Source organism: Malus domestica, chromosome 06 (genome assembly GCF_042453785.1).
Source record: "Malus domestica chromosome 06, GDT2T_hap1".
Taxonomy (NCBI): Eukaryota; Viridiplantae; Streptophyta; class Magnoliopsida; order Rosales; family Rosaceae; genus Malus; species Malus domestica.
The window spans coordinates 28,541,970-28,614,058 of record NC_091666.1 but is presented as its reverse complement, the minus strand read 5'-3'; the positions used below and the strand labels follow the sequence as shown (position 1 = coordinate 28,614,058).

Here is a 72,089-nt window from a genome sequence, read left to right as displayed (position 1 = left end):
TGCGCACATCGAAAAGAAGAACAAAATATTTTGGGTACAGCAGATTAAACTCTACACAAAGGCCTGACAATTTTGTCTACCTAAACCTACCTAGGCGCCCGCCTAGACTGCCTAATTCAAAACTCTTACTTATACAAAAAATAGATAATTTTCATTGTAATTTTTTTAATAAATTGTAATAGACTAATTAAATAATTGGATGAACACTTATTATGACACACCCCGACCCAAAATGTCCACCTGGACAACCGAATTGAGTTGTGTTGGCCAATACCTGGAAGGTGACGAAGCCATAAAGTAATGGTGATGTGGAAAGTGCAGACTAATTTAAACCTAGAGCAACTAATTCTAGAGTGCACATGTTGGTGGAGTTAAACACTTTTCACACAAGTGATGACATATACAAGTAACTTATAGTAAAAGATAAAGAACATTTATACCGAAGGGAGAAATCCTCCTATATGTCAGCTCTTGCCAGCAATCCTCGTTGTCATAAAAGCTCTATCACTTAAATCCTAGCGGGAAGACAAATAAGGGTGAGTGGGCCTACAAAATAAAGCTTGGAAAACCTTTTCGAAAACTTGTAACCCCTCACTGTAAAACAAGTATATTGTTCCCTAAAATAATAATACAACGTACTACTATATAGTGTCCGACATATATCGTAAGTCGAAGAATACAGAGTACGTATACAACAGTCATCTCAAAGCATAAGCCACTGCTCATTAATGTATGTACGCGCACAAGTCCATTTCAGAGATATTTTGACAATGGAAAATGTTGGGTTTAGATTTTACGTTCTAGTACTACATCACATGAAGCGGGCGCTAAGCGCATCACATATGAGTCCAAACATCTAACCTAGAGACATGCTGGCACCTAACTCTGGATCCAAAGCGAACGTAAATGGTGTATATGAATATACAATGAAGTTGGTCCTTGGCCCAGGACAGTACAAATAACTAAGATACGTTGTACAAACATGTAACAATAAGCAAGTAAGATGCAAGGATGTCATGCGATAGGCTTATGCTTACAAATAATATTTTAGGTTTGTTCCCTATGTTTCAATATGTTCTAATACTTTATAATATATATGTCTTTTATTTTGCAATTTATGTACATAATGTTATGTATTTTTTTAAGTATAGGTAAATGTTTATATATATGTTATATAATAAATTTAGGCAATTATTATTGGCACTCTGTATACTCTTCATAAGATTTTTTTTTCTTTCTAAATATAAAATGTTTGGAGTGTACAATTAGATTTTTGCAGTGCCAATAGCAATTCTCTTTTAATTAAAATTAAAAAAACCACCTAGGCTCTCCGCCTAGGCTAGCCCTTGCTCGTTGCCCGACTTGCGCCTAGTATGATTCATTATCAAGTCACTCGTTGAGAACCTTATTAGAAATCGTTTGCCAAATCTAAATATTAAGTATATTAAATTCTTGCATGACCTGGACATGAAACGGCATGATCCATTAATGAATCGAGTCATTATCAGATTACCTGTTAAGAATTCATTTAGATAACGAGTTTGATACGATACGATTCGTTAAGATAATGAGTATGACACGAAAAATAAAACATGACATTTGCTTGCTAAAATTATTTAAATAAAACACCAAATAATAATGATTAGACCTACAACCAAATTCATCTTCATGGTGTACAAATCAACAACTTACCCTTTTTTTTTCATTCAACCAATATTGTTGAAGAAGAAATCGAATTTGAAATCTTGTGTGTTGAAGGCTGAATGCTCTGAACCTAAGTGACATATATAAAATAAGAAGAAAAAAGTAAAACTAAAAAATCAGATATATCTCATAAGCACTTATACTTTCTTCCAGATAAATTCTAGAAGGATATTATATGTGGCAGTAAGAGTGCAGAATAACATACACTGGGGAATATGAAAGCTCACAAAAGAGTTGCAATGATATGCTTCAATTGCATTGAGCTACAACTTACGTTATTGTTGGATTCCTTCATTAATGAACTCTGAAATATCAAATATGAGAAGAAGACGAAGATTACAAATTTATGAAAATTGGAAAATAATAAAAGTAAGTATTAGCCTATTAGGAGATAATTTAATTATTGAGTCAAATTTTTACTGTATTTGTTTACGAAATATAGGTAATGATTATCTTTACAGTCGATTTATTCATTGTTTTTGGGTCAATCGGTAAGTTACCAAATTACATGAATTTAGATCAACCAATATTTCTATGTAATAATTCGGCCTAACAAATTCTTCTATTTAAAATCGTTTGTTTAAAAAATAATTTGATTGTACATATTCTCGTGGGATAATAAAAATGAAAAATCTTTACGAAAAACAAGATTTATAAAAAAGAATTGGTTAGCAGAGTAAAAAGAGGAGTGAGGAGAGGGTGGGGGTATGGACAAAACTAATACATCAATTATTTACGAAGGGGTAATGTGGCGAGACAAAAGTTGTAGATACAATTTTATAAATTAAATAATATGAAAGTTGATGAATGAATTATTACTTAAATTTTGATAAAAGCTTATTTTATTGGTAACACATCATTATTTTACATTTTGTCTACAAATTTAGGAATGTGTATTCAATTAACAATTTGAGAGACTTTAATTCTTTTAATAAATTTATGAGTATTCAATTAGGATTTTATGTAATTTTCTGAAATTTAACATGTATTCAATCAGAATTTTAATATAGATTATTAAAATCATTAAAAATCTGGAGATATACAATTAGGACTTCAAAAAAGTTTATAACATTCTATGTGTATTCAATTAAAAATTTAAAAAGTTAAGAAATTTGAGGGAATTGAGAAATTTTGTTGTGCTATTTTAAGCATTCACAAATCTACCCTCTCCTTCTAGAATTTTGAAAGGAGCTGAATCAAAACTTTTCATAAAATCTAAAAAAAATTAACTAAATTTCCTTAAACTCCCTAGCATTACCTTTACGAAGACATTTCGACAGAGACCAAGACTTTTGGACAAAAGTAATAGTTTGATGCACATGGCAATTTGCAAAACCATGAAACTCGAGATAGGAAGCCGCGTAGGATGCATTAACGAGGTGAGAATCGAGATCGTATTAAAATTTATAGGAAATAATTTTGCTGATGTTCACTATTTTATTCATCATTGTTACATAATTTAAATTTCAAAATATGTAATAAATATCGTTACATTAGTTTAAATTTTAAATTCAAAATATGTGTAAACATTAATTTAAATTTCAATATACAAGCAGAATAGACGAAATTTAAAATCTTCTAATAATAATAAGTAGAGTAATGAACATTAATATCCATTCATTCATAGTGGTAAGCAAAAGTACACCAAGTTATAGTACGGAAGTGTCGGGTTCAAGATTCAAATCAGTAAAAAAAAATAAGGATGTGCTATCCACACATCTCAAATTACTTCTCATACACTTCTTATTAATTTCTGTCGGTTGATCTTTTTTAATTCATTCGATCCGACGATCGAAAATTAAAAAGGCATGTAAGAAGTAAAATTTGATGTGTGGATATCACATCCCAAAAATAACCTCTCCTGGGGCACGAATGAAAATGAAAAGAACTCATATTATGATATTATACATCACAAGGTTTCAACAAAACACTCAAACGCATCTAATCTACATTACAAAAGTTTATTGACACTTCCATCGAAATCAACTACTTTTCAAATCTCTGATTCAACACATGTCACGGGTGAGCTACTAGCTCACGCAGTAGTAAAGATTTTCACAAGGCCTCTTTTCTTAATAATAGTATAATAGTATAGATTATATAAAATTTGAGTATGTATATTTTCAATTAAAAATAAAGAAAAAACAAGGAGGCTTACGGGTCTCCTTGCCGGAAAAAGGGGACATGTTTCCCGAATTGTTTCTGCACTCCAACCTCGTAAAAACATGCATGCAAGGAGTCAATCTTCATCAAAATGACAAGGGAAAATCAATCCAGTGGTCCAGACCCTTACCTCGGTCGATCAAAAATGGCAAATGAGGGTGGTGTTCCTGCTGCGTTTCTGTGCAGCGTGCACATAGAGAGGGTCGAAAGAGAGTGTGTGACAGAGATGAGAGCCAGAGGTTTGATGGTCCGGTGGGGTGGCCCCTCTCTGGTGCTCGGCTTCTCTGTGACGCACAGAAGGGAGAGACGGCGAGAGTTGAAAGAGAGAGAGAAGGGAGAGATGGCGAGAGTTGAAAGAGAGAGAATGAGAGAGTTTGACTGTTTGAGTGTTTTGAGACAATTGAGTGTGACATAACTGAGGGAAACGTGAGGGAAATGAGAGATTTTTCAGTGTTTTCGTTACACGAAATGGTACATTACGTTTTTTTATATAAATGATGGCTTATGTATGTTAAAAGTTTAATAACTTAAAAATTAAAATTTTCTACCATTTGCATAAAAACACGTAATGTACCATTCGTGTTTCCGTCATAACTAAAAATTTTCCGAGGGAAAGAGTCAAACTACACGGGGAAGAAGAGTAGTCAAGTGGGTGCGTCCCACCGATCAGATTTTTTTTAAATATATTAATTAACTGGTGGTGTACTGATAAGAGTAGAGTAATGTTTGAGTGACTAAAATTTTAGATTAAAATTGTAAATTAAATCACATGAAAATTGGTGAATTGATCATTACTTAAGAGTTAATTAACGTGTTTATTTTTTATTGGTGACACGTTATTTAGTGTAACTGAACATGAAATAACACAACTGATTAACTGCTGGTGTACTGATAATATATCGTTTTTCAGATCTAGATATTAGGTATATTAATTTCTTACATGACCCGTTAATTGGACATAAAATAACACAATTTGTTAACTAATCAAGTCTTAATTTGGGCCACCTATTAAGAATTCATTATATTGAAACTTTTTTTTTTAAGTTGATGTTTGTAGAGGCATAATGTGGGAAATTTGTCAAACAAAAATGGTTGACAAAAAGTTTTTTTCTTCATTGGAAGTTGGGTGATAAAAGGGAACAGCCTTTAAAAAGTAGGGATATTTTGATATGGATACAAAACAACTAAAAATTGAACATATTTCAAAAGTAGTCTATAAAATTGAACTTATTTCAAATTTTCCCTAAAAAGTAAGTGTGGAGGACAATGAATTATAAATAGTTTGATTCCGGACCATATGAATAGAAGCCAATAATAATAAAATAAAGAAAAGGTAAAGTATATGATACCTTAAAAGATGTGAGTAACGCAAGCAATTAAATTAACGAAATGGAAAATAATAATAGGCTTAAATATTAAAATGGTTCATGTGTTATAGTTATATGGTCAATTTAGTCTTCGTATTTTTTATTTGGTTAATTTAATCCTCATTTTTATCTTTGTTAGCTAATTGAGAACATTTCATTCAATCTCTTTTAAAAAATTTATAAGAAAAATCAAATGAGAAATAATTATCTTTTTTCTATACAGAAAAATACAAATCAATGAGAAATAACACCGATACGAAATAAAACTTCCAATTTGAAAAATGATGAAGGTTGTGACATAGAAATGAGACGGGGTAATGTTAGGGAGGAAGTCGGAGAGTTGGGAGGAGGATAATTTTTCTTTTAAATTTTTAATTTTATTCCATGTTAAATGTTTTAAATAAAATAAATTATAATTTTATAAATAAGTTTATAATAATTTATAATTCTTTTACATAAATTAAATGGAAATGTCCTTAATTGGCTAACGGAAATAAACACAAGGACCAAATTGGCCAAATTGAAAACACATGGACTAAATTAACCCAATGACTAAAACACAGAGACCATTTTAACATTTAAGCCATAATAATATTAATAAAAGGTGCCAAACCATTGTCTCTTTGTTTTCCACTAGTTAAAAGAATATAGGTAGCCGTCCAAGGTTCAAACGTTGCACTCCAAATTAGCAGCTTAATTACTCTTTATCTTCAACTGACTAGCATTGATGTTTTGGAGGAGAAAAAAGGATATTGTCACCAGTTGAAATATACACATTATCGTAAGAAAACTTATACATTAGAAGACTCGCTAGCGCTTTTCGTGCTCATGCCTTTTACTATTCTTCTATTACTATTAGGAAATAGTATATACATCTATCGTTTTATGGAAGTTTTCTCCCTATTATATATACACCAGATTGGTTTGGTGAGGGGGGAGGGTTTTTTTGGTCGATAACTTCGAAATTCGAAATCCTTTTAGAGGAGCTATAACTTACAAAACGTGAACCCTAATTACACGTATACAACTCCTACTTTTTACTAATCCGATGCGCAGAAATTGAGAATTTTATAGTGTGGAAACTTAAGAGGGTATCTCTCACAATTTTTAAGTTTTAAGAGGGTATCACTCACAATTTTTCAAGAGAATGAGTGTGGCACAGCTGAGTGAAACTTGAGGGGGAAGGAGAAATTTTTCATTGTAACGGGAATATAAGTGGTATATTACGTGTTTTTATATAAGTAGTGGGAAATTGTATTTGTTAAGATATTAATTTTTCAGCACATATATTTTAACATTGATATAGTAACACATGGTGTACTACTTTGTATTTCAGTAAATCTCTCGAGAAATAATGAAACTACACCGGGAAGAGGAGTGGTCACGTGGATACGTCCCACCTACCAAAACCAATTATTTGAAAAAAAACATTAAATAATTGGTAGTGCACTGATCAAAGTAGAATTATAATAATCTCTTGATATCGAGTTTCGTAAAATTTTTGTCGTATCTTCAAATTTTAATGAGTTTGAGTTCACGCAATCGTAGTGAACGAGAGTATGTATGTGTCTTTGGTTCAAGCCTAAAAAATAATTAATTATGTACGGGACTTGATTATTAAATACAAACAGAGATGAGTCTACTTGTCCACTTGCTTAACGAATCCAACAAATAACTCCTCAATATCACAGTTTGCAGCATGCAATACTGACAACCAACAAGTTATGGATTCATGATGGTGCAAATTATTATTTTGTCTCATTGAAAAATGTGCATAAATAGTTCGATTTACACCTCTTTTGTGCTCATGTGTTTCTAAAGACATGTACTACCTAGAAAGATGTGAACGGGACAAAGAATGACAAGAACCTAAATGTCCACTTAGGATTTCCACTAAGCTTGTCAAGGATATTTTCGTAATTTTAAGTGTCAGAGAATAAAATGTGATTAACTTTAAGTATAGAAAGTATGGAGTGTACAATTAGATTTTTAGAGTACTAATAGCAATTTTCTAAATTTAATTAAAATTAAAAAAAAAACTGCCTAGGCCTCTGCTTGCCGCCTGACTAGCACATAGTGCGATTCGTTAACGACCAAAATTGTTATCAAGTCATCTACTAAGAACCTAATAAGATATCATTATCCAAATCTAGATATTAGGTGTATTAAATTATTCCATGACCTGTTAACGAGACATGAGACGACACGACCCGTTAACAAATTGAGTCGTTATTGGATTACTCGTTAAGAATTCATTAAAGTAACAGGTTCGACATGACACGTCCCGTTACGATAACGGGTATGAACACGAAAACACCAAAAACACGACAAACATGACCTTTTTGCTTGCTTAAATTATTTAAATAAAACACCAAATAATATTGATTAGACTTGCAACTAAATTCAACTTAATGGTGTACAAATCAATAACTTACCCCCTTTTTTTATACAAGCAATATTGTTAAAGAAGAAATCGAATTTGAAATTTTGTGTTCAAGTTTGAATGCTTTGAACTTGAGTGACATATATAATAAGAAAAAAATAATAATAAAAAAACAAAAAATTCAGATATAGCTCATAAGCACTTATAGTTATATTTTCTTCCAGATAAATTCTAGAAAGATATCATGTATGGTAGTAAGAGTGCAGAATGACATACTTCGGGGAATATGAAAGCTCACAAAAGAGTTGCAATGATATGCTTCAATTGCATTAAGCTATAACTAACGTTATTGTTGGACTCCTTTGTTAATGAACTTTGAAAATATCAAATATGAGAAGAAGATTACAAATTTATGAAAAATGGAAAATAATTGGAAGTAAGTATTAGGAGATAATTAAATATTACGAGTCATAATCACAGTAAGAATTTTTACTGTATCTTTTTACGATGTGCAATTTTTAAAAAGATAATATAAAGAATGATTCTCATTTTAGTTGATTATATTCATTTTTTTTGTCACTAGGTAAATTGAATAATTACTAAATTACATAAATTTAGATCAATCAAATACTGATATTTCTATGAAATGATTCGGCCAAACAAATTCTTCCATGTGAATTGATTGTCCCTATTCTGGTGGGATAATAAAAATGAAAGATTAAGAATTTATAAAAAACGAGATTTAATTTAATTTTTTTTAGTGGTGAATAAAAATGGGGGTCGAACAAGGTGCATATAAACTAATTGGTATAACGCGGACGAGGATCGGTCTTCGAATTCTTTTTTTGAGATCAGATGATCAATTAAACGTATTCGTTCATCATACATTGTACGATCAATTTTCGTTAAATATTATTTATATTTAATTTTAAATATAAAATTTAAATAATTTCTAGTTACACAATGTACAATAAATACACACGATTAATTAATCCTTCAAATTTTCACAAAAAGAAACCGTAGAGGATCCTAAACTCTTGCCCATATTTAATGGGACAAAGGCCACTGTTTTTGGACAAAACTAATACGTCAAATGGTTTACGTAGACTTTTCGACAAAGACCGAGAATCATGAGAAAAGTAATAATTTGATGCAAGTGGCAATTTGCAAAACCTTGAAACTCGAGATAAGAATCGGCGTAGGAGTGCATTAACGAGGTGAGCTCCTATTAAAGTTTATACAGTAAACAATATGAAAAGTATTCTAATTTCTTATAAACTTTTGCAAAGGATATTCTTTTATCAATATAAGATTTTTTTTTACTTTTACATTCTTACGCGTTGTTCACATGTAACGAATTTTCAAACCAAACACGTGAACAACACGAATTAGGTGACGTGGAACACGTGTGACCGTTAGACTTCACACGTAGGCCAACTTGCTCTGATACTATGAAAAGTTAAGGTTTCACTATAAAAATAATTAACAATATGAGAAGTAGTCTAACCTTTTATAAACTCTTGCAAGGTTTTTGCTTTCATCATTATGGTACTCTTTTACCTTCAAATTTTCATAATTACATTATTTTAAGTTTTGAAATATGTGTAGTGAATATCATCGTTATATTTGTTTAAGTTTCAAATGTGTAGGATGGTAAACAATACTACCATTTGAGAGTGATGGGTAAAAATACACCAAGTTAAAGTAAAGAATGTCAGGCTCTTGGTAGAAAAATAACCTCACTTGGTGCACGAATAAAAAGAAAAAAAAAAAGATAACTCATTTTATATCACAAGGTTTCTACAAAACACCCAATTAAGCACAGTGTGATTTGCATTACAAAAGTTTATATGCACTTCAATGGTAAGCTAGATGAACTGGAAACTAGATGGTAAGCTAAAAATTACTGTCAACCAAGTTAAACACAAGAATGAGAAATTAATGGCTTCGAAAATAAACTAAAAACTCACGTTTCAATGGTCATTCCAATACATTTAGCAGCACCATGCTCAGAGTAGGCAACTGCCTCTTCAACATTGGCAGAAGTGTGTCCCAATAACGCATCGTGCATATTTCTAATAAAGTAGGGCTCGTTTGGATATGCTTTTAAAATGAATGAAAGCGCTTTTAGAAAAAATATTTTTGGGCTTCAAAAGCACTTTAAGTGCTTTCTGCAAGAAGCACCAATTATGTGCTTCTTCCAGGAAGCACTTTAAATATTTTTTTAGGATTTACTTGCATATTTACTAATGATTGGTTTTAAAAATATTTTCACCAAAAGCGTTTTCAATCATTTCAAAAGCGCATCCAAACGAGCTCGTAATCACGGTAATCCGCAGGCAACGACATGAAAGTACCGCCCATTAAGATGAACTCGACCTGTAAACACAAATTCAGTCCCAGTTATAAGTCGACAACTATGCATATTACTCTATCATGGAAATCTGCAAACCCGAAAGTAAATTCTTTAAGCTCTAAACATATGGGTTGTATCTAAATAAACACACAAAACCAAAAGATTAACTACCAAATTAACTTCACTAATCCAATTTTAAACACCAATTCCTTCAAATAATCTCTTCATTACAAAGCTCTCAATTTCATGGTGAAAAATCAATCAAGCCAAAAACTTTAAACTTCGAAACGAATCATGAATAACATAAAACTTCAATTCCCTATCAAGTGTTCGATAAAATGCGTCAATGAACTAGAGAAAGCCATACCTTGCCCGAATTGCGCACATGCTAGTTGGGAGAAGAGCCTCACGGTCCGACTCCGGCAGAGCCGCAATCATTTCGACCAGCTTCGGCGCACGTGAGAGGCCGTACTTGCGGCACGCGGTGGTCTTGAGGGCGTTTAGGTCAATGTTTTGGCCCTTCCGGGAGAGGTCGACCATGGAGCTGACGATTTCTACGATGGCTCCGATCCGGGCCTCTTCTTCGGATAGTCCATGGGCCTGGAATCCGCTCCGACTCGGTCGGGGTTGCTTTCTGGCGGGCTCGGATACTGGCAGCACTGCAGTCGCCACGGGAGAGAAGGAGGGGAGGAAAAGAGTTGTCTCAAAATTTTAATGATATAAACATAAGGTGACCAAAATTTAAAAGAAATTTGCAAATCAAAATGATGTGTATCAATAAGAAATAAATACGTTAATTAACGCTTAAATAATAATCTAATAATCAATAACTACACCATTTGATTTGTAAATTTGATTTAAAAAATTTAATCTCCTTAGAATTATTCAATTTTAAAAACTAGGCATCTTTGCTAAAACGCCACTTATTTTTAGATCTTTTAATTTTGTTTAAACTGAAAAAAAAAGTTTAATTAATTTTTTTTTTAATCCAGCTGTAAGAAACTGCACACATGTTAAAATTTGAATAGAAATATCACCTGCTGACATGGTAATACCGTACCATCTAATAATTTTTCAAGTGAAATTATAGTGAGCTAAAACATCTACCACAAAATTTACCTCTCTAAAACAATATATATTTGAAAACTTAATAAAAACAATAAATATAGAAAATGAAAAATGGGTCATAATCATTGGTTTAGTTAGAATTGGTCTCATTAGTAACAGATTCAATTCAAAACCAATATTATTACATCAAAACACACGCAAGCAATCAATAATATAAGTTTCAGCTACACAAACATAATCTTGGGCATTATTCTCATCAGTCAGATTCAGTTCCAAACCAATATTATTACATCAAAACACACGCAAGCAATCAATAATATAAGTTTCAACTACACAAATAGAATCTGGGCATTATTCAATTTCATAAAGGGCAAATAAGAAACCAAGATCAATTAATGTTTGCAACTTCACACAACACAAACAACGGATGGATCCTTCCTTGCAAGGCGAATGGCTCAACATGTATACAGTCAGCTCTATTACTATAACGAAAGTCGAGATTCACCGCAAAATCAATTGGCACAAAGAAGAACTCACTGCAATCTCACAAGTGCTTCTGAGGCTTGATTCTGCAAAAAGGATATTACAAAACAAAAGAAACACAGTTACCAAATAAAATCTCAATGCATGCATATTTTATGTCTTTGCCAGACTTCTGTATAAAATTGGACATGCAATTTGCAAGGGAAAATGATTTTTACACTCCAATGCACTATTTCCTCTTTTTCGTAGACTAACAATTGAATAAATCAAACCACTAACGAATAAAAACAAGGGGAGTGCATAAGAAAAATAAACTGAAAATATGAGTATACCCCTTGGAATTCAATTTTCATTAACTAAAACCCCCAATTGTAAAATTTTCTGATAAAAACCCAATGACTAGGCTCCAACTAAGCAATATCCATAATTAAGTATCACTTGGCAAAATTGGTATTTTTGAATGTCTAAATTACCCCTAATATTATTGACTTTGGGTTTATTACTTGTTATCTACATTTATTTTATATTATTTCATTCAATTAAACGTTTTGAAATGTTTATGCAGATTTGGAAAAGAAAATTTTGAGTGTCATGATTTCAATGCATATTAATAACAAAAATTACATGACATTAGAATTTTGTTTCCTTATATAGTTGTGTTCATATTTATGTAAAAATGAGCATTTTTTTCCTTTTCAAATAATTGTAACAAGTAAATTAGCATTTTTTTACAAATATAAAAATGTTATTTTATTCAAAATTACCAATATATTACATATATAAAATAACAATATAAGTTCCAGGTAAAATAATACATGCAAAATAATTTACCTACGTAATAAATAAATAAATATTGTTTGATTCAAAAGTTATTTAAGCTATTTGCATACACATATATATAATAATATCAAAATGTGCCTAACTTATGTAATAATACATGCAAAATAATTTACCTACAAAATAAATGAATGTTGATTGATTGCAAACAACACATAATAATAACAAATGTGCGTAGTATATGTAATAATACATGCAAAATTATTTACCTACAAAATAAAATAATGTTTTTAGCCAATTGATTCAAAGTTAATTAATTACCCTTATTCTACTTAAAAATATAGGTAATTTATTTCACACAGATATAATAACAACAAAATGTGCCTAACGTATACATGCAAAATAATTTACCTACAATGATTGTCAAACAAATAAAAGAAACGAAACAGATGATGGTAAGACAAGTATAAAGTAGATAATTTTGTAATAATAAAGCACTTATTTGCTATAATTATGGTGGTAATTAAATTCATCAACATAATTAGGGTGTTGTGGCACAATTGTATATATTTTGAAAATAATAGGTATTTATTTGTTTACATGGCAATTTATTTCAAATTTGGGTTTTATTTGAATGTTTAAAATGAGATGGGTTTTTGTTAAGAAAATAAGTGTTGCATGAGTTTATATCTAAAGAACCCAAAAATAAATAGGAGTATGAAAATCACTAACCTTTTACCTTTTTAACATACAAGTTCAAATGATTACGTTATGGATTTTTTATTTTTTTTTTTACAAAAATGCTACTTTTATCACATTTTTTATACCACATTTATCCTATTTTTCTAATAGAAATGAGAATCACATATGTCGATGGCCCCTACCTCTATAAAAGAGGTGGTACAAATGTGATACAAAAAATGTGGCAAGTCTAGCATTAATCAAATTTTTATGCAAGGATAAAAGTGTGCGTACCTTTTATGAGAGTGAATACCGGAAAAGCTTTCATGACACTTCATATTTTCTCTCTCATAAGACAGGTGGATTTCAGGAATATGTTGTACCTTTGGATGATCCATGCCGCCTCTTACGGACTCTATAAGTTGCTTTGGAACAAAATACAGAATCAAGCGTTCTACGTTAGCAAGGAACTCAATGCCCTGCGGCAATGCCTTTAACTCCAGGCAGTTCCCAATTTCTAAGACCTGGAGATTTGGCATCGCCCCTTTCTCTATAGCTATACTATTCAATACCAGGAAGCTGCGCAACATCAAATGCTTAAGCTTTATGAAGCCTCTAGAGAAACACAATTTTTCGCCAACATATGCATTACTTAGGTGAAGCATTTCAAGATTCGGCAATGGTTGAATGTGAGGTAGCACATCTTCTTCAAGTCTAGACCAAATTAGATCCATACAAGTCAGGTTATGGAGTGAACCAAACCAAAGAGGTACCTTTTCTAGTTTTCCACCCAAAATAACCTTTCGAAGGTCTGGAGGAGGCGGACGTAGTGCATTAACTCGAAGAAACTCCTCTTCATCACTTGCCATAAAAAACAAACAGTGGAGGAGCTCTAACTTTTGAAGGGAGTCACATAGGTCCATCTCGTCACTTGCTTTCACATTTGTAATACCGAGGCTTGTAAGTTGGGTCATATTCCCGATGCCCTTAATAATCTTTCCTTCTGATTCAACAGATTGCAAAACTTGTAGTTTCTGTAATTTAGTTAGATCGGATGCTGTTTTTGTCCCATTGACACATCTAAGGGCAGCCCAATCACCAGTGTGACAATACATCATTAGATGGCGTAGGTTTACTAACTTGGAGATTGCTTTTGGAAGTGCCCTTATCTTACCGTGACAGATGTTCAAGGTTTGAAGGTTGAGAAGCCGTCCGATGGATTCTGGAAGCTCGTCAATTAAAGTTCTCTTCAAATTTAAATATCTTAAGTTGAACGAGTACACTAGTTCATCCGGAAATCTATCAATTGGAGCATCCTGCACATCTAGAACTCTCAACAACTTGAATCCAGAAGGCAATTTCTTTAACGCGCCAAAGACAAGAAAGGAGCGAAGCTCTGACATTCCTGTGCAAGAATTAATTTCTCTTTCAGTTGTTTGAATTGACAATCGGCGGATTTCAGCTTTATCTATTATTTCTCTGCCAACATACGTAGCACCAAACTTTTCCTTTTTTGATGTCGACAAAGCAAGCTCACGCACAAGTCATGCATCTTACATGCTTTTAGTCCTCCAGCTTCATCCTTTTCAACTTGTAGCATGCTACGACCAATAAGTTCCACAACATAGCCCTCTGCAACTTCTTCTGGTGTGACCCCATCAATTGGTTCAATAAACCCTTCAGCTATCCACAACCTGATCAACTTTTTTCTTTTGATGAGATAATCTTCTGGGAAAAGGGCACAATATAGGAAACAAGGCTTCAACCGGTTGGGCAAATTGTTGAAACTAAGTAACAAGATGCTGCTCATTGGTTCTAGCATAGGATGGTTAGTCAAGTGCCAATTTAAGCTGTTATATACGCTTCTCTATTCCGATGATGACCTCTTGGAAGACATTCGACCACCTAAAGTTACCACTGCCAGAGGTAGGCCTTCACACTTTTCCACAAGTTTCCATGCTAATGATTCAAGCTCTGGTGGACAAGATTTGTTATCGTAACTTGAGAATGCTTTCTTGCTAAAGAGCTCCCAAGCTTCATTGTTTTCCAAAGGTTCAATTTCAAAAGGACGACTTTCAACTTCAAAAGAATAGAATGCTATGTCTTTCTTTCGTGTTGTAAGCATGATTCGACTTCCATGGTGTCTATTAAGAAGTGGTATCCTTATTTCTTGCCAAAGTTTAATATCCCACACATCATCCAATACAACGAGGTACCTTTTAGACTTCAAGTATGTCAACAACATCTCTAACAATTCTTCATAACTCATGGAATTCAAATGTTCAGGCACCTCTTCCTTTCTTCCTTCATGGAACTTCTTGATCATTTGTTTGAATAAGTCTTCAATCACATAAGTTTGAGAAACAGTGATCCATGCATAACAATCAAAATGTCGCTTTACGTTTTCGTTGTTGAAGGTATTGGCAACAAGAGTTGCCTTGCCTGATCCTCCCATCCCGACCACAGACACAACCATTTTATTTTCCTCTCCATTCATCAACAATCCCATTAACGTTTGCTTCTTGTCTTCAATCCCAATTAGTTCATCTTCCATAATATAAAGAGAAGACTCGGCTTTGTTCTTCACCCATCTGGGAACACTATCCGAACTTGTTCCTTCTATTGTAGAGACACCATATCTCTCATTCCTCTCTGGAATGGCTTTGATCTTTTTTGTGATTTTCTGTAATTTTTTGGCTATTCGATGCCTATACCAAAGATTCTTTGGAAAGTAAATGGTTCTGTGGAGCAATTTTGCAATTGGAGTCGCACTTTGCTTGTCATATATGTGATACAGGAACTCATCAATGACATTTTCCGCATCGCAAGTCAAATCTCTGACGCTTGTAACCCACGTTTTCACTCCTTCTGTTTGTGGTTCCTTGCCTTCAGCATCTATTAAGAAAGATTTCAAGCTTATGAGCTCCAGCTTATGCTCATCAACTTCATCACGGACTGCCGCTATGGAAGATGCTTCGTTCTCAAGAATGAACGCAATTTTCCCAATCAATAGTGATGCTGACTCCATTTTGGCCTTCGATACTTGGTATGCAATCTATCTGCAGAATAGGCAAGTTTCAAAACAACAGAAAAAGAAAAAAAGAATGCAATGGAAATCTAGTCACTTCCACGAGCCTCTTATCTATTCGACGAAGGGATTGGAGCTTGCTCATGAATATAGCCATTTTTAAGCCCTCACGTCAATTCCACGAGCCTCTTATCTATTCTCATTCGATACGAGGGAGAAACAAGTAAAATTAGAGAAATTCACTTTAGAATTAGAAACAATTGGAAGTTACGATGGAAGTCATGAAACAAAGACCAGTACTTTTTGGTTCTTACGAATACTGTCTGACAAAGACCAATAATTTCAGACGAAGACAAAAACCTTTGGACAAAGATGATAAAGTGATGTACGTGGCAATTTGTAAAGAAACCGCGTAGGATGTATTTTGCTCGCCGTCAATAATTGCGTGGTGAGGTCAATTAAAGTTGCGCTTCCAATTTGGGGTCGGTAGAAAAATAATTGGTGCACGAATAAAATATAAAATATAATAGAAAACTCTTATTTCAAATAACAAACACAAGGTTTTGAAAAATCACTCAAGCACACTGTAATTTTAATTCACATTACAAAAGTTTATATACACTTTCAGTAAAATTCAATTACTTTTTCAGTTTCTGATTCAACACTTATCGTGCCACCGATTGACAACTGTACCATATTGATTTTATGCCGATCGATAATGACACGGTATTGTAGCAAACTGAAATTTTAGGTATTTATTGGTATTCGATAATATTACTGACGATATTATCATACCGTATTGAAAAATTAGTAGAGAATAATTTATATTCATATCTAAAAGTACATATATAATATGATCAAGAGACAAATATTTTTACACTCGTTTTTTAGCCATTAGACTTTATAACATTCAATGGTCTTGATTAAGACTATTGTTGAAAAGTTTAAACCTTAAGTGACATGGATGATGATGTGAATTATAAGTAATAAATAAACAATTATATTAAATGAATAAGAATCAATTAATCCAGTAGAACTCAAAAGGAAAAAATATCAACTGGTCACGATCGTAAGGAGGAGGAGAGAAAATCCGTCTTTACTGTATGTTGATTTGATTCGATTTATACAAAATTAAGAAGCACACAAAGCGTATCGAGCAATCGCTCTATCTTTTGAATTATTTTGTTCGGTAAACAAAACTAAACCCAAAACCCTAATTCTTCATTCTTGGTATTTTGAGTGCTAAATTAGATTGTGGAAAATGATTTTTTCCCTCATTGGTCAAGCATGAGAACAATCTGAACAAGCGGGAAACATATCATCCGATAAATGGTAATAACACGAGTAAAAAGATCAGGAAGGTTTTTTTTACCAAAAAAATTAAAAATAAAACCAGGAGATATGCGGCAGAGAAAGGGAGGTCTCCCTCTTACTCTCCCCCTGACTTTGAAGTTTGAACGGTACGGTTTTTTCTTCTTTTTTTTTGTTTCAGTTTTTATTATTTTTTGTTTTATTTATTATTTATAATACTAATTATAATAAATACTTGGTAATATAGCCTAGTAGTATTTTTCTTTATTTATAAGTGAGATGTCTTAAATTCGATTCTCGTCAAAAATGAATTTGAACCACATTATTGGTAGCTCATCGTGAGGGAGTAGAATTCTCTTCCCTTTTTTCCCCCTCCCCTTCCCTCCTACTTAAACGGTCACGGTTAAGCCACGTCAACATCTTATATTAACTTTTTATAGCAAAAGAAAGATAAAATAAAAGAATGTGAGAGCAGTGGAAGAAATCCTAATCCCATTGTGAGACCAAAGACGAATTTATTAAATATTAATTCAGCGAAGCAGTAATTGTACATAAATGTAATGTTTTCTCTTCATGCAAAGAGAGATCATAACAACGTCCGTGGCCATGTCCTGCAGCGTACGGGGACTCTCACCGCACTCCACCAAATCATTCTCCATATTCTCCACATAACCTGTGTACTCTTTCATCCTCTTTGGTCTCGAAAACCTCACGCCATCGACATAGCTAGCGGAGCCAAGGCCGAGAGCATAGAAAGGCTTGTTCTTCCAATAAGTTAGATTGTGTTTGCAGTGATATCCGAAAGCGTCCTAGACGCCATCTTATAGAACTCAGCAGACCGCGTTTCTGAAGGCAACGGGAACTCCCCTGGTGTATACCTGCAAACAAAAAACTCCAACTTCAGGACCAAATTCATTCCAAAACTAAAACCGTAGATTTCGTGCCTTGTTCGACTTGGAGGGAACTCAACCCGAATTTCAACCTCGAACGTCTCCAAAACGGAATTCACGAGCTTTGGCGGCACAAGAGATGGCGTGCCGCTGCAAAAAACCACCTTCTCCAGAGGCCGGTCGGTCTTGTTTTCGGCTTTTGTGGAGTTGATTTCCCGGCAGAGTTACTGGAAGTAGTTTGTCATTTGCGGGTCACCTTCGGTTTGGCGGAAGCAGCACCGAGGGCGACGATTGTGAAGTCGTAGTAGTGACAGCGCTTCCGGCAGAAAGGGAGGTGGATGTAGGCGGAAGTGGGAGGCGGGAGAATAATGGCGGGGGGTTTGGTTGAGGCATATTGTCGAACAGTTGGCGCAGTGTGTGGGAAGGAGGCAGATTCTCTGCCCTCCCACTTCCCGTGTCCTCCCGTTTTATGTGGTCACGGTTAAACCACGTCAACATTTTATATATATATTTTTATAAGAGATAATAAGACAAAAAGGAATAGTAATATAAAATGTTGACGTGGCTTAACCGTGACCATACAAACAGAAAGACACGGGAAGTGGGAGGGCAGAGAATCTACCTCCGTGTGGGAATTAGGTGAAAGGTAGTGTGTGGCGGCAGGGGCGGATCCATTACAGGACCTGGGTGGTCCCCGGACCCTCCGGAAGATCGAAGAAGCATCTGTGAAGATCGTTGAGGACCACCCGACTGCCTGGTCCCGTGTTGGTTTTGGAATTTGCAGCGCAGCACCCAGCAAAATTTAGCGAAGAAGAAAGTTTAATATTGTTTTTAATGACCTGGCCTAGACGGTGCCGTTTTGAGCCAGGCCATTCAAAAAATTAAAACTCTTTTTCGTCTACAAAGCCGAGGCCCAACTACTTCTCATGCAATTCCCTCTTTTAATTAGCACAAAGCCCCAAATCCACCCATCCAATACAAACCTTACCCCGGAACCCCACCACAATTATTCCACCTCTATCTTTCCATCATCACCTCATTACAATATTGAATTTCAAATAAATTTTATGATTTTGGTCTTATTAGATGAAAATATTCATATGATTATTGTGATGTAGTTTATGATTTTTTTATAACAATTTGATCAGTAAAACCCAAGCCTTAAGATTCTGTGCACAAATTACTACACAAATCAGAGAAACAAGAAGTTCTGGAAAAGTGAGATCCTCAATTCATCTATATATGCTGAAGCGAAATTAAATTAGATATTCTACTCAATATTACAATCATAATCTTTTTAAGTGTTATCTTCCATCAGCTCAACACTTCAGCACATGACAAGAATAGAATGATCATTTCGTGTGACGAAGCACTCTCTCACATATAAAGAACGAATACCTGGCGAGTATCTTCATATGAAAGAAATGTTTCCCATCCTTCATTTGCCATATAATCACGACGAACAAGCTCCACTTGGTCTGGCCTAATTTTGTGATGTATGTCCTAGAACCAGCAAGAATGTTCAGTAAAGATTTTTTCAAGGGATTTGAGGGATCATGTTTGTAGCCTCAGTTGCATAAAACACGTTCAAACAAGAATGACTACCCACATACCTGAATTCCAGCCTCTCACGGCACTTCAAGCCCAAGTCTTCCATCCATGCAAAAGCTAACCCCCGAAGATTTCCTTTCTCAACCCCAGAAGTAACTAAAGGCATTGGAATGTCTTGCTGAACTCTATAAACACGCGTCCAAGGGGGGACCATGGCTAGGATCCGAGCTACAATGTCCACAAGTTGCTCAGGTGGGTAATTTCTATACCTGCCCGTTTTCCAAAGCTCATAGAGTCCAGTTCCACGGATCACGAGTGTTGGATAAATTTTAAGCCCATCTGCTCTGAACAAGGGAATCTCAAAGAACTCCCGAAAACTCTCCATGTCTCTCTCCACCCCTACATTTGGAAGATCAGGCATCATGCATGCAACCACCTAGAGCAAATGCATAAAATTATTAGTGTGAAACAAAAGTAAATCAACATGAACGACAAGAATACACAGCAAATATGCATATTGTAAACAGTCCTCAAGGCTTTTAATATTGCAGTTCATAAAGATTACGGTCATACAATTACAAACACATGCTTCTTCTTGAACTTAGACAAAGTGAATGGTAACACCAAAACCAACTAGATTATGATAAAATATTATCCCCTGAACTATGGGAGAGCACAATAATTTGAAAAATATATCCAGGCTCACAAATTGTTTTGATGAAAGATTGATCTCCTGTCACTGTAGATATAAAAGGTCCAAAATCCGTTCTTTTCCCACGGTGAAGGTAAGTGAGTTTTATGATAAGGTACTAGGCTGACCTTATAAATAGCATCCTTTGCCACGCAAAAACAATCAGCCACTGCAGCTATGGTATGACCTCTATTGTTGTCCCGAGCCACATCCTCGTATGTACTCTGAACTCCAATTTCTAGTCTAGCACAACCATAAGAAAGCATTTGTCTCAAGTGAGGTCCAAGGCAATAATCTGGCCTCCAGCAGAATAAAAAGTTACAACTACCTTCGTTAACCTTCTAGACCGACCAGATGAACTGGAAACTAGATGGTAAGCTAAAAATTACCGTCAACCAAATTAAACACAAGAATGAGAAATTAACGGCTTCAAAAACAAACTAAAAACTCATGTTTCAATGGTCATTCCAATACATTTAGTAGCACCATGCTCAGAGTAGGCAAAAGCCTCTTCAGCATTGGCAGAAGTGTGTCCCGATAATGCATCGTGCAGATTTCTAATAAAGTAATCACGGTAATCCACGGGCAACGTCATGAAAGTACCGCCCATTAAGATGAACTCGACCTGAAAACACAAATTCAGTACCAGTTACAAGGCGACAACTATGCATATTACTCTATCAGAGCAACTCCACCCATGGAGCCTTCTCCCTGGCAATCCACTATTGAATCCACCATTTTGAACAGTAACTGCCTTAAATGAATAGTAACTGCCATTAATGAACAGTAATTGCCATTTGCATCTCCACCCTTGGAGCCATCCCCCCAGGCAATAGGCAATAAAATATTAGTTTTTTTGTTTGTTTAAATAATACAAAATAAAATTATTTGTAATTTCGGATAAGATTTTTTAAATCGTTCTCGTTGCGCCACGTGTCATTTTATAAAAACAAACAATTATTTAACGATGGATTTCGATAAGATTTTTATCCAATGTCATCGTGCCACGTGTCGTTATTTTTTGAAAATCTATGACGATAGATTTTGATCAGATTTTAACTCGTTCAAAATTGCGCCACGTGTCATTATCCGAAAAGATAATTATTGGAAATCGATTTCGATAAGAATTTTATCCAATGTCATCGTGCCACGTGTCGTTATCTTTTGAGAATATTTGACGATAGATTTTGATCAGATTTTAACTCGTTCAAAATTGCGCCACATGTCATTATTCGAAAATATAAAATTATTGGAGATCGATTTCGATAAGATTTTTATCCAATACGATCGTGCCATGTGTCATTATCTTTTCAGAATCTTTGAGGATAAATTTTGATTAGATTTTTAACGAATGACGGCATGCCACGTGGCCTCATCTACAATCCGATCATTTTCTGAATCGTCCATATAATCCACCATCCATTCTCACAAATCTCACACCAATTTTCTCAACATCTCTATCTCATTATTCATAATTTCTGCTTCTTCTTCACCATCCATCCTTACAATGTCTTCTTCTTCATCAAGGATGATGTGGGAAATCGATCAGCAAGAGGAGGAATTGTTTAACCAATCTGAAGGAATGTTCAACCTGCAGATAACCGAAAATGAGATGGAAGAGGATGAGGAGCGTAGAAGGAGAGATGATGAAACAAGAATGGCCAGAGCCTCACATTCCCGTCGAGTCATCCAGACTGTTGCTCAGATATGCAGGCCCAACCGTTCAAGAAACATTGATAGAAGCAGGCAACGACGGGGTGAAGAGCTGTTGGACGATTACTTTGTCCATAACAGTGCATTTCCTGATACTTTCAGACGCCGTTTTAGAATGGAACGACATTTGTTCAACAGAATCATGACTGATGTTTGCAACCATGATTCTTACTTTGTGCAAAAGAAGGATGCTTGTGGTGTTATGGGTCTCCTGCCTGAGCTAAAAATCACTGCTGCGTTGCGGATGCTTGCGTATGGAGCATCTGCAGACCAAGTGGATGAGATAACGAGGATGGGGAAATCAACCATTCTTGAGGCCCTGATGAGGTTTTGCGGAGCAGTCGAATCTTTGTACACCGCAGAGTACCTCCGAAAACCTACTCACGTGGACTTGCAAAGGCTTCTGAAGAAGGGCGAGATGCGAGGTTTTCCTGGGATGATAGGAAGCATCGATTGTATGCACTAGACGTGGAAAAACTGTCCAAGTGCATGGCAAGGCGCATATGGGGACAGAAAAGGATCAAAATCTATCATTTTGGAGGCAGTGGCATCTTTTGATACATGGATATGGCACGCCTTTTTCGGGGTTCCGGGAGCTCAAAATGATCTCAACGTCCTTGCCCAATCCCCAGTGTTCAACGACGTCCTGCAAGGAAAGGCACCAAAAGTCACGTACGTCGTCACAACGGTAACTTTTCTTAATTTTAAAACTATTTTTTCTTTTTTTTTTAATTTATAAAGCAGATTAATATCAACCGTTGATCTCAGATCGAACGGTTGATATAAAATCAACTTTTTTTTTTTTTACCGTTGTAAATCGAACAGTTCTTATTAAAGAACCGTTGGGATCTAACGGCCCATGGGAAGCCACGTGGCTTCCCAACGGTAACTGACGCGCGGGCCATCCCCCTGAAATCATGTCGGGCAACGCGCCCCCACTCGCGAGTGAGGGGCACGCGCCTGACACAAAAAAAATAAAAAAAAGGGCCGGACCCAGCCCTTGCGTCAACGTGACGTCACACGAGCTCGGGGGCCAGGCCTGTCAACTTTTCACGGGCCTCCGACTCGGGCTCCCACCCTCACTCGGGCCCGTCCCCGCTGGAGCTGCACCCACCGGCCCGAGGGCCCTTTCTCCTCGCCTGTGGCCCGAGCAACCAGCATGGCTGGCGTTGCTCTCATGGAAATCTGCAAACCCGAAAGTAAATTCTTTAAGCTCTAAACATATGGGTTGTATCTAAACACACAAAACCAAAAGATTAACTACCAAATTAACTTCACTAATCCAGTTTTAAACACCAATTCCTTCAAATAATCTCTTCATTACAAAGCTCTCAATTTCATGGTGAAAAATCAATCAAGCCGAAAACTTTAAACTTCGAAACGAATCATGAATAACATAAAACTTCAATTCCCTATCAAGTGTTCAATAAAATGCGTCAATGAACTAGAGAAAGCCATACCTTGCCCGAATTGCTAGTAGGCTCGTATCCAGTGTAAGATTGAGTGCTATGCTCGAAGTCCGAATCGGGACCGTCGGGGCAGTACACGCAAATATTTCCGGTAGTGGCGATGTGGGGCCACCGATGAGGCTTCGACATCCCGGCCACGACGACGATGCCCGAAGCGGTTGGGACCGGCTTGACCCGGAGCTTGGGGAGAAGAGCTTTACTGTCTGACTCCGGCAGAGTTGCAATCATTTGAGCAGCTTCGTCGCACGTGAGAGGCCGTACTTGCGGTACGCGGTGGTCTAGAGGGCGTTTAGGTCGACGTTTTGGTCCTTTCGGGAGAGGTTGACCATGGAGCTGACGATTTCGGCGATGGCCCTGACCCGGGCCTCTTCTTCGGATAGTCCATGGGCCTCGAATCTGCCCCGACCAGGTCGGGGTTGCTTTCTGGCGGGCTCGGATACTGGCAGCACCGTAGTATTCATTTTAAAGAAAATTATATTTTTATACTAAAAAATCAATCTGGTACTATTGATTTTGTTCTTATCTTTAAAAGTTAAGCATCTACGTCAAAACGCTTTTTATTTTTAGTTCTTTTGATTTTGTTTAAACTAAAAAATAAAAATTAATTGTAAATTAAAAAGCTGCCGTAAGAAACTGCACACATGTTAAAATTTGAATAGAAGTATCACCGACCTAAATAGTAATACCGTACCGTCTGATAATTTTTCAAGTGAGTCATAGTGAGCTAAAACATCCACCATAAAATTTACCTCTCTAAAACAATATATATTTGAAAACTTGATAAAAAATAAAAAATATTGAAAATGAAAAATGGTTCATAATCATTGATTTAGTTAGAATTGGTCTCATCACTGACATATTCAGTTCCAAACCAATATTATTATATCAAAATACATGCAAGCAAACAATAATATAAGTTCCTGTTACACAAACAGAATCTTGGGCATTATTCTCATCAATGACAGATTCAGTTCCAAACCAATATTATTACATCAAAACACACGCAAGCAATTAATAATATAAGTTTCAGTTACACAAATAGAATCTTGGGCATTATTCAATTTCACAAAGGGCAAATAAGAAACCAAGATCGATCAATGTTTGCAACTTCACACAACACACAAACAATAGACGAATTCTTCCTTGGCGAATCACTCAACACATATATAGTCAGCTCTGTTACTATAACGAAAGTCAAGATTCACCGTAAAATCAATTGGCACAAAGGAAAACTCACTGCAGTCTCACAAGTGCTTATGAGGCTTGATTCTACAAAAAGGACATTAAAAGACAAAAGAAACACAGTTACTAAATAAAATCTCAATGCATGCATATTTTGTCTTTGCCGGACTTCTATATAAGATTGGACAAGCAAACTGTGAGGGAAAATGATTTTTACACTCCGATGCACTACTTCCTCTTTTTCATAGCCTAATAAATCAAAACACTAACGAATCAAAACAAGAGGAGCGCATAAGAAAAAAAAAAATAGGAGTATAAAAATCACCAACCTTTTAACTTTCTAATGTAATAGTTCAAATAATTAAGTTGTGGAATATATTTTTACAAAAATATTACTTTTACCACATTTGTACCATCTCTCTAATAGAAATGAGATCCACATGTGTCAATGAGCTCTACCTCTATAAAAAAATGTGGTACAAATGTGATACAAAAAATGTGGTAAGTCTAACAGTAATAAATTTTTTATGCAAGGATAAAAGTGTGCATACCTTTTGCGAGAGTGAATACCAGAAAAGCTTTTATGGTACCATATATTTTCTCTCTCATAATGCAGGTGGATTTCAGGAATATGTTGCACCTTTGGATGATCCATGCCTCCTCTTACGGACTCTATAAGTTGCATTGGAACAGAAGACAGCGTCAAGCGTTCTACGTTAGCAAGGAACTCAATGCCCTGCGGCAATGCCTTTAACTCCAGGCAGTACGCAATGGATAAGAGCTGGAGATTTGGCATCGCCCCTTTCTCTATAGCTATACTATTCAATACCGGGAAGCTGCTCAACACCAAATCCTTAAGCTTTATGAAGCCTCTGGAGAAACACAATTTTTTGCCAACATATGCATTAAATAGCCCAAGCGTTTCAAGATTCGGCAATGCTTGAATGTGAGGTAGCACATCTTCTTCCAGTCTAGACCAACGTAGATACATACGTGTCAGGTTATTGAGTGAACCTAACCAAAGAGGTAACCTTTCTAGTTTTCCGGCCAATAAAATGTTTTGAAGGTCTAGAGGAGGCGAACGTAGTGCATTAACTCGAAGAAACTCCTCTTCATCACTTGCCACTAAAAGCAAAGTGTGAAGGAGCTCTAACTTTTGAAGGGAGTCACAGAGGTCCATCTCGTCACTTGCTTTCACATTTGTAATACCGAGGCTTGTAAGTTGGGTCATATTCCTGATGACTTTAATAATCTTTCCTTCTGATTCAACAGAATCCAAAACTTGCAGTTTCTGTAATTTACTTAGATCCGATGCTGTTTTTGTCCCACTGACATGTCTAAAGACCGCCAAATCACCAATGTAACAATACATGATTAGATGGCGTAGGTTTACTAACTTGGAGATTGCTTTTGGAAGTGCCTTTATCTTACTGTCACAAATGTTCAACGTTTGAAGATTGTGAAGCCGTCCGATGGATTCTGGAAGCTCCTCAATCAAAGTTTTCTTCAAATTTAAATATCTTAAGTTGAACAAGTACACTAGTTCATCTGGAAATCTATCAATTGGAGCATCCTGCACATCTAGAACTCTCAACAACTTGAATCCAGAAGGCAATTTCTCTAACGCGCCAAAGACAAGAAAGGAGCGAAGCTCTGACATACCTGTGCAAGAATTAATTTCTCTTTCAGTTGTTTGAATTGACAATCGGCGGATTTCAGCTTTATCTATTATTTCTCTGCCAACACACGTAGCACCGAAATTTTCCTTCTTTGATATCGACAAAGCAAGCTCACGCACAAGATCATGCATCTTACATGCTCTTAGTCCTACAGCTTCATGCTTTTCAACTTGTAGAATGCTACGAACAATCAGTTCCACAAGATAACCCTCTGCAACTTCTTCTGGTGTGACCCCATCAATTGGTTCAACAAACCCTTCAGCTATCCACAACCTGATCAACCTTTTTCTTTTGATGAGATAATCTTCTGGGAAAAGGGCACAATATAAGAAACATGGCTTCAACCGGTTGGGCAAATTGTTGAAACTAAGCAACAAGATGCTGCTCATTGGTTCCAGCATAGGATGGTTAGTCAAGTGCCAATTTAAGCTGTTATATACGCTTCTCCATTCCGATGATGACCTCTTGGAAGACATTAGACCACCTAAAGTTACCACTGCCAGAGGTAGGCCTTCACACTTATCCACAAGTTTCCATGCTAAGGATTCAAGCTCTGGTGGACAAGATTTATTATCGTAAGTTGAGAATGCTTTCTTGCTAAAGAGCTCCCAAGCTTCATTGTTTCCCAAGGGTTCAATTTCAATAGGACGACTTTCAACTTCAAAAGAATAGAATGCTATGTCTTTCTTTCTAGTTGTAAGCATGATTCGACTTCCATGATGTCTATTAAGAAGTGGTATCCTTATTTCTTGCCAAAGTTTAATGTCCCACACATCATCCAATACAACTAGGTACCTTTTAGACTTCAAGTATGTCGACAACATCTCTAACAATTCTTTGTAACTCATGGAATCCAATTGTGCAGTCATCTCTTCCTTTCTTCCTTGGTGGAATTGCTTGATCAGATTTTTTAATAAGTCTTCGATCACAAAAGTTTGAGAAACAGTGATCCATGCATAACAGTCAAAATGCCGCTTTACATTTTCGTTGTTGAAGGTATTGGCAACAAGAGTTGTCTTGCCTGATCCTCCCATCCCGACTATAGACACAACCATTTCATTTTCCTCTCCATTCATCAATAACCCCATTAACCTTTGCTTCTTGTCTTCAATCCCGATTAGTTCGTCTTCCATAATATAAAGAGAAGACTCGGCTTTGTTCTTCACCCATCTGGGAACACTATCCGAAGTTGTTCCTTCTATTGTAGAGACACCATATCTCTCATTCCTCTCTGGAATGGCTTTGATCTTTTTTGTGATTTTCTGTAATTTTTTGGCTATTCGATGCTGATGCCAAAGATTCTTTGGAAAGTAAATGGTTCTGTGGAGCAATTTTGCAAATGGAGTCGCACTCTTCTTGTCATATATGTGATACATGAACTCATCAATGACATTTTCAGCATCGCAGGTCAAATCTCTGACGCTTGTAACCCACGTTTTCTCTCCTTCTGTTTGTGGTTCCTTGCCTTCAGCATCTATTAAGAAAGATTTCATGCTTATGAGCTCCAGCTTAAGCTCATCAACTTCATCACGGACTGCCGCTATGGAAGATGCTTCGTTCTCAAGAATGAACGCAATTTTCCCAATCAATAGTGATGCAGCTGACTCCATTTTGGCTTTCGATACTTGGTATGCAATCTGTCTGCAGAAAAGACAAGTTTCAAAACAACAGAAAAAGAAAAAAAGAATGTAGTGGATAAATTTTTGTATTTAACAAACTATGTGCTTAGTTTTCAAAACGAAACCAAGATCTAAATAAGGTACTTAAGAAATTTAAATTTCTGTTCTTAACTTTCATTCAGTTTAACAAAGGGCCAAACTTCAAAAGTCCGAAAACTACTTCTCGAGTCTTTTTTGCAAGAACACAGAATTAAAGAATTTGGTCAAAAGGTCGTACCCAGTGCACAAGACTCCCGCTTTACGCAGGGTCTGGGAGAGGTGAATGTCGGCTAGCCTTACCCCCATTTATGGAGAGGCTGCTCCCAAGTCTCGAACCCGAGACCTACCGCTTATGGGCGAAGGCACTTGCCATCGCACCAAGTGCGACCTCTAGAATTAAAGAATTTGGTGCAAGAACAAAAATCTATGATTGAAAATTTCGAACTCATTCAATCTAATTCTTCCACCAATTGTCATGGATTTTTGTCAGTGTTAAGGATAACCAAAAGTTTCAATTCTTTGTAGGTGGCAGTTGACAAGTACCACAAAATTGTTGTTAAATGAAAGTACACACGTCGAAAGAACGGAATGTTTTGGGTATAGTAGATTGAACTCTACACAAATACCAGACAATTTTTTTTTCACGACCCGTTAATCAGACATTGAACGACAAAGAAATAACAGGTTTTGGGTCAACATGTTAAATCAACATGTTAACCACAGCTCTAAAAATCCCAACAGCGCCCAGTGGTTGGCCACCGCCCCGATTAATGCCTAGGAATTTGAAAATTAATAAATGACGCCTAGACCTACTAAGGCGCCCGCCTAGACCCGCCTATACAAAAAATAGATAACTTTTACTTTGCATTTTATTTTTTCAAGATATTGTAATAGACTTGTTGAATACTTTCATTTTTTTCAATAAATTGTTATAGGCTTTACAGAAAATAGAAAATTTTCATTTTGCATTTTATATGTTCAATATATGTAATAGTGTCATGCCCCGATCGACATGTTCGGAATCGACACGCGACGGTAAAACAGTAGTAGTACAATATAAAATACATAAGAGTCACTGAGACTCATACATATAATATACATCAGAGCTTAGCGGAAATAGCTTACAACAAAGGGTGGCAATCCTATTCTCTAATGCGATGCCCACACAGCTGCATAACCTGCAACCTTCTTCTCTAACCTCTACCCATTGCTCTGCAAAATAACCCTACGCCTTGGGAATGGTGCACCAGGCAAATCAAAACCCGGATAAGCTACAAAGTAGTGTTATGTCCTCACATGACTTTTCTCTGAATACTGGGTCAATTTAATCACCGTCAATATCATTTTGTCATTCTCTTCGAATTGTAACTCACCACTAGCCTTTCTCATTTTCCGAATAATCACAAGGGTCCAATTGCCACATATTTCATAATTTAACCACCATACACCTCATTATACGTATAGGAATGGTTAATCAATTTGAATCTCACCACACGTCTTCTAACAACATTCTTAGTCATCACACAACCCGAAGTTGTGTATGAATGACACAACATCAATAATACAATCACGTGTAGGAATGAGATTGGTATCTATTTCATCATTACAACTCTTCGTTATGAGTAGGAATGAGTTACATCCGAAATCATTCTCTTTAAGGCAACACCATCATGTAAACTATTTGATTCAATTCACTTTCTAGATTGAGCCACACATGCCTTCAATCTCATCTTTCATATATGTAATAAATAGTCTAGGGCTATAGAGAGACACAGTTTGGCCGAGGCCTACAATAGGTAACCAATTAGGATGTGGTCCCCCCCTCCCATAACGGATTAACCAAGCAAGCAGAGTCACTCCTACTGATACTAATAGAGAGTGATCACCCATTGCGGATTAACCAAGCATGATCACCCCTGAATATGTATGGACATACCTAAATAATAAGGATCGCTCATCCTGGATTAACCAAGCACGATCCCAAAGTAGTATGGTCCCCCATTGCGGATTAACCAAGCACGACCATCCATGTACCACTTCTACATGGTGCAGATTCTGATTTTATCCACATTACCCCATGTATTGGGTTAGCGGTCTTCTACTAGCCCTCATGTACCACAATCTTTTCAGGCATAACATATATATATTTTCCAATAGCATCATCAAGTAAACATAGCATAGTGGCACACATTTCCATAAAATCATTTGTAAATTCATGTTATATCCACAAAGTACATAACAAGGAAATTCTCATGGGTAATAACCATATCATATAATATTAAAGTCACTCACCTGGGTTATTTGCACTTTCGGATTCACCGACTCCGCTCCAAGGAACCTAATACAATACACAAACCCCACTTAAGAAACTTAATAAGACCGACACATAAAACGAGACCAAGTGCCACTTGAACGTAAATCGAGATGCATGTCAACCGAGAACCACACACCATTGAAATGAGACAACTAAGCTCCATCAAGCCTCAATAACATTCTATAACAACGACACTCTAGAATAGGGCACATTGACTAAAAAGTCAACTGTCGATAAGTAGGTCCTCTAAGGTCAACAACGTAGGTTATTTAATTCGGGAGATTAGCACATCGGATTTCCAATCCATAAGTTCTCAAAGATCAAACAACTAATAACTATGATGCTCAAAAAATTGTACGACAATCCAACAATTAGATTGTCATCAATTACAAAAATCATACGGCAGTCAATTATTCCAAAAATTGAATAATCGAACCATCGTAATGAATGGATTTTGGATAAGGGCTCAGGACATCGAGAACGTCTCGCTGTCCAAAATCCATAAATTTTGACTTTCACTCGCGCCGCCACACATGGTGGTTTCTCAATTTTCAGACTAACTCCAAATTCTACCAAAATTTACAAGAAGATAGAGCTCAAGGTAAGGATCAACTTTTATACCTGCAACAAAGTCCAAAAGTCGACGGAAGATCATAAAGCAAATTCAATTTAATGGTACAAATCAATAGCTTACCCCTTTCTATTATACAAGCAACATTGATGAAGAAGAAATCGAATTCAAAATCTTGTGTTCAAGGCTGAATGCTCTAAATCTGAGTGACATATATAATAAGAGAAAAAAGTAAAACAAATGATGAGATAAAGCTCATAAGCACGTAATACTTTATTCCAAATATATTCTAGAAGGATATCTATGGTAGTAAGAGTGCATAATAACATACTCAGGGGCATATGGAAGCTCACAAAAGAGTTGCAATGATTGGACTCCTTGTTGATGAGCTCGATGAATATATGAAATATGAGACGGAGACGAAGATTATAATCTATGGAAATTAAATATGAAATATGAGACGGAGATGAAGATGGAGACGAAGATTATAATCTATGAAAATTGGAAAATAATTACGGCATGAGACAAAGACCAATACTTTTGGACAAAAACCAAAACTTTTGGACAAAGACCAATTCTTTGATATTCGTGGCAATTTGTAAATCGTCTTCTGAAACCGAGTAGGTTGTATTTTTCTCGCCACCACCTATTGAAAAAAAATAAACTACTTTTCAATTCTCTAATTCAACACTTGTCATGGGTGAGCTACTAACTCAATAATGTATGAATGTAATGTTCTCTCCTTATTTTATTAGGGTTGTGATTTTCACACACCCTTAATTACCTTTCCCACATCCCTTCTTATTTTTTAATACTTAATTGATATCTTACTATTTACTCTTCCATATATACCATTTTTACTTTTTGACCATTGAAATTTTAAAATACTTTTGTTATTTTATTTTAAACTTGTTTTTTTCTTTTTCTAACACTCAACCATATATGCCTTTTGTAACTCAAGCTCTACTGCCTAATCTGAGAGATCCCAAAACAAGTATAAAACACCTATTATATAAATAAAAATAAAACGATTACCTAATGATATAGCATATATGCATAAGTTACATGAATTGTACAAAATACTAGTAAGCAATCCACATACACTTTAATCCCCATAATAGTAGCCTCATGCCCCAAAAAATACATCAGATATCATTACAAGCTTTCACATTCTGCCTACACTATGTTTGGCCTTTAATCTTGTGTTCAAAAGGAGATGTCAATATTACCAAAAGATATGAAACCCATGCACTCCAACCTACAAGAAAATAAAAACATGTCAACAAAAGGAAAGAAAATTACAAACTTAATTAGTATTTTTATGGGGAAAAATCAACAAAAATATATGTACCTTAATGTGTTCTTTACACATCTAAGCTATTATTAACAAAAAGTTTCTTTGGCAAATCATTATGCTCATCACACCTATAAACAATGAACATTAAGTTATACGTATATATAAATAATCATGACCATAGTAGACAATATTAAAAGATAAATAAAAAAAATGACATACCCGTCGAGCACGTTTCTGAGCCTTCTCCACTATTTCAAACTTTGAAGGACCACGCTTTGTAGAGCTTGATTCTTTTCTATTTTTAGTAGGGGTGGGCACAGTTTGGTTTGGTGCGGTTTTGAGTGAAACCAAAACCAAAACTAAAATTGTTTGCTGTTTGGTTCGGTGCGGTTTTGAAGCCAAAACCGAAATAAAACCAAATCGTTTGGTTCGGTTTAGTGTGGTTTCAAACGGTTTCGGTTTGGTTTTTAAGAAAAAATGTACAATTTGAAATTAAACATATTAATATGCATTTCCCAGTAGCAATAGGAAAAATACATTTGTTATATAAACAATTAGCATGTTGCATGCAGTTGTGATGTTAAAATATGTTTGTGCAACAAAAAGGTGTCCCGTACAAAGTATAACATAAAACAAGTTGAATAACTTTGAATTCATTAAACATGAGTGAAACTTTCATACTAGAATATGTGATATCATGCTTCAAATAAGTGGACTTCATTAGATCAGTGTTCGACTCTTGATAACAAGATTAGTCCACCCTTGTACATATATGTGTGTGTGTGTGTGTGTGTGTGTGTGATGGTATAAAATAACAAAGGTCCTTGAAGTTAATGAACGAAAGAAAGTGATGAATGATGATATTCCAGTGTGGTTGTGTCCATACTAAGTGCATGGATTCTAACAAACAACCAATTAAAACATGAAATTTAATATGGACATTTAATTAAATGTTTATTAATATTTGCGGTGCGGTTCGGTTTCGATGCGGTTTTCAAAAGCCAAAACCGAAACCAAACCGTTTTCTATGATGCGGTTCGGTTTCAAAACCAAAACAGTTCCAAAACCGCAAAACCAAACCATTCGGTGCGGTTCGATTTGGTTCGTGTTTCGGTTTCGGTTTTCGGTTCTAAGTGCCCACCCCTAATTTTTAGAACCCATTGGACGACCTTTGTGAGGTTTAACATTAGGCTCAAGAGTTAATGGAAGAGAAGTATCAATAAATTCACAAAGTTGCCTTTTGGTATCCTCTTTTTGAGTAAGAGGCAACTTTTCATACTTATCTTTAAACACCAATAGAAGGCCGCTTATTTGATCTTGTTCATTGTCCAAGCTTACATGACGATCATTGACAAACAATCTTCTATCAATCCTCAATTATGGAAATATGTCATTTAGTTGCAAGACTTCAATATTCATCTCTCTAATCATGTGAGCACAAGGAAGACCCATTGTCTTGAGAAAATGACCCTTACATTGAGATGGAAGATCAGAAGAACTTGATGCTTCATATTGATTATATAACTCATTCAATGCAAATCTAGATACATGAGTAACAACCTCTTTGAAGAAGGGAAGTCGAAACTTGTGTGAAACTCTAACTTTTTCACTTGAAAGTTGAGTTTTGATTTCTTGAAATTGATTTTCAATAGCAAGGCATATTTTTTCTTTTACCTCGCGAAGACCTCCAGTTGAAACTTGAAGATATTTTTTTAGCGTTGCATGTGCACCTTCGGCTCTTGAAGTAACACGGTTACCAAAGTGGGTAACTTTCTCTGACCATGCACTTACAAACTTTTCTTTGTATGGAAGCCAAGTACCAAGAATATATTTCAAAACAAATTTCTTCTCCTCGTACTTAACTTCAAAACGACTCCAAGCTTCATTGAATGATGTTTCATTAGGAGATTGGATTAAAATTGTCCAAGTAGAAATGAAATCAATCCAATCAACTTCTTCCTCAAAATGAGCTTTACAATTTGCAAGTATATTTTTCTCAATATGCCACACGCACAAAAGATTGGAAGTACTCGGAAAGACAATGCGTATAGCATTCATTAATGCCAACTCCCTATCCGTTATAATCACCATAGGATGATTATCAACTCCCAAAATCTTACTAAACATTTTTAGAGCCCACACATAATCCTCTTCTTTCTCATTTTGCATGAAAACAAAACAAGAATAAAAGGATGTGTTGAAACTTGAAACTCCTATGATATCCAATAATGGCATCTTATACTTGTTGGTCTTATATGTGCAATCCATCACAAAAACATATGGGTAGCTCTTGGTCAACTCTATAGACAAGGGTTGAGCAAAGATCAAATGAGTCAAGTGGCCTTCATGATCATACTCAATGTTATAAGTGAAACCACCTTCACCAAGTTCTTCTAATAATGCTTGAATAACTGGACGCCCAGCTAGACTCTCCTTCACAATCTTAGCTCTTAGATTATAGATGTTTCGAGAAACTACTTGAAGATGAGGATTGCCTTGCCGAAGCGAAGATAGAATTTGGCGTGGTGGTATACCAGCCTTACTCATTTCTTTAATTCGTAAGATTTCCTCTTGTGAAAATTGACGACAAGAAGGATGTCCACACATGTCATTTGAAAGTTCATGGTTATGCAATAAACTTTTTATCTCTAGCTTCCAAAATTCTTCACATTTCTTTTTACGCCCCTTGACTTCAAATGGACAATTTATGAGGCGAGATCCTGAGTTTTTTTTTCTTTCATCTAGTGAAGTTTTAGAGGCTCGATAATCCCCACCTCTATCACAACCAATACAACATATGTATTTGTCTTAGATCTTCTAATAACGGTTGCAAACCCTTGCATTAATGCTATCTTATGAACTTCCCCGATGAGGTCTTCTCGACTTTCAAAACATTTCGCCAACAAAGAAAGCATTTTATCGGGCTCATCAATCGTTGGTTGACTTCCTATATATCACAAACCAACACATTTATATATGTAGAATATATACTTTTTATCAATGGACTAGACATTTAAGTATCAAATTGTACCAAAGCATTGTATGCATTATATCAAGTTTACACCAAAACATGGAGCCTAGGTAAAACCACAACAATTAAACCTAATACCAATTTACCATTAAGTTAAAGTGTATTGGGGACCAATAGATTCCAATAGAAAATTAATTTCCCCAAAACCAACACAAATCAATATTCTCTATTATAGAGCATTGCCGTGTACATGAGAGAAAAATATGTTATAGAGCATTGCCCGGTGCATTCACGTAAGCATGGTAGTTTTTAATCTTTTGCTCCTTAGTCTCTGAGCATTGCCTAATTTTTCATTATTCTTGTAAAAAAAATTCTGATGTCAAAAACATTTACAAACTTAGTTTCGTGATTTTCTGATTTCTTCCCCTGGATTCAGTTACTTCATTGTTACATGATACATTTATCTTAAACCACCAGTATTCATTCATTCAATTATCATTTGAACCACAAATTAGGGAAAGAAAAAACTAAACCTAAAAAACAAATTGAGGCAAGAAGAGAACAAAAACCCTAAATTCCAAAATCAATCTTAATAATTTGAGAAAATACTTTAGAAAATTACCATCAAAAGTGTTAAAAGGAGGAATGCATTCTGAAATTTCTTCCATGCCATCCTCCTTGCATGCCATATCCAATATCTTCTGCAACTCAATGTCCATCTGGAGTTCTTCATCTGTTATTATTAGGTCATCCATTGTGGTTTTTCACAAGAAGTAATAAAGAGGACAGGGGAACGGAAAGAGAAGAAGCAGTGGAAATTTCAGAATAGGTCTCGTTGGGCTTGGCGGAGGGAGTGGGAGGCTTCGAAGAAGCAGTGGAAATATTTACGGCGGCGAGGGAATCGGGCTGCGAGAGGTGTCTGGGTTTGGGGAAAAAGCAGGAGGTGTCTGGGTTTTGGGGAAGAAGCGGGAGAAAGCAAGGGAAAAAGCAGGGGAGTGGGAAGAATCGGGCTGCTACTCCAATCTACAACACAATCAAAAAATAAAAAACAACTTTTAAAAGTCAAAAAGTAAAAAGGGTATATATGGAAGAGTAAATAGTAAGATATCAATTAAGTATTAAAAAATAAGAAGGGGTGTGGGAAAGGAAATTAAGGGTGTGTGAAAATCACAACCCTTTTATTATGTTAACCCAATTAACAGATAACTCAATTTCTTTTTTTTAATAATCATTTTTCAGTCCACAAATTTGAAATCAAATATGACCATTTTATCAGACATTATCTGAGGGGCTTCGCTCCCTTATTTAGTGACTTTAGGCTAAACATAGATTTTGGTACTCCGAGAATGAACTCGCAACTACTTTTACTTTTATGTTTTATAAATCTCATATTTTATTAATTGAAGACTCCAACGAATGATCGTAATTATTCATTTTCATTAATACTCCCGCAACAGTTCCACCATGCATGATATATTTATAGTTCAGAATTAATTCTATATCAATCTACCAAAGTGCTGTGGCTTATTTCTTGCCAAATTTTGGACTCCAAGTAGCTCAACATCTCTACCTATTCTTGACCACTCTTTTAAATAAGTCTTCAATCACAGAGGTGGTCTGGGAACACACCAATCATGCGTACCAGTTAATCATTGATGCCTTGATGGTCTCCTTGTTAAATGTAAACCAGCAGATCACTCTGAGTGAACAATTTCATTTTTTATTTATTAAATAATATGATTAGATTTAAAAATAAAAATTATTTTTGAAAAATGGGACAATAATGGGACATATTCTTCTAACGTGGACATATCTTTTATTATTTTAATATATTACATAATTATTACTTTGTCCTTATATTTATAAATATTATGTACTAAAAGTAAGGTTAACATAGGAAAAATAAGAACATGGTTGTCATTTTAAGAAAGTTGACAAAGCTCTTTGCTTAATAATAGTACTAGTGGACGCCCACATATAAAGTGTGTGTGAACGTTTTTTATTTTTGTTCTTAAAATGAAAGAAGAGAGAAAGTGAGAAAAAACATAGGAGCGGGGACAGAAGGGAGAGTGACTTTTTTTTTTCAAATATTAGAGACATGTTATAATCACATGTAGTTGAAGTTTAAGGAAAAAAAAAAAAAAGTGAGATTTGGTTTGTGTGGAATCACATTATTGCCCATATTTTTTATTTATGTTCAGCCATACAAACACATACTTCTTCTTGAACTTTTAGATAAAGTGAATGATAACACCAAAACCAATTAGATTTTGATAAGGGGTGTGCTATCCACACACCCCAAATTACTTCTCACACACCATTTGTTAATTTATATCCGTTAATCTTCTTCAATTTATCCGATCTGAAGGCAGAAAATTAGAAGGATGTGTGAAAAGTAAAATAGAGTGTGTGAATATCACATCTCTTTTGATAAATATTCTCGCTTAATTATGGGCTCACAAATTGTTTTGATGAAAGATTAATCTCCTGTCACTGTAGATATAAAAGGTCCAAAATCCGTTCTTTTCCCACGGTGAAGGTAAGTGAGTTTTATGATAAGGGACTAGGCTGACCTTAAAACCAGCATCCTTTGCCAAGCAAAAACAATGTCACGAGCCACATCCTCGTATGGACTCCAATTTCTAATAAGGCCATCTCCAACCGAATGGTCCAGAGGGCCAGAAGGCCGAAAGTAACCCTAAAACCGTCTCAAACCGAGGGCTAGGCCAGAGGGCTCGGGAATCTGGGAGGGCCCCACAGAATTTCAAAGGGCCAAAGGGCTGGCTGCTTTCGGCCAGCCAGCTAGCCCCGGGCTGACTATTTTTTTTTTAATGTTTTGTTATTCCTGTCGGTTATAACCGACAGGATTTATTAAGAAAAAATTCAAATGAAACAGCTACTAGCCGTTGCATTTAATTTGATTTTTTTTTACATTATTATTATTTGTTTCATATTTTTTTTCCTATAACTTCTATTTCACAAAATTTGTTTCATATTTTTTTTAAATTTCATTTTTTTCTATAACTTCTATTTCACAAAATTTGTTTCATATTTTTTTTTAAATTCCATTTTTTTCTATAACTTCTATTTCACAAAATTTGTTTCATATTTTTTTTTTTAAATTCTATTTTTTCCTATAACTTCCTAAGCCATTATACAACATTAAATTAAATTAAGTAACATGAAACAACATTAAACAACGGTTAGCTAACGTCATGCTGATGTCACTTAGCCGTTGAATTTGAATTTAAGTTGCAGTTTTTAAATAATAAATTATGTTTAGCCCTTTAGCCCTCGGTTGAAGACGGAGGCAAATATGACCATGTACTATTCAATAAAAATATTAATATCTTGGAGAATTTTAGAGGACCAGAATGCTAAAACGAGTCATCTGATCAACCATCGGTTGGAGATCGCCTAAAGTAATCCACGGGCAACGACATGAAAGTACCGCCCATTAAGATGAGCTCGACCTGAAAACACAAATTCAGTACCAGTTATAAGGCGACAACTATGCATATTACTCTATCATGGAAATCTGCAAACCCGAAAATAAACTCTTTAAGCTCTAAACATAGAACAGACCAAACCTTGTCTACACTGTGACTCAATCTCTTCAGCTGATCTATCCTGCTTCTAGCCTGGACATATGGGTTGTATCTAAACACACAAAACCAAATGATTAACTACCAAATTAACTTCAATAATCCAATTTTAAACACCAATTCCTTCAAATAATCTCTTCATTACAAAGCTCTCAATTTCATGGTGAAAAATCAATCAAGCCAAAAACTTTAAACTTCGAAACGAATCATGAATAACATAAAACTGGAATTCCCTATCAAGTGTTCGATAAAATGCGTCAATGAACTAGAGAAAGCCATACGTTGCCCGAATTGCGCGCAAGCTAGTAGGCTTCTATCCAGTGTAAGACTGAGTGCTGTACTCAAAGTCCGAATCGGGACCACCGGGGCAGTACACGCAAATATTACCGGTGGTGGCGATGTGGGGGCACCGATGAGGCTTCGACATCACGGCCACGACGGCGATGCCCGAGGCGGTCCGGACCGGCTTGGCCCGGAGCTTGGAGAGAAGAGGTTTAGCACCGCCGTTTCTATGCTTCAACTCGGGTTTGTTAAGGTTTAACAGACTTTCTGGTTTTTTGGTCAATTAGCTAAACAAAATTATTCTCCAAAAATTACTAGAAAAAAAAAAACTATTTTTATTTTTAACTTTTGGGTATGACATTAAAAAGGAAAGGATATTTGATAATAAATATATTTTTTATGCTTGATTTGGCTTAAATTATAAATTATTACAGAGACGGTTTGCAAAAATTTGTTTTTTATAATATTTATTTTAATTTTTAAACTATTAAACGACATAAATAAAAAATAAATCTAAAGACTTAAATAAAAAAGATAAATACAGAACAAAAGACGATAAAAATTATTTTCGCAAACTTTCCCCATTAAATTGCAAATGGTATAGGAAAAAAAGTTTAAATTAAAATTAACATAATAAAAACTAAAAAATTTGTGTATTTTTGGAAATCAAACGCAGCCGTGAAGTCTCGAAACGGTCTCTTCCCGAAACTGATTATTTTTCCGCCGAAAAAATAGACTCACTACGTATCGGTGAACAAAAAATCGGCTGCAAGAAGCTTCAGATTGATGCAGAGAGAAACAAACAAACGTGGAGGAGAAGGCTCCAAAACATGAAGCGAAGTGGAAGAGAAGAAATCGCAGCCGTGAAGAAGGCGAAGCACGTATACCAAGTCATCTGCGCGCTTGTTCTTCTCTTCCCTCTCGGCGCCTCTCTTCTCTCAGGTAACTTTCCAACTTCTACCCGAGTTCCTGAAACGCCTGTTTGGTTTCCGAGAAATTTCCAAAACCAAAAGATTGGACTTTTTCCACTTTTTGTGTCGTTGGATTGTAAGTGAAAGAATGATTTTTTGGAAGTTGAATGATGTGAAATTTGGAACTTCAAGTGCTATTGACGAGCAATACAGAGAGCAGGTGAGCTAATGAATTTGGCAAATTTGTGAATTTTATCGAAATTTATTTGTTGCTGCGATTTTTCTTGAGTTCTGAGCTTCTGTTGTTGTGTTGTGTGTGCAGCTACTTAGTTCCGAGGCTCCTTCGGCAGATGAGAGGAGAGAGTGGTGGCACGCATTCTATGGAGGAGCCGCATTTTCGTCATCTGCTCGGTTTCCGTTAATTGGTATTTTTTTTTAGCTCTAGTTACCTTGCCATTGTGTTTTTAAAAATTTATGTGTGTAGAATTCCCTTGAAATATGTCGGCTTTTATTTGGCTGTAAATTTTGAAAATTTGAGTTTTGGGAAGAAAACCATGTGTCAAATTACCTACGCTCCAGGCCGGTAGAGAATGGCGTTGAATCAGATGGAGTTTATGAAATCTTAAGATCATAACTGATGGTTGATTTTCCTGGAGATTGGCTTGAGGGTACTTTGGCATCTCTTTCGGTGGTTTTGGTATGCCATTGTTTTTGTATATCGACACCTTTTTTCGCATGCCTTTACGTATGAATGTTCTGTCCCTGCGCGCAGATCTTGCTAGCTTGTTTCCCCAGAGTCGTCATAATTCTGAAATATACATTGATAATTTATGCAAAAAAAAAAGAAAAAAACTCTTTCCTCCTCCCCCCTCTCTCCAGGGTTGATCTATAGAGTAGCCTACATTTTTTATAGATACTTGGTTTTTTTTTTTTTTTTTTTGGCCATCAACCTTGACATTTTTTTGGGTAGTAATTTCTGAAATATTGGATTCAAGCATATGATTACTGTCCCGTCTTTTGATTATACATCATCAGATAGGAAGTAGACAAAATTCATGTCAGTAAGGTTTCGGAGCAAATGAAACTCACTTAGTTGAAGCTCAGTTATGGAAATCTTGATTTTCTTTAATTAGTTACAAGGAAGAATGCATTGTTTTACTACTGTTTCATTTTGCAGTATTGTTTTGTGTTATACAAGTGTTTAATTTCAGCTTTCCTCTTTATTAGGTCAATGTTTTCTGACAAATTTTTACTCTGGAAAGTATTTCGTGTTTGTTGCCTGCGATGGATCCTTCAGTTTACTATTCTTGAACGCCCACCTGATAGTAGTTCACTCGCTAAGGTCACAATACCCGAAATTTCTTAGATACATCGCAGCATCTGGTAGCAGTTTGGTCTAAGAAAGAGTTTGGGCAACTGGCCCCTATGGAACAGAAAATTTGTATCCTTCATGTCTTTATCCAGCATCTGGTATAGTCTGCGATGAATAGAAAGGTCGTACCCAGTGCACAAGGCTCCCGTTTTACGCAGGGTCTGCGATGAATCTTGATGATTTTTCATGTCAGGACTTTACAATGGGAAACCCTGTAGAAGCTACAAGCCTAACATTAATATGAAATGCCTGAAACTTTCCTATAGAAAATCCCATTGCAGTCGAGAGAAGTTCGTTTTATTATACTTCTCTTGGAATTTTTTGTCCCTTAATCTTGCAATATTAGATGCATCTGCAACTATAGGCCTTTCCATGGAAAACATGTCTAAAAAAGAATTAAACGAGACCAAGGATGTGATGCACTCAATTCTCAAAGGAGTGAACTGTAAATACTTCTCCGTGTCTCTATCAGTATTCTCTCCTCCAACGCCAGTGGTCATTATCATCCTGTTATATCTTGTCTTTGCTGGTAGGTAAGCTAGAAAGCCCTAATCATTTAATTCGGAAAATGGCCATCAATATTGCTTGTGTTCTCCAAGGTGATAGACCCCAACAATCCTCTATACCTTGATGATAGCTGCACTGGGGACACTATCGACTGGGAGTTTGGGTTGTCATACCCTTGAAAAAAGAACTCCGGGCACCTCAAATTGCATACAACAGGGTATCGACAATCCTGAAACATCTACCTCAGTGCTGAAAAAGGGCTTAACCCCATAAATCTAGTGATGGTTAGCAAGTAATGGTACGAGTAGAAATTGGAAATCATATGAATCTAAGTTGGTTGATCCAGTTGCACTAAACTACGAGTCGGTCTTGGACGACAATGAAAATGACGATGCTAATGAAATGAGAGTCTGATGTTTCAAGTGAGTCATCTTTACGGCCATATGATTTGTGTAATTTTCAGGAGCCAAGGATAATATTCATCCCGCTTGTGTAATTTTCACAATTGGTCGACGTAGTTGCTGCACTTCGGAATTCTGATGATGCTGATGGGGTAAGTAAACCATATATGTTCATTGGTTTTAAAATTTTGTCAAATGTTCTTACAATAATTATAGGTTCTAAAAAATGTTAGGCACTAGTCAGGCGGCGAGTAGGGGCCTAGTGCCTAGACGGCTAGGCGGGGGCTTTCTCATTTGTGGAGATCAAAGACAGGTGCTTTCTCATTTGTGAAAGGTTGTGAAATTCTGTAACTTCTTAAGGCCTTTACATCTGTAAAGCACAATGGAGTGATGATATTAAAAAGTCAAGGTTTGAAGAAAGAATTCATTAAATCAGGAAAACATTTAGATACCAATGATGAAACTTGAGTAGGATTAAAAGCTATTTTTTTGTAGTCGAGTTGATGTACCAGAGAGGAAACAGTTTCGCAATTTCTTGGAGCTTGACAATTTCGATTGCCAATTAAGCAATTGAAATTGTTTGGATTTTATTTCTCCCATTTCACGAAATTGTTTCCTTATACGTTCGCGTTTTTCCCACCACCATTTACATGTCTACAATGCGAAATAAAAAAAGGGACATTGTGGTCAGCAATTCAAATGAGAAAACACAAACTTCTATGATCAACAATTGAAAACTAGGAAACGGACACTACGGTGCAGTGTCTGAATCCAAATGTAAAAAAAGAGAACAGGAAACGGACATTGCGTTGCAGTGTCTGAATCCAAATGTAAAAAACAGAACAGGAAATAGACATTGCATTGCAGTGTCTAAATCCAAATGTAGAAATCAGAAGTCGCGTGAGGTGTTAAGCATAGAAGGCATGTGAGTGATGAAAAAAAATAGAACCAGGAAATGAACACTTCAATGTAGTGTCTGAATAAACAAATAAAAACAACACCTGGAAATAGACATTGCATTACAGTGTCTGAATCTAAAGTAAAAACGGGCACGTATGAGGCATGTGATTGATGGAAAAAAACAAAACTGTGAAATGGACACTGCAACACAACGTCTGAATCCAAATATAAAAAACATAATTAGGAAACAGACACCGCGTTGCAGTGTTTGATCCGTATTAACCTATTCCAAAATATAAAAAATACGAGAAAGATGGTGCTAGTTGAAGTGGGTGCCAGCTGTAGTGGTAAATTCTGCAATTTTTGTTTATTTTAAATGCATTTAAGTATCACAATACATGATTGATCTATTTATATTTATATTTAACCAAAAAAGAAATCATAAAAAATATTGAACAGCAGATACATAAAATTTTAAAAAATTTCAAACTCTTACAAAATGTAGGAAATTCGAACTATATTCCAAAAATTTTGAGATAAAATCAATTCCGAAATTTCGATAAATTCCGAAAATACAAAATTCCTAATTTGGAACTAATATTTGTTCCAAAACTTTTTCGGATTGGCATTGGGTTACTTGTTTCAGATCCGATCGGACGGAAAATCACCCCTAACCTTAAAATTAAATTGGAATTATCTTATCGATTATTTAATATTAGCTAAATTGATAGAGGTTCAATTGTAAATGCTAATTAAGTGAGAACAACTTGTATTGCATGGCTTCAGTGCCACTGTGGCGTCCTGTGTCAATAAACACAAGGATATGTGAAAAAAACTAACATATGTCATTGTATTATTTTATTGGCACATGGCACCATGTGACGGTGCATTTGTTCCATGCAAGTCAAGTCCTCCTTAAAATTGAAGGCCATCTTCGTCCGTTCAAATAAGAAATATTAATTGCAACAAAAAAACTAACATTTTTTTAATAGAGCAATATCATTAGTGAGTTAAATAATTAAGAAAAATGAGAGTCCATGAAGACGTGAAATATTAAATTTTGACTATAAAAATAAATAATAAAAAAATATTCTGACAAAAAAAAATGAAATTTTTTATTTTTTATTTTTTATAAAAGGAGTATTAGTTGAAAATGTGTTGAATTTACCAGTCGAAAAATGATTTTGACACTCCCCTTTCTTTTCCTCGCCTATCTCTTTGTTTATGACTTTTTTTTTTACTTTATTCAATCAAACCGCTAGAAAAATAAATAAAAAAGCGCAAAAGAATGAAAAAGAGTGTGAAAATCGTTTCCTAAGACAGTTTAGCCAAATTGACTAACCATAATTAGCAAAATCATTGGCCAAACAATTCCACTCCTTACATTTATGCAAAAAAATGCAATCTTAAGCGAGCACTATATCATAACCAATTTGCCCTAAACAACTTTGAGAAACAAGGGGACTTTCACAGAACGAGTTGATAGGAGATGAACAACATACATAGAGTCTGTTTCTAACAAAAAGTGAGGGTATGGCCTCTCTTTTAACCCACACAATCCTAATTCCTTGCCAAATAAATTTTCTTAGACTCTAATAGTTTGATTATCTATGTTAAAGTTTCAGTCACTGTCGTGCTCCTGTAATTAATTGAAAATAGTTGCTTCCAAGTGATGAAGAATAACATATAGATATAGATGCTATACTTTAACCATAATCCTAGCTATTTTGTCACAAACTGCTTTTTTTTTCTTTCTTTTTTTGTATCGTAATGTCACAAGTCGTTCTTACGGATGCTATGTCGTTCAATACGCCCTCCGATAAATGGCGTAGTTATTTAGAAAGAAAAATTAAATTAATAGAGAGAGAAAAATAAACAGAAGCAGCAATTTTAATTTTATGGTCATCCAATCTAATAATCTCTACATACATTCCATGGTAACTCTGAAATCTTCCTCAATCTTCTTCCAATTTGAAGCCCCACATGTACTGTGCCCAATGTCGACCGGATTCACCAAATGATTCGAAAGGTGGAATAGGATTGTTTGTCAACCACGCGCCGAACTTGTCAATGAAGTCGGCATACGACATCCCCGCGCGGTTTCGTCTTGTGAAGAACAGATAGTGTGCCCGACCGTAACCTGCAAGAAAAGAAACGAAACAAAAAAACTCATTCAGTCATTTAAACAGACAGTTGGTGAGCAACGAACAAACAACTAGAAATCATGGTTACATAATTTGCAAGTCGAAGTCTATGGTCAGTAACTTACGGACACCGACAAGGACGATGAAAATAATGAAAAGTATTGGGACGCAGATCAAACAAGCGATTCCCACCCTAATCAGGAGCACAGTATACAAGGCCAGCACACAAAGGGGCACCAATACGATTGCCTTGGTCAATTTGATTGCCAAATTCAAAACGTTCCGGAAACTTCTGGGTTCCCAGAGCAAAGCTTCCATAGCGACTCTCGCAGATTTCTGAAGCTCTTGGCGTTTGGTTATAAACCAGTCCTCGAAGTTATCCATCATCCTTAACACGTTATCTATCATCGACATCGTTACCGTCGGATTCTTCAGATTCCACTTTCTGGAAGGAACAAAAACAGGCGACGAGAAAAGACGGAAAGAGCCAACGTTAGGGTTTGAAACTTGAACGTCGATGACGTATGTATGCATGTAAATGGCGTGTCTCGTTGTATATATAGGATGTCGAAGCCAAGTACTCATAGTCCTGGTAGGAGATTGCGTCCGTCTATCTCACGGATTTTGATTACAGCCCTTAGATCGATCGAACGGTCAAGATTTAACGACAACACTAAGCAATTACTGAGTTTTTGTCCTAATCCTACTCTACTGTGTCTTTAAAATAATAATTGGTAGTGTCACCGTTTAGTGTACTCTTGATGATACACGAAAGTAATTTACATGATACAAGTATATTATTATTGTGACGTTTTATTGCAGTGATACATTGTTTTGTAGAGAAAAACTTACACATATCGATGTTGTATTATTGGCATGAAACTTAATAGTGTCCCTAAATTATGTAAGTCAATCTCTCACCCTACGCCCTCAAACATTTGTACTTGTGTCCATTCCGAATAAGGGTCTATCTAGCTCTAGGCACATATAATTTAGGGTATTCTAAACATTTATACTCGACCGACGATAAATTCTAGAATGCGTCCGTCTATCTCACGGATTTTGATTACATCCCTTAGATCGATCGAACGGTCAAGATTTAACGACAACACTAAGCAATTACTGAGTTTTTGTCCTAATCCTACTCTACTGTGTCTTTAAAATAATAATTGGTAGTGTCACCGTTTAGTGTACTCTTGATGATACACGAAAGTAATTTACATGACACAAGTATATTATTATTGTGACATTTTATTGCAGTGATACATTGTTTTGTAGAGAAAAACTTACACATATCGATGTTGTATTATTGGCATGAAACGTAACAGTGTCCCTAATTTATGTAAGTCATTCTCTCACCCTACGCCCTCAAACATTTGTACTTGTGTCCATTCCGAATAGGGGTCTATCTAGCTCTAGGCACATATAATTTAGGGTCTTCTAAACATTTATACTCGACCGACCATGTTGGCCGACGATAAATTCTAGAATGCGCACGTTGTTAATCATGTGAGAACATTATCAACTGGACTTGTTGGAAACACCATAGAGTCATGCTCTCGTAATCGTAAGGTCTTTATTTTGATGACATGTCAAATTGCATACAACAGGGTATCGACAATCCTGAAACATCTACCTCAATGCTGGTACGAGTAGAAATTGGAAATCATTACTTTAGTCTAAAGTAGGAGGGGAAATTGCACTATTCATATGAACAGTGACTTGGGATGGATTTTGAGTTATTTACAAAATTGCCATCGCCTTTTCCGTCCGTTTCCATCCCCTTTTCATTCCCTCTTTTTCTCTCCCGAGTCTCTCTGTGTAACCATCCATCGAATCCCCCATCCCTCCCTTTTCTCACTCTGTAATTTCCCTCAAATCCCTCGCCGATTCTCTCTCGCCATTCTCAGTCTACCCTTTCTCAGCTTGCAGCTCCATGCTCCACCTCCAGATTATAGCATCGGGTGTAAGGTTTTCCTTTTCTGTTTTCTTTTTCCCGATTGGTTGAATTTGTATTTTATTGTTTGCCTATTACCCTTTGACGACAAGGTAGCAATTGTGACGGCTTCCACTCAAGGCATCGGCTCTTGAAGGCGCCTCCGTCGTCATCTCCTCCCGCAAGCGTTGTAGAGTTTACCTTTTGATTTGTATGTGTTTCGAAGCCTGTGTTGAACTATCTTATTAATAAAGTTTCTAAGGTTGTAGAGTTTACCTTTTGATTTGTATGTGTTTCGAAGCCTGTGTTGATCCGTTTCGGAATTGCAGTCGTTGATAAGATAGTTCTAATGGTAATTGTTTTATCTTTCATTAGGTGAACTTGGAACATCTGGCAAATTGGGAAGAGAAGCAGATGTTCAAACAGTAAATGGGTGTGTGTGTTTACAGATGTGTGGATGCATTTAGTTTATCTTCTCCAAAAGCATCTTTATAATGAAGATAACATGAATTTGCTAGGGTTTTTTTTTCATTTTTTATATTTTGGGTAGAAATTTGTTGTTGTTGTTTCTTACAATTTGAGTAGAAATTTGTTTCCATTTTAGTAGGTTCATGGAAGATCACAGTACAGCTAGCTTCCCGTTGAAAAGTAAGCTTCTATTGTATTAGCTTGGGGCAGTTTAATTTACTTGCCAGAAAAGAAAAAGTTATAAAGCCTTGTTCCTGCTGTTGTGGTGTCTCCTTTTAGGTAGAAATTATATCTTAATGTGCTTAAGCACCTGAATTTAGGCTAGGTCTAATGAAATGATATGCTATATTTTATAGATCAGTCACAATATTTTTGAACCTGAGGTTGTGGTGTTCACACTTTTTCTCTTAGGATTTAGAGGACGATACAGTGTGTGTATGATCTAATTTGAGTGAAATATCCTTCTTGATTTGCCTTATTCTTTCAAGTGTTATCATAACTTTGTGTGTGATTGATCATTGTGTATAACCAATATACCAGACAACCATAACCGAAAGCCATGCCTGCAGAGACTGAACCATAACCGAAGCCCATGCCTGCATCAATTGATTGAAAAGGTAAAAATCATTTCCGAATCTTTTGTGCAATGCGGTTAGGTTTGCACGGCCTATTTATTTGTTGCATTTTATTTTTGGCCTGAAATTGTGCTGATATTTTCTAGGTTGTGTGAAATTTCACTAAATCAAATATGAAATCGTCTTAATTTTCATGGCATTATCGATATTGGCCCCAATTCTTTTTCTGTGAATGAAGCTTGGAAACTGGAATAGATGGCCCTGGTTGTGTGAAATGTTTGGATGGGATTTTGTATTATTCCATTAAACAAAATTAATTCTCTATGCGAAGCCAAATATTTGATTTTTCACTGTGGTTTGTTACTTTGATGGTTGATCACAAATGTAATTTCTTTCTTTTTTTCTTATGCGTTCTTTGTAGCGCCCTCCCCTCACTTTCTCGATTATTGGTTGGAAATGCAAAAATGGATTAGCTGAGAAAAGGAGAGATGTTAGTTTTCTACATTTGACTAGAACCATATTTAAAACTTTGTATATCTGAAATATTATTGATCAATTGTAACTTGCCCTGCTGCTATTTGCTAATGACAGAGGCTAGGAAGATTGTACTTATTCTGTTCGTAGATGATAGGCTAGAAATTAAGTGTGTATAGGGTTAAATCAATTGATGCTATAGTATTTGTTAAAATTGTTAGATTTAGGGGTTTGGTAAATTGATTTTAGAGATGTTATTTTTAAGGTACCTTTGACTCTTAATTGCCATATGGCATTCAATATATACTCTATTGCTTGCTGGGGTTTACCCTTTGGAGCATTTTATTACGTTTCTTCTTGCTCTCTGACTGAAAATTTTAAACGCTATAGGTGAATGTAGATGCTGCAAAACCCGGCCCGAAAAAGGGATGAAAGCTAGCAATTCAACTTGCTACTGCGATACACAGGTATGTTGAAAGCTTTCCCAAATCCTCTGTGGTTACACAATTATACAGGTGTGTATGTACAGCTTTATACATGCATCTATGGAAATACATATGTTTGAGCCTGGTTTTTGTTTTAATTTATAGGCTGGTTGTCAGGTTCTAGCTGTGTGAAGTTTATGTCTTTAATTTAAATTTTTTATGAAAGTAGCTCATGTTTGCTTCCCCGGCAGTGGTTGTTCTGATTTAGTGGTTAAAAATGGAAATTTCACTCGCAATACGGGATTAATTGAGGTTCATGCATGCATCATTGGTGTAAATTTGAGAGACAGAATGATATATGTATGTGTAAAATCCCTCCATTTGGTTTTTTATTGCATTGTTTAGGTGGTGAATTGCACAGAAAATGGGGGAAGAGGGGTACAAATTATTTTACGAGTTTAAAATTGCTCATTTTGCACCACACTAGCAGTTTGACTGTTATCAAATTGGATGTGTGTTTTCTCTTGATTTCAATTCTTGGTTCTATCCATTTTGCACCCCTATTAATTCCCAAATCATTTGTCATATAGAAAAAACAGAGAGACAATTATGGAGTGCATACTGATGCTGCATGCACTACCCAGTCTGCCATCAACAGTGGTGTAATACTTCATTAGGTACACAGTACACTCATTCCCTTTATAATTGGGTTTAGTACGAAAATTTTCAAAATTTTGAAGCTGGTAAATATGATTTGGTTCTGTTTGATTGATTGTTTATTTAGGGTTTTTCTTTATAATTCAGTAAATGATTGCTCCTTCGGCTATAAAATTTGACCCCTATAAATTTCAAGGTTATTCTGGGACTTTGTCAACAGCGCCGAGTTCTCTTCACGGTGCATCACTATTCCGTGCAGCATAGCTCGGTAGCAGTTATAGGTGAGTCTCAATTGCCCAGTACTGTTCATCTTCTTTTGAATTTCTGTGCAAATATTTTTGAAGTCCAAGTGATTCAAATTTCAAATTTGTGTAAATTGATAAGTGTGGGTGTAGACACCCAATATGGCTTTTACATGGTGTTGCTATCTGGTTTTTGACAGAATTATATTGGGGACTGTCCAGATTTTGGTTTAGCTGCAGATGAAGCAAGATCAAAAGGTTATAAATTAGGGGTCTATCTAGCTCTAGGCACATATAATTTAGGGTCTTCTAAACATTTATACCCGACCGACCATGTTGGCCGACGATAAATTCTAGAATGCGCACGTTATTAATCTAGTGAGAACATTATCAACTGGACTTGTTGGAAACACCATAGAGTCATGCTCTCGTAAGGTCTTTATTTTGATGACATGTCAAATTGCATACAACAGGGTATCGACAATCCTGAAACATCTACCTCAGTGCTGAAAAAGGGCTTAACCCCATAAATCTAGTGATGGTACGAGTAGAAATTGGAAATCATATGAATCTAAGTTGGTTGATCCACTTGCACTAAACTACGAGTCGGTCTCGGACGACGATGAAAATGACGATGCTAATGAAATGAGTCTGATGTTTCAAGTGAGTCATCTTTACAGCCATATGATTTGTGTAATTTTCAGCAGCCAAGGATAATATTCATCCCGCTTGTGTAATTTCACAATTGGTCGACGTAGTTGCTGCACTTCGGAATTCTGATGATGCTGATAGGGTAAGTAAACCATGTTCATTGGTTTAAAATTTTGTCAAATGTTCTTACAATAATCATAAGTTCTAAAAAATGTTAGGCGCTAGTCGGGAGGAGAGTAGGGGCCTAGTGCCTAGGCGGCTAGGCGGGGCCTAGTGATTAGGCGGCTAGGCGGGGTCTAGGTGGGCGCCCAGGCGGCCTAGGCGGATTTATATAAATTTATTATATAACTTGTAAATAAGTGCTTAATTACACTTAAAAAAAAAAACTATACTTGTATGGATAATAAAAGAATGATAAAATGCAAAAATAGAAGTAGAAGAATACACAAAGTATATACATCCAAAAAGTTCAATATTTAAAAAACAGTAAGCATATAATCATAATAAGGAGTATTCTTGGATGATAGACTAAATTCTTCTTGTTCATGATCCTTGCATTGGATTGGAAATAGACTAAATTATTTAACCTTGTTGTATCTAATTTATTTCTTTTCTTTGTATGTATCTCCTCAAAGGTGCTCCAATTCGTTTTACTAGTGAATGAACTTGTAGTAAATCCATCATTTGCAAATTAGGTACACCATTTCTATAAATATACCGCCATGAAACCAAAAAAAGAAAGCACGCAATTAATTATAAAAAATAAAAATAAAAAGACCTCTTAGGACCGCCTAGCCTGCCACCTAGGAGTCGTTTAGGACTGCCTAGCTCTAGACTGACTTTTCGAAATGATTTGCCCCGCAGCGGGCCTTCACCGTCTAGCGTCGTCTAGGCCGATTTTTAGAACATTGGTAGTAAATTACACAAGCGGGATGAATATTATCCTTGGCTCCTGGATCATTAATTTTATTTTCATATTGCAGGTGGAGAATGCTCTTGGTGTTGCTGAAAAACTTGTCCGAGCATCACCTGATGAGCTCAAGCACGTAGCCAGTGATTTTGTGAGAACACTTGTCCAGCTTCGTTGTTCTGGCTTGGCTGTAGAAGGTGAGGAAGATCAGCTGAAGACGAGACAAAAAGCATTGGTTGATTTGCTTGTCACATGCCCATTGGAATCTGTTGAGACATTAAACAAACTACTTTATTCACCTAAAATGGATATCAGTCAATGCATATTGATACTTGATGTCATGACTGAGGCTGCTCAGGAGCTTGCTCATTCCAAAATTATAAGGCCTACACAGGCTAAGCCGCTCGTATCAACCACGTCAGAGACCAAAGCTTGGTTCCTGCCTAGCGACTTAGGCCATCTCCAACCGAAGGGTCCAGAGGACCAGATGGCCGAAAATAGTCCTAAAACCGTCTCCAACCGAGGGCTAGGCCAGAGGGATCTGGAATCTGGGAGGGCCCCACGGGATCGGAGAGGGCTGGAGGGCTGGTTGCTTTCGGCCGGCCAGCCAGCCCCGGGCTGGCTATTTTTTTTTTAATGATTTCCTATTGCTGTCGATTATAACCGACAACATTAAAGATATTTTTTTTTAATAGTTCTACTATTAGTGTCGGTTATAACCGACACTAATAGTTTGAAATGTTTTTTAATATAACGGCTAGTAGCCGTTGGATTATTAGGCCTTTTTTTTTTTTTTAATGAATTTAAACTTCTTTTTTTTTTTTAATGAATTTAAACTTCTATTTTTCCCTTTTTTTTCCTTTTCATATGAATCAAATTTTGTTTCATATTTGTTTTCCTATAACTTCTATTTCACAAAATTTGTTTCATATTTTTTTTCAATTCTATTTTTTTCGTATAACTTCCTAAGCTATTTATACAACATTAAATTGTAGTTTTTAAATAATAAATTATGTTTGGCCCTATGGCCCTTTGGCCCTCGGTTTGAGACGGCTTTTCGTGACAGGGCTAAAACGAGCCTTTTGGCCCTCGGTTGGAGACGGAGGCAAATATGGCCCTGTACTGTTCATTAAAATATTAATATCTTGGGGAATCTTGGAGGGCCAGAGGGCTAAAACGAGCCCTCTGGCCAGCCCTCGGTTGGAGATGGCCTTAGGTCCTGCTGGAGCTGGTCCCTGGAAAGAGATTTCAAAATCAAGATCTTTATTGAATTGGACCGATCATTATGGGAGGGAACTTCAAAATCTGGGTAGATTAAGAGAGTAAAGACAAGCGAGTGGAGCCTAAGATCAGAAAATAAACAAGAAGCCCAAATAGAATGGCCCCATAATAAGTTTCCGGTGTATGCAGCAGCATTTATGCTGCCTGCCAGGCAAGGTTTTGAGAAGAGAAGGCAGGGTGTTGACTTGCTGGGTAGAGATTTTCTTGTCCTGGGGAAACTCATCTATATGCGTAAATGTTAAAATATATTATTTCTTGGCTTAAATGTTAAAATAGTCCATGTGTTTTAGTCATTAGATCAATTTAGTCTCTGTATTTTCAATTTGGCCAATTTGGTCCTTGTGTTTACCTCCGTTAGCCAATTAAGAACATTTTCATCTAATTTTTGTAATTTTTTATTAAGGAAAATTAATAAAAAGAGCTTGAAAACTTTGAGTTTTAACGAAAACGACAAAAAAATGTTGTAAGTGAATAGTACCAAAATTGAATTTTTAGAGTAAAAATGTGGTTTTTCGTTAAAGTGAACAGTTCTGGGAGCTTTTCGTTAAAACTCCATTTTTATTATAAATTATTATAAACTTATTTATGAAATTATTTATTTGATTTAAAATATTTAAAAATGAAATAAAATTAAAAAAAAAAGAAAAAAGAAGTTATTCTCCTTCCAACTTCCCGACCTCCTCCCTAACATTACCTCCTCTCTTTTCTACGTCGCAACCTTAAACATTTTTCAGATTGGAAGTTTTATTTCTTATATGTGTTATTTTTATGTAAAAGGTTAGGGTAATTATATCTCATATAATTTTTCTTATGAATTTTTTAAAAGAGATTGAATGAAATATCCTTAATTGGCTAACATAGATAGGCACGGGGACTAAATTAGCCAAATATTAAATTGGCCATATAATTATAACACAATGATGCAACTCTAAGCTATTAGGCTTCGGTTATGACTAGTTGGACCACCTAATGTTATTACTATCCATTAGGCCCATTAGATATGTAATACCATTAGGCCCATTACATATGTAATACCATTAGACCCATTACATATGTAATACCATTAGGCCCGTCTATAGCTCGAACCCTACTTATCTTTGGATGTATTTAAACTCTTTTTTCTAGTGTAATGAGTACTATGAATGAAGATATGAATTTACTTTAATTTATTTTCCATTTCTGCATTTACTTTCTTGCAATTTTCCTTTTTATCATGTCTGATCCTATCACACAGGGACCATTTTGACATTTAAGCCTTACTAGCGAAAGTGTCCCTACGCGATGCTGCGGGTTTTAAAACCGTATAAAACATATAGAAAGTTATAAATGTATATATGATAGGCAATACTATTTACATACATGTGGAAATCTTACAACCCTATTTACAAAAAAGGAACAAAATAAGAAATAATTTTGGCAAAACCATTTATTTACGGTGACTTCATATTATGCAAAATTTGTGCAGACCCATTTTAATAATAACATATGTGATTCTTCATTGTACACATAATTAAACTGTTACCCAATTCCTCAACACTATCAATCTGTTTTTGCCTGGCTTACCCTCTCAATAACAAATCTCTCCCAAATTCCCAATGAACACAAACACACGCAGCCAACTACGGTTTCATTGTAGAAACTGGTTCTACAACCTTTGAATTGATGGTACCCAATTCTATGATTAGATGGGTGAAGCAAAACCGTATGCTTTTCATGCTTATCTAGGCTCAAGTGTATCCCTAATCTGTACATTATCTATGAAATCCTTGTAATTCACAGTGATTGGAGAATCCCAAATGGATAGAACCCCATCTCATTGCACATACACAACCCCACGAAAATCGAAAAATACTTAGAATGAAGGCATGAAAAATTTAGATTTATTTCTAGCTTTTGAATTAAATAAAATCAAGCAAAAATCAAACAACAAAATAAGCAAACACGTGCATAAGAAAAAAAAAGTGAAGTGTGCGGAAATCTTTTTTTTTTTTAGTAAAATGAAGAAATTATATGAATTGCGCCTGAGAATTCCGTTCGAAAATATAAAAAAATCCTGCAGAATTAAGGGCCTTCTTGATTGGGATGAAGTGTGGACGAAATAGGCACATTGGGATGTATTTGTAGATCAAGACCTAGTGTTCTAGCTCCATCCATTGAGATGGAGTGAAAGGTCCTCTGCCTCCTGCTATACTCCATTGCATGGCTGCAGCTCCATTATTCAAACTCCCACTATTATGCCCTAAAACACAACCAGAAATCAGAAAACCGAAAAAAAAATAAAAAATATATTTGAAATTGAAAATATTTTTAAAGAAAATTAAGCAATTCAGAGCCTTTGAAATTGGCCAAAAAACGGGAGAACAGAGCTTCTACACCTATAGGAATGAAGAAATCACAGATCATATGACTTTTTGTTTAGTTTTCATAGGCTTTACAAATTGTTCAAATAGAAAATTCGGGTCTTTTAACAAATATTTAATAGATAGAACTCAAAAATTTTAAGAACGAAAACAAAAGGTTCGAAATTTACTCAAACCCAACAACAACTGACGAAATTAAAATTAATTAGAGCAAGGTCAGGGTACAAATTCGAAATTCCAAAAACCAAAATTATACTCAAAATATCAGAATTCATAACACAAACCAAGCAAGGGTAAAATCGGAACTATACTGTGTTTATAAACAGTTTCAGTTGATAAACAGTTTTAGTATATATTGAACTTCTTCGCAAAATTCACACCTACGCACCGCACCAAAATCAAAAATCGTTTCTCCCCCCCTCTCTCTCTCTCTCTCTCTCTCGGTTTCTTTTTACAGAGACCCTCTCTCCGTCACACTCACGCTGATTCTTTCGCCAGAAAGATCATTCGTCGAAAGAAAGAACAACAATGTCAGGAGACCGAGTAGACGAACAAGAACTGACCAAGATGGCGTTCGAGATTAATGGAACAAAGCAGAATCCATCCATGAAGTCAGAAGTTGATATTCTACTGATGTCTGAGTTTGAGTTTGAGTTCGAGTTTGTTAAACAATCAGTTGCTGGAAAGCTTCGAGGGGATGAAGAGAGGTCAGACCTGCAATGTTTTCAAGAACTCATCAAGGTTTTCGACAATGATCAACGTGGGGCAACCCGATCAGAAGTCGATACACTATTGAGCGCAGAGTTTGCAACCGTTACAAAGTGTATGGCCGGAAAACCCATCACCGGAAAATATTGGTCCTCTGAGCGGTGGAAAACTGCGGACTTGTTCAAGAATTTGGTGGGTGACATCAAGAAAGTAATTCGATATGTAATCAAATCTGCGAAGCTCGTTTTTGGAAGCAAAGCAGCCCAAGACCTGAAAGCTTTCATTGACTTAGTTGGCTATTTTTCGAAGGGGGTCCAGTGCATTATCTTCATAGGCGAGGCTGCAAATTTCTTGTGTCCATACTTGTTTGAGGGGGTTAATTTCATGAGACAGATGACAATTTTTGTCAGCAAAGTTGTCAGAGCTTATTCGTATGCAACGAAAGAGTTTCTAACTGAAACTTTTCAATTGGTAGCCAATAATTGTAGCTTTCGAGGATTACAGTCTGAAGAGGAAGAACAAGATCAGCATCAAGATTGAAGAATCAAAATGTAATACAAGAAAAATAGCTTGGTAGATTTCCTCAAGTGGTTCTTTTGATTCAGTTTTGTTGTTCACAGTCTGAACCGGAAGAGCAAGATGGAAATCAACATCAAGAACAGAGAATAAAAAAGTAATAAGAAAAATAGCTACATAGATTCGTTAAGAGGTTCTTCTGGTTCAAGTTTGCTGTTGAAAATTTGTCTTCTTTGAACGTCGTCCAATTCAATGTGCTAACAATAAAGTCTCAGTCATTTGTTGTACTTTTTTTGGATTGTTTCCCTTCAAGCTCAGGCAATCTTTTTCTATCGATGCTCCCCGCTAGCAATCCGCTCGGCCTCCTCCAGGGTACCATAATCCTGTTTGAATCAATCAGAGTACATTATTACCCAATAAATTAATCTCAACACTAACGGTAACATAAAACAGTTGATGTACAAGCTACATTACCTGGTGTTGCAGCTTGTCAGAATTCACCCATGCGCTGGAACAGCAGTCCCATAAACATGGAGCTCACGATCACCAGAGCACTAATCATTCATCTGGGACAAGTAGTATTCTGGCCTCACTTTCTTAATCGTAGCAACCCAACGAGAAAATCCTGTTTACGAAAAGAATAATAACAAAATCATGTTACACAACCTGCTCACCTGGAAAAACTCAAGCCATAAGAACTTGTGCACAAATTAATTACTAAGCAAATCCGAGACACGCATATTTCGCATGACAAGAACAGAATGATCATTTCGTGTGAAGAAGCACTCTATCAAATATATGGAAGGAATACCTGGCGAGTTTCTTCATATGAAAGAAATGTTTCCCATCCTTCATTTGCCGCACAATCTCCACTTGGTCTGGTTTTGGATGTATGTCCTAAATTGCAGCAACCCAACGAGAATATCCTGTTTAATGATAGAATAAAAACAAAATCCTCTTAAGTATCAGTATACACAACCTGCTCACGAGAGAAAACGCAAGCCATAAGATTCTGTCACAAATCAATATGCAAATCAGAGAAACAGCAAGTTCTGGAACAGTGAGATCCTAAGTTCATCTATATGCTGAAGCGAAAATTAGATATTCTACTCAATGTTACAATCATCATCTCCCCAAGTATTCATCTTTTATCAGCGCAACACATTTGCACATAAGAAGAATAGAATGATGATTTCGTGTGAAGAAGCGCTCTCTCACACATATATATAAACGAATACGTGGCGAGTATCTTCATATGAAAGAAATGTTTCTCATCCTTCACATGCCTTATAATCACAATGAACAAGCTCCACTTGTTCCGGCATAAAAATTATAGCCATACAAAGCCTCGTCTGAACTTAGATGATTGGTAACACCAAAACCAACTAGAGTTCCATAAAATGTTCGAGCTGAATTAAAATTCAGTATTGTAAAGTGTAAACCAATTTATATACATGACTGCAAAGATAGGTACTAAGATCTTCAAAAATGAAACTAAAAACTCACGTTTTTAACGGTCAATCCAATACATTTAGTAGCACCGTGCAGAGTAGGCAACTGCCTCTTCCACAGTGGCCAAATAAGGCATCGTGCCTAATAAAGTAATCATGGTAATCCGCGGGCAACGTGCAGATTTCTAATATTGTAATCACGGTAATCTGTGGGCAACGACTATGCATATTACTGCATATCCGAAAGAAGGCAACAACTATGCATATTACTGCATATCCGAAGTTGGAAATACAGAAACAGTCACAACCTTGTCTACATTAATTATGACCCAATCTCTTCAGTTCATATGCGTTGTATCTAAAAACACAAAACCAGACAATTAACAACCAAATTAACTCCATTAAAACACCATATTCCTTCAAAAATAATATCTTAATTACAGAGCTCTCACTTTCATAAAGTCAAATCAATCAAGCCGAACACTTTCAACTTCGAAACGAACCAAGAATAACATAAACCTTCAATTGCCTACAAAAAGTTCGATAAAATGCGCCAAAGAACTAACCAAAGCCGTAGCTATCCCGAATTGCGCGCGTGTATGCTAGTAGGCTGAGTGTTGTACACGAAAATATTCGCGGTGGTGGCGATGTGGCGGCACCGGTGAGGCTTCGACTCCACTGCTCCGACGGCAGTTCGCTTGGCCCGGAGCGCGGTCTGACTCAGGCAGAGCCGCGATCATTCAACCTGCTGGCCGTGCATGGGGCACGAGGCGGTCATTCAAAATTCCCGATAAATCCATTAAATATTCTTGGCCGGTTTATAACGGGCTAATTTAAAAGTTGGCTAAATTTGTAAAATAATATATTGTAAAATATTTATATAGGTCTCATTCTCATATAATGTACTATCCATCATGCACGCACTCACGCTCGTGCAGAAGACATTTTTTGAATTATGACGTCCTACGCGACTTACACGTTTTAAATGTATTTATATGCGTAAATTGACAAAAGGAAAGTCAAATATATTTGAAGTAAATGAATAATCTTAGATCATGCTAGAAGAAACCCCTCATAAACCAATTAAAGCAGCTGAATCCACATAATAAAATTGGTATCTATTGAATTTACATTAAGAATAAAGAAAATAATATTTAATAAACAACTAATTGAATAACATTATTACTAACTCATTGTGAGGCTAAACCCACCCCCTCACCTTAGTGTAGATAATATCGTTTGTTAAAAAAAACAATAATTTGACAACTAATTTAATCACATTATTATCCGCGTGGGGAAGACCTTTTTTATAACCGGCATCGCACGACTCTTAAAATGTTTTGAACGTGTTTAAAAATAGAGAAAATAATATTTAATGAACAACTGATTGAATCACATTATTGCTAGCTTATTGTGAGGTACTAATTATTAAAAAAATTAATTATTAAAAAACATTGTTAAAATGACAAAAATACCCCTACCACATATAATGCATTATTTGGATTGTTTTTGAAGTTTTTTGTTTGAGGGGAATTTCTGTCCTTTTTTTTTTTGGTGAAGCTTGTGACACCCAAAAACACTATTTATTAGGCCATTGGCTTTATATATTAGATAAAATAAATAAATGAATAGTTTTTTTGATACATTAACACACCCCGACCCGGAATATGAATTTGGACTCCAAATCGAGCTGCGCTGGCCTACACCTGGAAGGTGACGTAACCATAAAGTGTGATGATGTGAAAACATGTGAATAAATTTAAACCTAAGAGTGCCTAAATACCCGAGTGCGCTAGTGAGCGGGAAGGAACCCACTTCACACGTGACATTAGAGTATAAGTAAGTACAGTAGAGTGGATTAAGAATCGTACCCTCGAAAGAATCTCCAATACTAAGAATCGCCACGAATCTTCGATGATAAGAAATCTCAGCTAATAAAACCTGGAGGGTGAAAACAAAACAAGGGTGAGTGGCCCTAGAGATAAAATTTTAATAGAAACCATATAAAACATTATAACCCCTCGCTACAACACCTGTATAGTTTCCAGAAAAATCATAAATATACCACAACACCGCATCTCATCAGCAATATCAATAATCATGTGATTAATAACTCATACTAGCATGCAAGTCTGAGTCACCTATGGTGACATGTATGATTGTACCCATATCTCATCAATTGATGTTAACTCATAAGTCGGAGTTGTTGAGAATATCGCGTTTAAGAATGGGAAAAATAGAATAAACTCCGGAAATTGAAAACAAATAACCAATATAAATAACACCAAGAATTTACGTGGTTCGGCTATATGTGCCTACGTCTACGGGACAGCAACAACAATCTTTCACTATATCAATAATGAGTACAACCAATAATCTTGCCAAATCTCTAGAACTAGGATTTGACGAAAAACCTGAAAGAACAAGAACAAGAACAAAAAATACACTATCTCTTTTCTTTTCTCTCGCACACACTTTACAATATTCTCTCACTATAATCCCTAGAGTGGTATCCAATTATTGTTTTGCTCCCTCCTCAAAACTAGTACAATAGCCCTTTTATATAGACATAATAAAGGTCTTCTTCAATAAGAATTATTAATCCTAATTGGAATCTAGTTATGAATCCTACTCCAATTGAGAAACTAACTTCAATTGGGAAAACAATTTAATCCTTTAAGACTATTAATTCCCAATAGACTTAGGACAACTTATCATGGGCTGGAAAAAACCCAACAATCTCCCCCTCCAGACCATGAGGAAGGTATACTAAAATAGGATTGCTCCTCTTGACCAAACTCTCATTGATCGAACTTTTCATGACTAGACTCCCCCTGATCGAATTACCCATAACCAAGCTCCCCTTGATCGAACTACTCATTAACCAAGACCCTTTTGATTAGATTTCTCTTGACCAGGCTCCCCCTGATCAAAATTACCATTGTCATTGGCAAAGGCAATTATAGACTTCTTTACCAGAAAATATCGCTTATGTTCATCTTGGTCCAATCAGCATCAGACACACTGCTGGCTTGCTCATAACACCTTTAGTAAAGCATATCCTCCTCTTGATTTCCTTGTAACCCAATTAAAGCGGGTTGCACCCTCCATTCTAAACGGATATCAACCAAACTAGGCTCTGATACCACTTGTTGAGAATATCGCGTTTAAGAATGGGAAAAACAAGAACAAACTCCGAAAATCGAAAACAAATAACCAAGATAAATAACACCAATAATTTATGTGGTTTGGCAATATGTGTCTACGTCCAAGGGACAGTAACAACAATCTTTCACTATATCAATAATGAGTACAACCAATAATCTTACCAAATCTCTAGAACTAGGATTTGACGAAAAACATGAAATAACAAGAACAAGAAATACACTATCTCTTTTCTTTTCTCTCGCACACACTTTACAATATTCTCCCACTCTAATCCCTAGAGTGGTATACAATTATTGTTTTGCTCCCTCCTCAAAATTAGTACAATAGCCCCTTTATATAGACATAATAAAGGTCTTCTTCAATAAGGATTATTAATCCTAATTGGAATCTAGTTATGAATCCTACTCCAATTGAGAAACTAACTCAATTGGGAAAACAATTTAATCCTCTAAGACTATTAATTCCTAATAGACTTAGGACAACTTATCATGAGTTAGAAAAAAAACCCAACAGGAGTCACCTATAGTGACCTGTACGACTTACCCATATTTTATCACATATGCTAGCTCGTCACATATTTCATCACATATGCTAGCTCATCACATATTTCATCACATATGCTAGCTCATTACATATTTCATCACATATGCTAGCTCATAAATCGAAGTCACCTATAGTGACCTGTACGACTTATCCATAGCTCTGCACACAAGTTGGAACCACCTAAAGCGGTTTGTACGACATGACTGAGTGTAAATAAATACCCTCAAGTGCTACGATCACATGAAGACTGTGTGAATAATCGCGGGTCACCTACGAGTCAGAACCACCTATAGTGGTCTGCACGATAGAACTGTGCACCTACCTTGGATCTAAGGTGAGCGTAAGGTGTGGGAGGTGAACATTACGTGAAAGACTGTGCCCTGGCCACGGGCAGGAGCACTAACACCTGGGTGCAAGTTTATGAGCTCTCAATGTATCTCAACATAACATGTACGACTCATGGGCAACTCGTACGACAGTGTCAGAGTTGCTTAAAACATGCATGTAGTCATGCCATAACTCCATCATTTCAACTAATACCATAAACTTACCTGAACTTACCTGGGTGTCCTGCATTCACCTTTGCACTTCAAGCGTTGACAATAATTATGTGCAGGTGTTATATACATGGATATGCCATAATGCAAATCTAAAACTCAACCATATCATAATATTTTTCCAATATATACATATATATATATATATATATATATATATATATAATGTGGTGTAAATTGCACAATCTATAATGCCCCCTACTCCCGAATTATTTATTTTCGGGAAATAATTATCGGGGATAAATCCAACTAAACACTAGTTTAATTAACTATCATTACTTATGTTTCCTTATTTCAATTTCTTGATTCCTTCCACATTGATTTATGACCAACATCCAATTACTAAAAATATAAGGTTAAATCTCATATTTTCACCAATTTCGTTCACATTGCTCAATTCCCAAACAAGATTTCTGTTTCAAATATTGTATGGCTGCATCTAACGTCTCGTTAGACTGCCTACGTACCCTAAACAGGGATCAAGCCATTCGTAGTTCACATTAGTACTTCAAAGCATTCACAATAATTATACGCAATAAGCAATTTTATAAACGTTGTGGAATTGTTAATCATATATATATATATATAATGTACGATAAAAAGAAAAAGGCCCACTTAACTGAGGTCCGCGCCACGACTCTCTAGCACGCATATCGAGACATCACGAACCATCGTCGCCTATGACCAATTATCAAATCACATCTTAGAGTTCGTAACGATAAAATACACAATTTACATAAAACACATCCCTACGTAATTCAATTCGGAAGATCTGCATCATGGATTTCCAATCCGTTGCTTCCAAAGATCCACATTATACTTCTAGAACAACATCCTACAGTCCCATTACGATCCAACGGTCGGATCTCCGCAAATTGTCAAAACCAAACGGCGGTTAACCTTTTATTTTATGAACTTACAAATCCAATTTCGGAAAGGTCCATATATTGGATTCCCAATCCGTAAGTTCCTGTGGTCCTCAAATATTACGTATTATAAACTACTAAAGTTTGGTGACGATCCAACGGTCGGATCGTCAATTCATACAATGACCTATTAACGTAACGTAGAGAATTTAGATTCCAACAATCAACCTACGTCATACAACTACCAAAAATGAACTGAAGACATCTAATTAGCCTAAGAATAACATCGACGCTTTATTGGAATCTTTATTCAATCAACCGCTTGAAAAATAAATAAAAAAGCGCAAAAGAATGAAAAAGAGTGTGAAAATCGTTTCCTAAGACAGTTTAGCCAAATTGACTAACCATAATTAGCAAAACCATTGGCCAAACAATTCCACTCCTTACATTTATGCAAAAAAATGCAATCTTAAGCGAGCACTATATCATAAGCAATTTGCCCTAAACAACTTTGAGAAACAAGGGGACTTTCACAGAACGAGTTGATAGGAGATGAACAACATACATAGAGTCTGTTTCTAACAAAAAGTGAGGGTATTGCCTCTCTTTTAACCCACACAATCCTAATTCCTTGCCAAATAAATTTTCTTAGACTCTAATAGTTTGATTATCTATGTTAAAGTTTCAGTCACTGTCGTGCTCCTGTAATTAATTGAAAATAGTTGCTTCCAAGTGATGAAGAATAACATATAGATATAGATGCTATACTTTAACCATAATCCTAGCTATTTTGTCACAAACTGCTTTTATTTTCTTTCTTTTTTTGTATCGTAATGTCACAAGTCGTTCTTACGGATGCTATGTCGTTCAATACGCCCTCCGATAAATGGCGTAGTTATTTAGAAAGAAAAATTAAATTAATAGAGAGAGAAAAATAAACAGAAGCAGCAATTTTAATTTTATGGTCATCCAATCTAATAATCTCTACATACATTCCATGGTAACTCTGAAATCTTCCTCAATCTTCTTCCAATTTGAAGCCCCACATGTACTGTGCCCAATGTCGACCGGATTCACCAAATGATTCGAAAGGTGGAATAGGATTGTTTGTCAACCACGCGCCGAACTTGTCAATGAAGTCGGCATACGACATCCCCGCGCGGTTTCGTCTTGTGAAGAACAGATAGTGTGCCCGACCGTAACCTGCAAGAAAAGAAACGAAACAAAAAAACTCATTCAGTCATTTAAACAGACAGTTGGTGAGCAACGAACAAACAACTAGAAATCATGGTTACATAATTTGCAAGTCGAAGTCTATGGTCAGTAACTTACGGACACCGACAAGGACGATGAAAATAATGAAAAGTATTGGGACGCAGATCAAACAAGCGATTCCCACCCTAATCAGGAGCACAGTATACAAGGCCAGCACACAAAGGGGCACCAATACGATTGCCTTGGTCAATTTGATTGCCAAATTCAAAACGTTCCGGAAACTTCTGGGTTCCCAGAGCAAAGCTTCCATAGCGACTCTCGCAGATTTCTGAAGCTCTTGGCGTTTGGTTATAAACCAGTCCTCGAAGTTATCTATCATCCTTAACACGTTATCTATCATCGACATCGTTGCCGTCGGATTCTTCAGATTCCACTTTCTGGAAGGAACAAAAACAGGCGACGAGAAAAGACGGAAAGAGCCAACGTTAGGGTTTGAAACTTGAACGTCGATGATGTATGTATGCATGTAAATGGCGTGTCTCGTTGTATATATAGGATGTCGAAGCCAAGTACTCATAGTCCTGGTAGGAGATTGCGTCCGTCTATCTCATGGATTTTGATTACAGCCCTTAGATCGATCGAACGGTCAAGATTTAACGACAACACTAAGCAATTACTGAGTTTTTGTCCTAATCCTACTCTACTGTGTCTTTAAAATAATAATTGGTAGTGTCACCGTTTAGTGTACTCTTGATGATACACGAAAGTAATTTACATGATACAAGTATATTATTATTGTGACGTTTTATTGCAGTGATACATTGTTTTGTAGAGAAAAACTTACACATATCGATGTTGTATTATTGGCATGAAACTTAATAGTGTCCCTAAATTATGTAAGTCAATCTCTCACCCTACGCCCTCAAACATTTGTACTTGTGTCCATTCCGAATAAGGGTCTATCTAGCTCTAGGCACATATAATTTAGGGTATTCTAAACATTTATACTCGACCGACGATAAATTCTAGAATGCGTCCGTCTATCTCACGGATTTTGATTACAGCCCTTAGATCGATCGAACGGTCAAGATTTAACGACAACACTAAGCAATTACTGAGTTTTTGTCCTAATCCTACTCTACTGTGTCTTTAAAATAATAATTGGTAGTGTCACCGTTTAGTGTACTCTTGATGATACACGAAAGTAATTTACATGACACAAGTATATTATTATTGTGACATTTTATTGCAGTGATACATTGTTTTGTAGAGAAAAACTTACACATATCGATGTTGTATTATTGGCATGAAACGTAACAGTGTCCCTAAATTATGTAAGTCATTCTCTCACCCTACGCCCTCAAACATTTGTACTTGTGTCCATTCCGAATAGGGGTCTATCTAGCTCTAGGCACATATAATTTAGGATCTTCTAAACATTTATACTCGACCGACCATGTTGGCCGACGATAAATTCTAGAATGCGCACGTTGTTAATCATGTGAGAACATTATCAACTGGACTTGTTGGAAACACCATAGAGTCATGCTCTCGTAATCGTAAGGTCTTTATTTTGATGACCATGTTGGCAGATTTCTAATATTGTAATCACGGTAATCTGTGGGCAACGACTATGCATATTACTGCATATCCGAAAGAAGGCAACAACTATGCATATTACTGCATATCCGAAGTTGGAAATACAGAAACAGTCACAACCTTGTCTACATTAATTATGACCCAATCTCTTCAGTTCATATGCGTTGTATCTAAAAACACAAAAGCAGACAATTAACAATCAAATTAACTCCATTAAAACACCATATTCCTTCAAAAATAATATCTTAATCACAGAGCTCTCACTTTCATACAGTCAAATCAATCAAGCCGAACACTTTCAACTTCGAAACGAACCAAGAATAACATAAAACTTCAATTGCCTACAAAAAGTTCGATAAAATGCGCCAAAGAACTAACCAAAGCCGTAGCTATCCCGAATTGCGCGCGTGTATGCTAGTAGGCTGAGTGCTGTACACGAAAATATTCGCGGTGGTGGCGATGTGGCGGCACCGGTGAGGCTTCGACTCCACTGCTCCGACGGCAGTTCGCTTGGCCCGGAGCGCGGTCGGACTCAGGCAGAGCCGCGATCATTCGAGCTGCTGGCCGTGCATGGGGCACGAGGCGGTCATTCAAAATTCCCGATAAATCCATTAAATATTCTTGGCCGGTTTATAACGGGCTAATTTAAAAGTTGGCTAAATTTGTAAAATAATATATTATAAAATATTTATATAGGTCTCATTCTCATATAATATACTATCCTTCATGCATGCTCGTGCAGAAGACATTTTTTGAATTATGACGTCATATGCGCGACTTACACGTTTTAAATGTATTTATATGCGTAAATTGACAAAAGGAAAGTCAAATATATTTGAAGTAAATGAATAATCTTAGATCATGCTAGAAGAAACCCCTCATAAACCAATTAAAGCAGCTGAATCCACATAATAAAATTGGTATCTATTGAATTTACATTAAGAATAAAGAAAATAATATTTAATAAACAACTAATTGAATCACATTATTACTAACTCATTGTGAGGCTAAACCCACTCCCTCACCTTAGTGTAGATAATATCGTTTGTTAAAAAAAAACAATCATTTGACAACTAATTTAATCACATTATTATCCGCGTGGGGAAGACCTTTTTAATCATCGGCATTACACGCCTCTTAAAATGTTTTGAACGTGTTTAAAAATAGAGAAAATAATATTTAATGAACAACTGATTGAATCATATTATTGCTAGCTTATTGTGGGGTACTAATTATTAAAAAAAAATGTACAAAAAAATTAATTATTAAAAAACATTGTTAAAATGACGAAAATACCCCTACCACATTTGATGCATTATTTGGATTGTTTTTGAAGTTTTTTGTTTGAGGGGCATTTCTGTCCTTTTTTTTTTGGTGAAGCTTGTGACACCCAAAAACACTATTTATTAGGCCATTGGCTTTATATATTAGATAAAATAAATAAATAAATGAATACTTTTTTTGATACATTAACACACCCCGACCCGGAATATCCACTTGGACTCCAAATCGAGCTGCGCTGGCCTACACCTAGAAGGTGACGAAACCATAAAGTGTGATGATGTGAAAACATGTGAATAAATTTAAACCTAAGAGTGCCTAAATACCCGAGTGCGCTAGTGATCGGGAAGGAACCCACTTCACACGTGACATTAGAGCATAAGTAAGTATAGTAGAGTGGATTAAGAATCGTACCCTCGAAAGAATCTCCAATACTAAGAATCGCCACGAATCTTCGATGATAAGAAAGCTCAGCTAATAAAACCTGGAGGGTGAAAACAAAACAAGGGTGAGTGGCCCTAGAGATAAAATTTTAATAGAAACCATATAAAACATTATAACCCCTCGCTACAACACCTGTATAGTTTCCAGAAAAATCATAAATATACCACAACACCGCATCTCATCAGCAATATCAATAATTATGTGATTAATAACTCATACTAGCATGCAAGTCTGAGTCACCTATGGTGACCTGTACGATTGTACCCATATCTCATTAATTGATGTTAACTCATAAGTCGGAGTTGTTGAGAATATCGCGTTTAAGAATGGGAAAAATAGAATAAACTCTGGAAATTGAAAACAAATAACCAATATAAATAACACCAAGAATTTACGTGGTTCGGCAATATGTGCCTGTTGGAAATGTGCCATAAAGCCAATCATATGATGATACTTTACGGACATTTCATATGTTAAACTAATCTAGTTTAATATTAAGGGCAAAGATTATTGTTTAAGCCGTCTCATATAAATGTTATATGCTTAAACGATAAAGTCCAAGGAATATGTGATTGGGAGAATACGATCTAAAGAAGTTAGATTCATGAGACCATTCTTTCGTAGACACATCCTAAACGTTCCTGATCATAGGATTGCCAATTGGGCATTGATAGTCCGTTAAGATCAGTACGCACTGTGTCTTCTCTCAGGGAGAGTGACTAGTCTCGAGTTATTGGTGTGTGTGACATCAAGACAAGTACGTAGGTGCTCAATAGAGAATGAGTTCACTGAACACGATCAATGAAGAGTTCTCATATTCATGTCACATGAGAACTCATGGTTGGGATAATGCAAAGTAGTCCTTTGACCTGAGGCATCACAGTTGTCTTGTGGCTAAGTCCTTGATCTTTGATTATGTCAAAGTCACCCCATCGGGGTGTCCATGGCATCGTTGGGGTTAAGCCACTTAGTCATGGAGGCAAGTGAATGCGCAACAAGGGATCTCTAACATTCAAACTGTTTGAGGGAGAATACTCTATGATATGATTTAGAACCTCTGGCCAGAGTATGAATGAGATTTAGGAAAGCGTTCCAAATCACATTCAAGGTAATCATATAAGCACACGAATCACATTGGATAGTAGACATGAATAAATAAACTATCAAACCAAACAATGTGGTCAAGAGTATTGTATTAGAGAAAGACCGTATTGCATTTGTAATCCTAAACTGAATAGGTTCTCTACCTCTTCTGATTAGCTTGGGTAACCATGATATGCTGCTAGGTGTCACTCTTGGTTTGTGGAAGCCCTAAACGTGTATAATCACTAAAGGGAGAATTGAAAGTAAGTTTCAATTCACAATCGATTTGAAAGAGTTTGAATCGCTCACTGCCTCGCTAAAAGGAACCTAATGGATCGTACACCGTGTAAGGTGGAGATTGAAGAAACAATGGAGATGAGTAAAAATAATTAAATGGTTTAATTATTTATGGCAAAGATTAATTAATATGTTAATTAATCAAACGAATAAGTTCGTTAAAGACCTCGGGATAGTTTTGGACCTTAAGGCCCAATGGGCTTCGAACGTCAAGCCCATTGACTTAAGTTGTATGACAACTTAATGACTAAATATTCACAAAGGCCCAAACAACCCAAATACACCCTAAGGCCGGCCATATTGTTAAGGGTAGTGAACTTGGACTTATTTACAAGTTTGCCACTCAAATGAATAAAGGTATAAATATGACTTTATAGCCAAAATTCATTTAGGGTTTCTTTTAGAGAAAATTGGTGAGAACTTGTCTCTCCTTTTCTCTCTAAAGAGGCCGGCCCCTTGGAGGGTGTATCTAGCCATACTAACTACTCCAAGGTCACTCATTTCTTCTCCAATCTAACCTTGGTGAAGATACTTAGAGGTTCTCAATTTTGGGAACTTGGAGAAACCTTTTCATCCATCCAAATCCAGAGATTTAAGATGCAAGGAATGAAGGCCCTCTCTTTGGGTGATTAGCCTTTGCTTATGCAAAGAGGAATCTACAAAGGTATATTTCTCAACTCACTTTGATTTGAGTTGAATCTTGGTTCACCAATCTACTAGGCTTTGAATTTCTTGGTTAATGTTTTGTTTTTAAGTGCATGCAAGCATGATTCCGCCTTTAATTGTTAATTGCATGCTATGTGATGTTGCTTAAATGAACATGTTTTCACAAAATAATCCTTCAGTGCCTACGTCCACGGGACAACAACAACAATCTTTCACTATATCAATAATGAGTACAACCAATAATCTTGCCAAATCTCTAGAACTAGGATTTGACGAAAAACCTGAAAGAACAAGAACAAGTAATACACTATCTCTTTTCTTTTCTCTCGCACACACTTTACAATATTCTCTCACTATAATCCCTAGAGTGGTATACAATTATTGTTTTGCTCCCTCCTCAAAACTAGTACAATAGCCCCTTTATATAGACATAATAAAGGTCTTCTTCAATAAGAATTATTAATCCTAATTGGAATCTAGTTATGAATCCTACTCCAATTGAGAAACTAACTCCAATTGAGAAAACAATTTAATCCTCTAAGACTATTAATTCCTAATAGACTTAGGACAACTTATCATGGGCTAGAAAAAAACCCAACAGGAGTCACCTATAGTGACCTGTACGACTTACCCATATTTTATCACATATGCTAGCTCGTCACATATTTCATCACATATGCTAGCTCATCACATATTTCATCACATATGCTAGCTCATCATATATGCTAGCTCATTACATATTTCATCACATATGCTAGCTCATAAATCGAAGTCACCTATAGTGACCTGTACGACTTATCCATAGCTCTGCACACAAGTTGGAACCACCTAAAGCGGTTTGTACGACATGACTGAGTGTAAATAAATACGCTTAAGTGCTACGATCACATGAAGACTGTGTGAATAATCGCAGGTCACCTACGAGTCAGAACCACCTATAGTGGTCTGCACGATAGAACTGTGCACCTACCTTGGATCTAAGGTGAGCGTAAGGTGTGGGAGGTGAACATTACGTGAAGGACTGTGCCCTAGCCACGGGCGGGAGCACTAACATCGGGGTGCAAGTTTATGAGCTCTCAATGTATCTCAACATAACATGTACGACTCATGGGCAACTCGTACGACAGTGTCAGAGTTGCTTAAAACATGCATGTAGTCATGCCATAACTCCATCATTTCAACTAATACCATAAACTTACCTGAACTTACCTGGGTGTCCTGCATTCACCTTTGCACTTCAAGCGTTGACAATAATTATGTGCAGGTATTATATACATGGATATGCCATAATGCAAATCTAAAACTCAACCATATCATAATATTTTTCCAATATATACATATATATATATATATAATGTGGTGTAAAATGCACAATCTATAATGCCCTACTCCCGAATTATTTATTTTCGGAAATAATTATCGGGGATAAATCCAACTAAACACTAGTTTAATTAACTATCATTACTTATGTTTCCTTATTTCAATTTCTTGATTCCTTCCACATTGATTTATGACCAACATCCAATTACTAAAAATATAAGGTTAAATCTCATATTTTCACCAATTTCGTTCACATTGCTCAATTCCCAAACAAGATTTCTGTTTCAAATATTGTATGGCTGCATCTAACGTCTCGTTAGACTGCCTACGTACCCTAAACAAGGATCAAGCCATTCGTAGTTCACATTAGTACTTCAAAGCATTCATAATAATTATACGCAATAAGCAATTTTATAAACGTTGTGGAATTGTCAATCATATATATATATAATGTACGATAAAAAGAAAAAGACCCACTTAACTGAGGTCCGTGCCACGACTCTCTAGCACGCATATCGAGACATCACGAACCATCGTCGCCTATAACCAATTATCAAATCACATCTTAGAGTTCATAACGATAAAATACACAATTTACATAAAACATATCCCTACGTAATTCAATTCGGAAGATCTGCATCACGGATTTCCAATCCGTTGCTTCCAAAGATCCACATTATACTTCTAGAACAACATCCTACAGTCCCATTACGATTCAACGGTCGGATCTCCGCAAATTGTCAAAACCAAGCGGCGGTTAACCTTTTATTTTATGAACTTACAAATCCAATTTTGGGAAGGTCCATATATTGGATTCTCAATCCGTAAGTTCCTATGGTCCTCAAATATTACGTATTATAAGCTACTAAAGTTTGGTGACGATCCAACGGTCGGATCGTCAATTCATACAATGATCTATTAACGTAACGTAGATAATTTAGATTCCAACAATCAACCTACGTCATAC

At 36.0% G+C, this 72,089-nt stretch overlaps 4 protein-coding genes, 4 long non-coding RNA genes and 2 pseudogenes across 11 annotated transcripts in view; all 10 read right to left on the bottom strand.

The window, feature by feature from the left end:
- Nucleotides 1-4,275, bottom strand: part of LOC114825376 (disease resistance protein RPM1-like) — an 8,383-nt gene extending 4,108 nt beyond the window's left edge. The window contains exons 1-4 of one of the 4 annotated variants that reach the window (XR_011582137.1): nucleotides 3,998-4,134; nucleotides 1,910-2,008; nucleotides 1,693-1,774; nucleotides 438-515 (exon numbers count right to left, since the gene is read on the bottom strand). The gene's annotated coding sequence lies outside the window, so the exon portion shown is untranslated. Of the gene's footprint in view, nucleotides 1-437; nucleotides 516-1,692; nucleotides 1,775-1,909; nucleotides 2,009-3,862 lie in introns of those variants that run through there. The other 3 variants (XM_029103859.2, XM_070823707.1, XM_070823708.1) reach the window with 3 other exon arrangements.
- A 5,103-nt stretch (nucleotides 4,276-9,378) lies between these two features.
- LOC114825385 (uncharacterized) lies at nucleotides 9,379-10,689 on the bottom strand. The gene is made up of 2 exons (XR_003774059.2): nucleotides 10,341-10,689; nucleotides 9,379-9,996 (listed from the first exon to the last, which is right to left on the bottom strand). It is a non-coding gene; the product is annotated as an uncharacterized lncRNA (long non-coding RNA).
- An 896-nt stretch (nucleotides 10,690-11,585) lies between these two features.
- Nucleotides 11,586-16,154, bottom strand: LOC103416889 (disease resistance protein RPM1-like; annotated as a pseudogene).
- Nucleotides 16,155-18,009: 1,855 nt separating this feature from the next.
- LOC103426997 (elongator complex protein 3-like) lies at nucleotides 18,010-20,315 on the bottom strand (annotated as a pseudogene).
- Nucleotides 20,316-20,780: 465 nt separating this feature from the next.
- On the bottom strand, nucleotides 20,781-23,981 carry LOC139187624 (elongator complex protein 3-like). Its single transcript, XM_070823711.1, has 2 exons — nucleotides 23,627-23,981; nucleotides 20,781-21,078 (listed from the first exon to the last, which is right to left on the bottom strand). Exons 1-2 carry the CDS (start codon nucleotides 23,861-23,863, stop codon nucleotides 20,902-20,904), a joined length of 414 nt encoding a protein of 137 aa, XP_070679812.1. The 5' UTR covers nucleotides 23,864-23,981; the 3' UTR covers nucleotides 20,781-20,901.
- An 898-nt stretch (nucleotides 23,982-24,879) lies between these two features.
- Nucleotides 24,880-28,129, bottom strand: LOC114825481 (disease resistance protein RPM1-like). The gene is made up of 2 exons (XM_070823282.1): nucleotides 25,369-28,129; nucleotides 24,880-24,904 (listed from the first exon to the last, which is right to left on the bottom strand). Exons 1-2 carry the CDS (start codon nucleotides 28,104-28,106, stop codon nucleotides 24,880-24,882), a joined length of 2,763 nt encoding a protein of 920 aa, XP_070679383.1. The 5' UTR covers nucleotides 28,107-28,129.
- Nucleotides 28,130-33,713: 5,584 nt separating this feature from the next.
- LOC139196920 (protein FAR1-RELATED SEQUENCE 4-like) lies at nucleotides 33,714-34,883 on the bottom strand. The gene has a single exon (XM_070823281.1). It carries the CDS (start codon nucleotides 34,881-34,883, stop codon nucleotides 33,714-33,716), a length of 1,170 nt encoding a protein of 389 aa, XP_070679382.1.
- Nucleotides 34,884-45,157: 10,274 nt separating this feature from the next.
- Nucleotides 45,158-45,959, bottom strand: LOC114825377 (uncharacterized). Its single transcript, XR_011582135.1, has 2 exons — nucleotides 45,555-45,959; nucleotides 45,158-45,425 (listed from the first exon to the last, which is right to left on the bottom strand). It is a non-coding gene; the product is annotated as an uncharacterized lncRNA (long non-coding RNA).
- Nucleotides 45,960-57,155: 11,196 nt separating this feature from the next.
- LOC139197093 (uncharacterized) lies at nucleotides 57,156-58,782 on the bottom strand. The gene is made up of 3 exons (XR_011582133.1): nucleotides 58,650-58,782; nucleotides 57,444-57,558; nucleotides 57,156-57,257 (listed from the first exon to the last, which is right to left on the bottom strand). It is a non-coding gene; the product is annotated as an uncharacterized lncRNA (long non-coding RNA).
- A 5,370-nt stretch (nucleotides 58,783-64,152) lies between these two features.
- Nucleotides 64,153-65,018, bottom strand: LOC103454544 (uncharacterized). Its single transcript, XR_011582125.1, has 2 exons — nucleotides 64,550-65,018; nucleotides 64,153-64,420 (listed from the first exon to the last, which is right to left on the bottom strand). It is a non-coding gene; the product is annotated as an uncharacterized lncRNA (long non-coding RNA).
- Nucleotides 65,019-72,089: the final 7,071 nt, after the last annotated feature.

What these genes read in the sequence shown, in the direction of transcription:
- LOC114825481 (XM_070823282.1), bottom strand. Translation starts at nt 28,106, where the DNA reads ATGGAGTCAGCTGCATCACTATTGATTGGGAAAATTGCGTTCATTCTT. An exon ending in GGTATTCACTCTCGCAAAAG is followed by an intron (nt 24,905 to 25,368) that starts GTATGCACACTT and finishes TCCTTTTTGTAG; the next exon opens with AATCAAGCCTCATAAGCACT.
- LOC139196920 (XM_070823281.1), bottom strand. Translation starts at nt 34,883, where the DNA reads ATGAGTAAGGCTGGTATACCACCACGCCAAATTCTATCTTCGCTTCGG.
- LOC139187624 (XM_070823711.1), bottom strand. Translation starts at nt 23,863, where the DNA reads ATGATTGCAACTCTGCCGGAGTCAGACAGTAAAGCTCTTCTCCCCAAG. An exon ending in CTACTAGCAATTCGGGCAAG is followed by an intron (nt 21,079 to 23,626) that starts GTATGGCTTTCT and finishes TTGTGTTTTCAG; the next exon opens with GTCGAGTTCATCTTAATGGG.